Raw genomic sequence first — 72,089 nt, forward strand, 5'->3', positions numbered from 1 at the left:
GCCTGAGCCCTTTAGTGCAGTAAGCAGTAGGTAGACCTAGAATTTACACCTGGCCTGATCCAGACACCTATTATTGCCTGCCATTCACAGCTGAATGTGCAAAACTATTATTTTCTGCGACTTGATGGGGAATCTTAGGTTCCTAGCTCAAGACCTGGATAACGTGGCAATATCCCAGAATCTCAAAATGAGCTGATACCATTTTCTCTCCCTTTTTCATAATAATCTATGCTTCTTATTGTTGAGTACTTACAGCTTCCGAAACATTTCACAGAAGCACTTCATTTTTCCTATCTTATTTCTAGCGCCATTTACTAATAGTTGTTATTCAATGCCACTAGCCCACCAAATTCACAGTAAATGGTCTGAGGTTTGTGTAGCCTATAGTACAGAATCTAGAGTGGCTAGCCAAACCTATGGTGCCATTTTTAAACCAACAAGGTTGAGAGGTTTAATGATTATTTAAAAAGATTACTGGTTAAAGCTGTCTAAAATATATGTCCTATGTGGCCATAATTGTAGGCAGATGTTTAATGAAAATTCTATGATATTTTAGAATGAAGGGCAGCACTTAGATGCCTTTCATATTGTACATTGGCAATGGAACCTGGCACTGATCCGGCCTTCAGTGCATGGGACACTCAATTAATTAATCAATCAATCAATCCATTAATGTGTCTGCAAGAGAAGTGTGAACTCACAGAGGAAAATGGGTAATATTTTTATATAAAAAAGAGGGGGACACAACACACAAAAATTCCTGATAGATATTTGTGTGTGCTTTTCCCATATTTGCCCATTATATACATTATCCAATTAATTCCCTTTCTCTTCTCCCAAGCAGCTCATCATGCCTTCTATATTGTCTTTGAAACAGCCCTTTGAGGTAGTCCTAGCTGAAGATAGCAATTTACTTACAGCTACCCCAGTGCAATTTGAAACATCTCAGCTCAGATCTATAGGGTTACAGCATTTCAAATGAGAGGCCAGTGAAGAGCAGTGTGGTGGATAAACAGCTGCTTGCCGGCCAGCTTATACTAACCAGGGACAAAGGTTGAGACTCACAAGTATTATTTCTTTATTTTTCTCTATTGCTATGCCAACTCCAGGCTGGCATAGCTGAGGAGCTTAATAGTCAGTCCTACTGACTTTGGCTTTGGATCCAGCAGATTGAAGCTGCCAGCCTTCCACCCCACCCACAAACACCCCACTTTACCGCTTGCTGCTGGTGCTGGGATAAGTACTGACAATAGATTTCTACCCATTAGGAGCCCCACAACCAACAGCAGTACCTCTGTGGCTCCCCTCCTATGGTGCAGACTGGCAGAGAGAAACTTGTCATCTTAACACACAACCTAAGCCATCAACACACAACCTAAGCCATGAGTTCATGCAGAAGATAATGATTGAGAAAGGGCTTAAACAAGGATTTGAACTAGGGTTTCCAGCTTTCAGCCTCAACACTCCAGCTGCCATTTACTCCACTGTGCAGTTGCTCAACCTCTGTTTTTGCTGCCTACCTGAAACTCAAAATGCTGCCTGCATAGGAACAAGGAGAGCCTAAAGTACCTGGTGTCATATGTGGCTATATTTCACTATGCTGGGTGGCTAGTTGAGTAGGTCTGCTTGTTGCAATTTTAATATCTTTAGGCATTTTTATATCTGTATTTAGAATATTCGGAGTACTTCATGTTCACATGTGTTATTCCAATGACACCTATAAGTGAAGTCAATATTATTACAGAACTGGAGATACCTGGCAGATGCTGGGAAACAATGGCTCACAAAAGGCACCTGGAGATGTTATAGTTACAGATTTACACTTCCTGAAACAATATATGCACTGACGCTATTCTTTAGGATTCACACTTCTCGGAATTTTGTGATATGGTTCTCCAAACAATGTGTACTGAAAAGAAGTTCATATATTCAAGTAAAGCATCATAAAAATGTATGTGCTGGTGAAAATAATATATGATAATGCATTATACTAGGAGAAATGACTGCAAAATTGTGCATATTTGGCAAAATGACATACAAAAATTATGTATTCAGAGAAATTCACATTAAAATGTTGGTGAATTTTAATGACTATTTATTTGAAAAACATTTGCACATTAATGCAGAAATGTGCAGAAGGGGACTTAGGATTGGGAAAGTGAGAAGCTGAGAGAAACTGAAATAATCAGATTTGTCTAGCCGTATTAGAGCTGAGGTAAAATTTGAAAAGGCGACTTCAGTGCTTATACTCTTTGCCACTATCTGATTTTTCTTTCCAAAAAGAATAGTTGATAACTGATCAGGATATTATTTTCACACATTTCACAAGAAAAGAAAAAGAGATTAATGTTAATGGCTAACAATAAACTCATATTTGCTGTTCCTGTACAGATCTCATTCCTCACCCCCTTAACTAAGCTTAAATAAGAAACTGGTCCTCACAGAGTTACAGTTACCAGAGTAATGGGGAAATCAATCCCTCTTCCCAATAAAGACTGGGAATTGTACCTCCTATTGTTGCTTAAGGGTCCTTATGTTAAGGTCTCCTAATAAGTCTAAGCACCCTTAAACAAACATATAGTCCAGATGGGGCCACTATTTGCCCTGTTCCAGAGTACAAGTACAAAAGCAGACTCTCTCATGAGTATTCCTAGGATTCTTAGTTCAACCCAATGGCCTGATCAAGTTCTATAACACAGTCAAATAACCCGTAATAGTGCCAATCAGCAGTTCAGCGGGAAGAACAGAAAACTTGGTATAGATTTCCCTTCTACTCCCAAATCATTAGTATTGCTGATTTTTCTAACTGAAGCTATACAGACACAGACTTGACTGTTCATAAGCATATGGATCAGAGTTACAGTGTGACAAAAATAAAAACAGCATAAAATATGAAGAGCCAAACATTTACATTTTTTCCATATCAGAAGTACAGTGTCATTTGTTCATTCTAATGTAATGTGTCATGCTCTTGGACAGATAATTGGACAGCCATGACGCATGGAATACTTGTGTCAAACATTGTGTCCAAATGCTGTCCACAAAGATGATCCCACAAAACAGCTCTAACAGGAAACAAAAAGGCAAGCTAAGAAACCGGAGCCAAATCTGGAATGTATCATATTCCATCAGGGGGCAAAGCCATTTACAAGGTGTCTCCTCTTAGCAATGGGTCTGCTTTACATCAAATTAATAGAACAGCTCATTTTTTAAAAGTGGTGACCATCTGCTTTTCAACTTCATAGGAATAGCTACATTCAGTTCTGTCATCTTGAAGTTTCTTGCCTGACAATTATTCACATGGCACTGCCATAGCATCTTTTAAAGAATTTTCCTTTTCCTTGTTAGTAGCTTTATGATTCGTTTGCTCTTACTTTTTTGGCTCTATATATGCAATATACTTTCTATTCCAAGTACGCATTGTTTCACTAAAGTCCTGGCACCTACTAGATTGAACATTATTTTTATACATGGCTGTTACAATTCCATTAGCCTTGAGCTTTTAGGTCATACTGCACTCAGGAGGTCTCATTAGGATCTGAAAATCATCAATCAGATTGAGAATGGCTGCTTGTAGCAGCACCCCAAGTGTGTATTTGGACCAAAAGCAGAAACTAAGCTGTCTGCTTGGAAAATTGCATAATCCAAGCAAATCTGTTGTCTTTTAAGTGTCCTACAGAGCATAAAAGCTAACCTTTATGTAATGCAGTTTTACAAAGGTTAGTGACTATAATAACGGCTGCCAGAAAAAAAATACCGAATATCCCAACATATGCTTTTGGTTACTCAAGTTTTAAATGGTGGGCTAATGCAGAAATAAGTTATAAGCAGAGTCAGAAAATGGCAATCACAACATTTAAACACTGAGGTGGTTTGCAGCCCAGAATTTTTGCTGTCCACTATACTGCCAAACTGAATAATGTTCTCTGCGGGAAATTGAAATATAGTCAAAGGAAGCTTAAAGTGTAAGTGTGATAGGTCAAATCAATTATCTGAATACCTTACGCCAATATGAAAAGGTACACACACTGCTCTACAAAAGTCTCTGCATTTTGCAGCCAATCAGAAAGAATTCCTGTGAATAAATTCATACTTTTTGGCCTCCCTGTCTTCCACCCAACCAGTCTGAAAGGGCACCAACTGCCACTAGTCTCTAAGTGTAGTGGAAATGTATAATAAGACAGACTATAAGCAGGGAGACAATATACAGCCTTGTCGGAAAGGAGTACAACAAGGCTGTATATTGTTTCCCTACTTATTTAACTTATATGCAGAATTACCATATTTTTCGTTCCATAAGATGCACCAGACCATAAGACGCCCCTAGTTTTTGGAGGAGGAAAACAAGAAAAAAAATGCAGAATCTCAGAAACCAGAACAACAAGAGGGATCGCTGCACAGTGAAAGCAGCAATCCCTCTTGCTGTTCTGGCTTCTGGGATAGCTGCGCAGCCTGCATTTGCTCCATAAGACGCACACACATTTCCCCTTACTTTTTAGGAGGGAAAAAGTGAGTCTTATAGAGCACAAAATACGGTAATCACGCGAAAGGCTGGGCTGGATTAATCCCAAACCAGAATTAAGATTGCCGGAAGAAATATCAACAACCTCAGATATGCAGATGACACAACCTTGATGGCAGAAAGTGAGGAGGAATTAAAGAACCTTTTAATGAGGGTGAAAGAAGAGAGAGCAAAATGTGGTTTGAAGCGCAACATCAAAAAAAACAAAGATCATGGCCACTGGTCCCATCACCTCCTGGCAAATAGAAGGGGAAGAAATGAAGGCAGTGAGAGATTTTACTTTCTTGGGCTCCATGATCACTGCAGATGGTGCAGATGGTGACAGCAGCCACGAAATTAAAAGACACCTGCTTCTTGGGAGAAAAGCAATAAGAAACCTAGACAACATCTTTAAAAGCAGAGACATCACCTTGCCAACAAAGGTCCGTATAGTTAAAGCCATGGTTTTACCAGTAGTGATGTATGGAAGTGAGAGCTGGACCATAAAGAAGGCTGATCGCCGAAGAATTGATGCTTTTGAATTATGGTGCTGGAGGAGACTCTTGAGAGTCTCATGGACTGCAAGAAGATCAAACCTCTCCATTCTTAAGGAAATCAGCCCTGAGTGCTCACTGGAAGGACAGATCCTGAAGCTGAGTCTCCAATACTTTCTCTTCATGAGAAGAGAAGACTCACTCACTGGAAAAGACCCTGATGTTGGGAAAGATGAAGGGCACAAGGAGAAGGGGACGAAAGAGGACGAGATGGTTGGATAGTGTTCTCGAAGCTACCAGCATGAGTTTGACCAAACTGCGGGAGGCAGTGGAAGACAGGAATGCCTGGCGTGCTCTGGTCCATGGGGTCACAAAGAGTCAGACACAACTAAATGACTAAACAACAACATCTCCTTTATGTGTCTTACTTTAAAGCCTAAATGTTGAAATCTTTTAAAAACTGAAAAAAGAACCACCACCATCATGTCAAGGCTTTGGCTTCCATTATTTTTTTGAGGTCAGAACCAATGTCAACTTGTCAAGACTTCCTCTTCCATCTTTTTTTCTCAGAACCAGATTATTTATGGGATGAGGGAGGAAATCCTTTCTATCTATAAATTGCTCAATTTGGAAGGAATGAGTGTTTGTCTTGGTTAGTTGTGAAACAGAAGACTTGGCAAACTAAATGGAAAACTGGAAGATCCTGAAATATGGCTTACATTTCAAGTTGCTTTAAGATGTGTTTCCTGACTCTTCAAAACGTGTATTCTTGGGTGAGAATGCACTGGATAAATTGGAAGTTCCAAGTTACATTGGCCATCAGTTATCAGCTTCAATAAAAACAATAGGATGTCTGTTATAGTGGACTTACCTCTGAAGTCAAATAGGATTGTGAGATGAATCACCGTCTGTAAATGCAAAGATCTCCATATCTCATTTGGGGAGGGTTCCCTTATGAAGTCATAAGAATGATTCAGTTGTTCAGATGCAAAGATATTTCAGATTTATTAATGCACAAGCCAAAGACCATTAGCCGTAACTTCAGATTAGGTTCTTCATCTTAAATCAATTTCTGCTAAAAGAGCACTAGAGAACCTTTTTCTAAAATGGACAATTGAGTGTGGGTGTTATCCTTTGTACAGTGTGTGTACAAAGAAAATCAGTAGAATACACAGCAGTGCTTTTAAGGACTTATCTCAAAGTCAGGACCAAGCCATAGGTAAATGTTAGAGATGAACTTGTGTTCCGTTAGAGCAGGCATAGCCAAACTTGGCCCTCCAGCTGTTTTGGGACTACAATTCCTATCATTCCTGCCCACTGGTCCTGTTAGCTAGGGATGATGGGAGTTGTAGTCCCCAAACAGCTGGAGGGCCAAGTCTGGCCATGCCTGAGGGTCAAAGTTAAAGGAGTTGCAGAAGCAATGTTGTCCAGGAAAGGCGCAAACCCAAACATGAAGCCCCAAACCACTTGAGTGGTTTGATAGCTCTGTCTGTAGAGCAAGGGACTCTTAATCTCAGGGTTGTGGGGTTGGGCAAAAAAAAGTATCCTGCATTGCAGGGAGTTGGGCTAGAAGACCCAAGGCTGCAGGGAGTCTGGTGTGGTGCAGGTGGACTGCAGGAGTGTCAGATTGGCTCTGCTGATGCACCAGCACTTCATGAAGTTCCTTGCTGCCTTCCCTTCTGCCTGTGTGTCACCAGCAATGCTGCATGGTGTTGGGTAGCCAGATGAGCAGTGCCACCCCACAGGCCATTACTGCAGGACCATAGACTGAAAGGCAGATTTGGACCATATCCACAAAAATTGAATCTACAGGCCTCTGGAATGGGAAAGTGAATAAACCCAGCTAAGCTCCTAAATTAATGGAGAACGCCTCTGAAAAGAAGGCATCTGCCAATACTTGTCATAAGAGATATCAATACATTGGGGATACAATTTCCACCTTATTCCTGATGAGGTTGATTCACTGATCTCTACCGCTCCATTCCAGCTCACTGGAGTCACCCCAGAAAAAACCAAATCAGATAAGACATCTGAGCAACAGTCACTCCTTGAACGTGGTCCAGGAAAATCCAGGAAAGGCACTTCCACAGTCCCTATGACCCATAACATAGAGCACCCCCCCTTCCCGCAGCTGTGGATTGTGAGTCCTCTACTGCTTTAATTTACATCTGGGAGAGTAATTTGTGTTTTGGGAGGCCCCTTAGAATCTTGGTGCTGCCATGTGCATGAATATGGTCTACACTCCTTAGCACATGGTAAAAATGTGCATCCACCCAACATTCAAATGTTAATGTTTCTAGCTTAACGGCCATCTGTATAGGCTGGACTGAGTTCAAAAGAGGTCTTCTCCTCCAAACCTTCCTGGAAAATCCCAATGCAAGAAAGGGTTTCAATAAACTTCAGAATGAGTTCTATTATTATTTTCTCATTGCATCATCTGTCTTGCAGCCAAAGCCAAAGAGAGACCGCTGCTAGCAAAGCTGGGATTAATTTATTGTGCTTTTTATCATATAGGCCAATGCAAGATGACTGAAGGCAGTTGGCTGTGGAAATGACCTTTCCAACATCCCCCCCCCCCGAGGTTGGCTTGTGCGGTGCTCAGAGCATAGCTATATGGCAGTTGCCTCTTTAAAAAGTCCAATGAAGACACGAAATATTTCAGCACACTGAAATATAACAGCAAAGCAAGAGAGACGGCGACCATTCAGGCTATTTGTCTGCATCTCATTGATGGTGAATAGGACTGGCAGGGGATGCTATCATAAAAGCAGCTCCCCAAAATCTTAACCCAGAAGCTTTTCTCCATGTAGAAGAAATGTATTTGCATCCATACTATATGGAGCTTTTTTATGTACATTTTCTAATTATAGGCAGATGGGAAAACAAAGACTAAAACTGTAAATGATTTATTACACCTGAGAGAAGTAACCTACATCAGCCACTGCTCATAAGATTGTGAGATCGCCCACTATACAATGAAACAATTATTTGACTGTGCTCTATAGAAAATAATCATTTGCATGGATGTGTTTAATTACCTGACTGCAAACATAAATATTGAAAAGAAACCTTCAATGTAGTAAAACGTTGGCGCTGGTAATGATGATCTCCATCCCAAATTATGCTGCATCTTCTACATGTACTCTTGAAGATTGTGTATAATACATTTAACATGCGTAGTGTACTTGAGCAAGAAGCTTACATATTGATTTTGAGGGTTTGCAGCAGCATTTAGGTAAATGCTGCAGAAAGATACTATTAAGTTTTGAGTTTGCTGAATGCCTTTTATATCAAACCTTTTTGTGTGGTATCTATTTTTTTTTGCACTGTTTTATATAGATTTTTGCAATTCTTTGTTGTACATTAAAATGAGTTTATTTAAAATCTTTTTTATTATTATTAAAATAGAACTTTATTGAACACTCAACATCAACCAACACATCAATGCACAATAATATAATATATACAACCTACATACACATATCTTACAAAGAAAAGAAAAGAAAAGAAAAGAAAAATAGCAAAAGATAAACGATAGAATAAGTAAAATATACTTTCGGTTATTCTCATTCTACTGTTTCTTGTTTTGTTGTTTTGCCCACAGTGCCTTGTTATTATTTTGTTTTTCCAATTCTTTACAAAAAATTCTATTGTCACCAATATATTTAAATTTTATTTAAAATCAAGTACGCCAAACTACATCCATCAATATTCCAAAGAACTATTCAGGTACTCTAAGAAAAAGCATAAAAACGGAAGCCCCTTCTGCAAAGAAAGATGTTTTATTCTGTTTTTTTAAGAATCTGAAAGACAGGTTTTTGACAGCACTAGTTTGCATGCAGGTTCAGTCCCCAAATATCCAGGCGGAACTGGGAATGTCCTTTCTCTGAAACCCTGGTGAACTGTTGCTCATCAGTGTAAACAATATTGAGCCAAATGGATAAACCAGGCTTCATATAAGGCAGCTTCCAAAAGCAGCTAATCAAAGATACTTTAGAGAGAGGTGGGAGGAAATATTTCACAAATACATAGAGTTTAGAGCAGTTAATTCTAACACAAGCCCAATGGCACTGGGGATCAAAGGCAGGAAATTAAAAAACACACTAAGGTCAAGAGTCTTCTTTTGGAACTAAAATGCTGACAAAAGAAACACAGTAAATATTATTTTTAGGCTATAGCTTGAAACGTAAAACAATCAATTGCTGAAAAGTGCTGTTCAAAGATTTCAGTCAAAATCATTGAATCTAGGGATTTCAGAGTATCAATTTGAGGCTCATTGTCCATCGAGTTAGGAGGCTGACACCTGCTCCTTCTATTTGACTTTTCAAAAAGAGAGAAAGGAATCGAGGAATTTGATTTCTGTGAATTCCGTCGTGGACTGACCTGGCGTCCACATCCCAGGCTAATGTGTCGATCGCAGTATCATTATCCGTCAGATGTTGCACTTTTCTCCAAATTTTGCAGCTCTCAGCGAAATGCACAAACACAAGAAAGAAGATTCCACCTAAACATTAGGAAGAACTTCCTGACAGTAAGAGCTGTTCGACAGTGGAATTTGCTGCCAAGGAGTGTGGTGGAGTCTCCTTCCTTGGAGGTCTTTAAGCAGAGGCTTGACAACCATATGTCAGGAGTGCTCTGATGGTGTTTCCTGCTTGGCAGGGGGTTGGACTCGATGGCCCTTGTGGTCTCTTCCAACTCTATGATTCTATGACAAATCCCACTGTGTTAACATACATATTTTAAGATATCCTGAGACTTACGGGTATAAGGCGACATAGAAACTCAAAGAAAAAGGAGAAGGAGAAGGAGGAGAAGGAGAAGGAGAAGGAGAAGGAGAAGGAGAAGGAGACTGATATAAAATAGATTTGTGTTTTGTGATAAAATTGTAATGTAGATTTTTTAAAGGAAATATTAATATGGAGGCAGGCTTATTAATAAACATGTAAAACAGATGTGGACAGGAATTGACGTATCCCTCTATCCCCTATGCTTCTCCTTGAGACAGCTTGAGAAATCTGCTGGCTGAAGGTTTCGACTGAAAGACAGGCTAGAATTATTACATTCTTTAAAGGACCTTTTGTCTTTACTGAACATTTTAGAACTCGTGTGCTGAGGGAAACTCCTCCCACTCTGAATTCTCAGCCTCATCCCCTGAAAACAAAGAGCCTTGTCAGGGTCACATGACACAATTCATGTTTCTCAGGAGCTCCTGCCATAGAAACATGTTCCTCCTCCAGCCTCATGATGTTGCCATTCCACAATGGGATGCAGCAAAGGCAAACACCACATGTGGCAAGGTCATTTGAAACATTTACCAAACTATGGATCAGTAAGTATTGACGCAGAAAATTTAGCCCTAGGCCTTATTTAGAGATGTGTAACCCTTGGAGAATGGCCTTAAAAGATACATTCAGAATTATTTAAAAGTATTATAAAATGTCACAGTATTTTGTACATATAATACAAGAAATATATCCTCTCTGACTAATACTGATCCATATTTTGGTAAATGTATCAAATAGCCTAATGGCTTTCCTATAGCTTTTTTTGTAAGATATAAAATGTCTTCATAAATGTAAGTAGAAAATGCAGTCATATATAATAAATTAGACTAATTGATTTTAAAATTAACTTGAAGCCTGTGCAAAATAAGGTGACACATCACATACTTTCCACTGAAGGAATCCTGGCATCGCTACACCAGGTATGCCAGGGATCACCGATTACCGATCTACAAAGACTCATCTAGTTTGGCCCTGTATTTCCTGATGTAAAAGCAAAAGGTTGTAGCTGGGGGGGGGGACCCATTGTATTTGCAAGGCCATAAAAAGGTATTTATATTCATCTCTTTTACAAAGAAAATGTCTGTGTAATTTGAAGTCAACTATAATAGAAAACAATTTAAACACTTGCACTGTTTTCCTAGAAATGAAAAACAACAACAGCATTAAATTCTAATTAAACTGCCGTTATAAATCATGTTGCAGAAACAACAAAGGGCGAGGAATTTTATAATAACCTATATAACAATTTGGGTTTAGCCAATGTGCTTTAGGGCATCATTCTGCCAGAGCACTTAACATTTCTAATGCCTGTACAGCCATTTAATTATCAAAGGAATAATATGATCCTCTTCCTTCTCAAAACAGTTTTTCTGGGATCCACTGGGAATGTATGCATTAGCAGTTAGATTCCCCCTGGAAGAGAAAGGAGCCTGCATCAAAGAAAGATTACTCCCAAACTGGTAGGACTTCACCTCCTCACCTTGCTCTGCACATGGAAGGCAGTTTGTTTGAATTTAGTTAGGTATGAATTTGTCTTTCCTTTCTGTCACTTCACAGGATAAAATGGCTAGGAAAGAGAGCCTGGAGACTGTAAATAAGTGTTAATTAGAAGTTAAAGATGTTAAACTGTTAAAGAGGTGTTAAAGTGCAAGTAATTAGCTCCAATTAGATGTGGGAAGCATTAGAACATGGGTGCTTGGTAATCTGTCAGACATACACGGAAGGTTATACAATCCAACATTTATAGTTCTGAATATCTGGTATTTCTTATTATCCACAAACTTTCATTAGAGCAGGCTCACTATTCAGCAAAAGTTATACAAATTTCATGCACATGTTGGATAATATCTAACCTTAGTCACACCCTGAGTAGATTGACTGAAATCAATGGACTTAAATCTAATCTGCATCCATTCTGGCATGTCTGGCATTGGATATTACCTGTAACTTTTGTTTCACGCTATTTTATTTTATAATTGGAGGGAGAGACGTCATAGAGAAAATACAAATGTGGGATTTTGCAAGAAAACTCTCGAAAATTTGACAAATTTGTTTCAGATCCTGTTTTTCTTCAAAAATATCATATCATTACAATGAGTAGACTGCAATTCTTTAATAGGTATAATATAAAAAGAAAAGGGGAGGGAGGAAAAATAGCATTGTCAGATTTCATTACTTGAGACCAAGTCATAGTTTAAAATGGATAGAGGTCATTTTCAATATTTTCAATTCTCCCATACTTATGATAGCCATGGCAACTGAAGGCAATAGTGATTCCATCTCTCAGCATTTTGTTTTAGACCATTTTCCTGCTAAATTAAATAATATACCATCTCTGTTTGTGAATGATTACAAACATTAGATAACCTAGCAAAATTATTATCTGTTCCCATTGTACTATAATGCCTGTTATTTCCTTGGTAACTTGTTGAAAAATATCTTTCCAGATTTTTCAGCCTTAAACTTTCTTCTATGGAAGATAATGTCCCCCTTTTCAATGTTTTTAGAGTTGCTTAGTTTCTACGGCTTTTCTTTACAAATTAACTCTTGCTGTCTGCTTGTTCTCAAAAGCTGTCCAACACATCTGTCAACAAGCTGGAAAACCTGCAGCTCACATATCTGATCACATTTCATAAAGAAGACAGACCATTTGACTCTCAGGTGACTGCTGGTAGCTTTGATCAAGACTTCTGTGCCATCAAACTCTCTTTTCATATTTAGTTGAACACAGCTGAGCAGTCATAATGACTTCTGCATTGGATCTAGGGTTTTCCCTGCAAATGCATACAAATGAAATCAGTGTTAGATTAACCTTCATGCTAAACATGCTATGAAGCCAATTAAGGGACCTTATTCTAACATACACATGCAACAGATGGGGAAATTGTGGCTTGAATTCAGTGTCTTCCTCCACTGATGGAAGGCCTTTTGATCCAGCAGAGGCTTCCACCAGCTGAATGGGGAGGCAGGGTATTTTTTTCTAACACCCCCTGAAGCCCCTACATGCACACAAAATCTGCTCCAGTGTAGTAGACAAATGAGTGTGAGAAGTAGTATAGGGATCTGCAAGGAGAGAGTGTACTGGATAAAACCCTGCTCTGGAGGTAAAGGTAAAAGGTTAAGGTTAAGTCCAGTCAGAAGGTTAAGGTTAAGTCCAGTCAAACTAGACTATGGGGTTCCTCTTGCTTTCAGGCCGAGGAAGCTGGCATTTGTCCACAGACAGCTTTACAGGTCATGTGGCCAGCAGAACTAAAGCGCTTCTGATGCAACGAAACACTGTGACAGAAACAAGAGCAAACGGAAATGCTGTTTAACTTACCGCCGCAGCAGTACCTATTTATCTACTTGCACTGGCGTGCTTTTGAACTGCTAGGTTGGCAGGAGCTAGAGCAGAACAATGGGAGCTCCCTCCGTTGCAGAGATTCAAACTGCTGACCTTCTGATTGGCAAGCCCAAGAGGCTCAGTGGTTTAGACCACAGTGCCACCTGTGCCCCCTGCTCTGGAGGATAGGACTCTAATCAAGGTATTCATGTTACAAGAATGGTGATTCTGATCATGAAGAAGATTCTGACAGTAAGAGCTGTTTGACAGTGGTACTGACTCCCTTGGGAGATAGTGGACTCTCCTTTCTTGGAGGTTTCTAAGCAGAGATTGGATGGCCACCTTTCATGGATGCTTTAGCTGAGATTCCTCCATTTCAGGGGGTTGGACTAGATGATCCTCTTGATCCCTTCCAACTCTACAATTATATGATTCTATGATGAATAACAACTAACAGCAGAGGAGACATCACTGGTTACCACCAAGGAGTAAAACATGAACTAGGAAAACAGTGACTAAAGGAACTGAACATCTGAGCATGTATAACTGAGTGTTGGATTATGCATTCAGAAAGTTATTCTGCTAATGTATTTCTCTGTGGATTTCTTCCTTTCTGACTCCTACTGAGCCTGCATCTGTTATTTTCAGCAAGTAGAGATAAGAATATGGGACGGATGTAAATATGATGCAGTTTGTTGATTAAATACTTGGCCTGCGTTTATCTGTTGGAACCCTCAATATCAGGCAGACACTTTAATCAAGCAATAATCCTGAAACAATGGTGGTCTTTAGAAAAGGGAGAGAGATCAGGCCTGCCGTGTCCAGAATTTATTGCAAATACATCCATGTTAGACTTTGCCTAATAGCTTAAATATGATAATCAAGGAAAATATTTGTCATAACATACAAAACCACATCTTAAGAGTCTCTGGCTCTGTCCAGTGATTATGTGGATCCCCTCTGGAATCAATTGGTTTCCCTTTGATAGTAACTGGTAATGTGCCTCATTGCACAGTTATGACATTCCCTGCAAGCAAATACATCAGCAGTGACCACAAACGTGCATGAAAGAAGCAGACACATTGCCAGTTCGGTGTCTTATTTGGACAATTGGATTGTAGTTTAGCCAGTTTGAATGCCTCCACCCTTATTCCCATGATTAATTGGTTGCACCACCTAAGTCTGGGCAGTGAGATATTTGAGTGTTCTCCTTCACAGTGCCTCTTTGTCTTCAAAAAATAGAATTGGTATACTCAACTTACATTTACCTCAGACAATGTATGAAACAAATCTATTTGTGCTCCTCATTATAAGACCTTTAGGATGGCCTCCATTTAATGTATGACCCTGAAACTAGTACCCCAAATTACAAGGCAATTTTTAAATATGTACAGCGACAGCAACAAGGTGAATCCAGTGTTGATAAATATGCCAAAGTATTGAGGCACTTCTTGAAAATCTCATATAATAACTGCCCTTTGGTGTTCAAAAGGTTTATCTGTTTGTTCTTTAAAAATGTTCCAACACATAGCAAGAGGAATTTACTTATTTATTGCATTTATATCCCTCCTTTTCCAGCCATGGATGACATCTAGCTATGAAGAACATAATGAACTATATGGCATTAACTGTATCGGAAGACTGTGCCAACAAGCCAGCAAGCACACACCACTGAAATCTGGAAGGAAAGAGGTGTAATCTCTTCCCAGGGCAGAACTAGGCTTCATTTCACCCGGGTCAAAGACCCAGTTTGGCACACAAAACCCATGCACATTTGCATACACACACACACACACACTGGTTGGGGGCCTCAATGGCACCCCTCTGTAGGCTTCACCCGGGGGGGGGGACCCCTAGCTAACACACACACCCATAGCTACAGCACTGCTCCTATATAGCCAATAACTGAAAGAAAGCACCTTAGTGCAAATGGAGCAGTGGTGCTGAATAACAGCAAGTATTCAGAACTGCAATTGTAGGACATGTTCATTCTTAAGAAATTTCTGGTTCAAGAGTAGAGAAAACAGGAGGCGTTGTGTTCAGATTTCCGGGAATACAGTGGTACCTCTGGTTGCAGACATGATCCTTTCCAGGGTGCCGTTCACACCCCAAAAAGTCCATAACCAGAGTGGCGCTTCTGTGCATGTGTGAAGCGCGATGGAGCGCTTCTGCGCATGCGCGAACCATGCAGAACGCCTCTGCGCATGTGTGAACCACGCAGAATGCTTCTGCGTGTGCACATGGGGCAAAACCCGAAAGCAAACACTTCCGGGTTTGCCGCATTCTTAACTCGAAAAAATGCAACATGAAACGTTCGCAAGAGGAGGTATGACTGTACTCCTTTGTGTGGCTGTGCCACCTGCACTGATACTATGATTCCCCTAATCCGCATACACTGGTGGGGAGGATTTGGTTGATCAGAGATCAGCTCAATTGCTGTGTGACTTGCAGAAAACAGATTCAAAACCACCGAAAATGCCCTGGAGATATCAAAGGACTAAGCACTGTGGAATTAAGTGATTTACTGCAACTATTACAGATTGGGAAAGAATCCTTGATTTTCTACTTTTGAGAGAATAGATGCTAAAAATGTTCTATTCCAGATAACTTTGTTTTCTCCTAGACCTGCTGCTAGCTGGAAGAAAATCTGTTCTCTGAACTCAAGAAAAGACTCAAGAAAACCGATTGCTTGAAGCAAACTAGTCTTAATCAAGAACCCACTACTCAGCAGTTATGTTTAACTAGAAGTTCAACAGTTAAGTTTCATTCATGGGAAATGCTTTCTCTCTCTTAGGTACACAGGTGACTTGCACCTATATAAACGAAAAAGGAGGTTGTAAATCAAAATCATTTATTATTTATTTATTTATTTATTTATTTATTTATTTATTTGCTGATTGAGCTGACTGCTTTTGAGCTAAATGCCATATTCTTAAGGTGATCAGCGTGGGTGGTCTTGGCATGCTTTTTCTGTTTAATTAAAGGAATTGTTGTCAAGAATAACTTGAATGCATTTCTCAATAGATGTATGAAAAGTCATTTTGGGGGAGGGGTTACTGGAACTTCACTGATGTTTATAATTATGATATTTTCAAGGATGAACTACAGAGCACCATATGGTTCGTCATACCACAGCACACTGATATCAGACAAAAACATCATAACACATTCTCCCTCAACTGTTAGACATAGTCAGTTCTCAGTTAACAACATTCAAAGTGTTCCTTTTCTGGCGGGCTCTCCAGTCTGCTCAAGGAATAACTGAAACAGAGCCATAACCAGACTTTTCTGGACCCAGTGCAGAGAGATTTCTTTTTTTAAAGGAAAGTGTTTTTCACATTGACAGACAGGAAGGGGAGCTGAGCTTTTATTATTAGGAGCTTCCAAAAGATTGAACCTCATGGCCTTCCCCCTCTTTTGTGAGCCTGAGTGGAGAGGGAGAAGGATGTAGATTGAGGTACTCCTGCTTCCCTATATGTTGCTGCAGACTGTTACAATTATACAGTGCTATTTTTCTAGAAAAAGAGGTGCCAGAACTCACCATGAACTCACCTCGTTCTCTTAGAATGGCAATGGTGCCCACCTTAGAGGTGCTGGAACTGAGTTCCGGTGAGTTCTGGCTGGAAAGAAGGCCTGGAATTTTACATTGCAATAATCAAAGATGATGGTGCTCAATTAAATTTTACTCAGAGTAGAAATTCATGGGCCTATCTTAGTCATGTTCATTAATTCCAATGGGTCTACTGAGTCAAAGTTGGTGACCACCCAGGGCTGCTACCAAAATTATAGATTAAGATCACTAGACCCTATAAAGTGTTGTTGTTTAGTCGTTTAGTCATGTCCGACTCTTCATGACCCCATGGACCAGAGCACGCCTGTCTTCCACTGCCTCCCACACTATCCAACCATCTCGTCCTCTGTCGTCCCCTTCTCCTTGTGCCCTCCATCTTTCCCAACATCAGGATCTTTTCCAGGGAGTCTTCTCTTCTCATGAGGTGACCAAAGTATTGGAGCCTCAGCTTCAGGATCTGTCCTTCCAGTCAGGACTCAAGGCTGATTTCCTTCAGAATGGATAGGTTACGCTATACAGTAATGTACTATAATTCTCAGCATCCATCAGTAGCCACTTTGAACCAAGCCCAAAATTTTCATTATTATTATTAATGGGAAAAGCAAGCTGTATTTTAAAATCAGCATTCCTTAAACATGTGGAGTTAACACAAATAGAAGATTATCAGATTGTACATCTTTCAAGACGGAACTCAGCAACTAGAGGTTTGGAACTTGGTCATAAGTAAACCTATGAAGTACCACCAAGTTCTAACAGTGCCCATTGGTTTCTAAGTATGAATTAATATAAAATAAATATTGACAATTCTCGTGGTTCTGTTTATAATATTCTGGCTGTAGACCAGCACAGGCCTCCTATAGATTCTAATCTTTAATGCAGCCACATAGCAATAAAAGAGTTATCATTTTTCATAGCGTTCAGTCATAGAAGGATGAGGGGGAGACTATCTGATTATTGCAATAGAAGACTTTGCCTCTGGCAATACTGCCTATATAAAGATTGCATTTTCAGTCAAATGACAGACAGTATCCATAACACAGACTATTTACCTGTTTGTGTGAAACCACGTAAGCCTTCATACAAATTATGGTTGACACTGTGGCCAAGAGTCCATTATTTTGTCTGTTGTAGTCAAACAGCATGGAGCCTCTGGGGTTTGGCTCTTTCTTCTGGGCGGATGTGCAATGCTGTCAATTCTTTTCAAAACAAGAGTAAGATTAAACAGCAGAAAATGACTAAAACTCAAATAAGAGGCCATAAACTTCACAACCGGAGATTTATTACAGCAGCATTGTACTGAACATTGTTTCAAACTGTATGAGCTCAAAAAAAGGAAAATTGTTCGAGCCAGTTTTCAGACAGCTCCCTTGCCTTGGCACCCTGACATCTGTGTTTAATAGAGCCACAGTTTCCAGTTGTTTTCGGAGAAAATACTGGAAAAAAGACAGAAGATGTTCTGTCTCGCATCTCTGAGCATGTAAGACTGGGGAAGAAGAGGGTGACTTCATGGTGGTCAATAGTGACAAAATCATGGCTGTCATCAGTGCTTTTTTCTTTAAAAAAATATGTTTAAGGGTCCTCTCATTTTCCTACTCATATTGAAATACTGCCCCTCATTGAGACCAAACTTAGATTCACAAAATGTTTAACGGTATGCGTACCCCTGTGTCCTCCCAGGAAAAAAAAAGCACTGGCTGTTATCATTCCAGAAAGTTACTCTGCTTCCCAATGAATTTTCGAGTCCACAGGGTTCTTGTGAACAATGAGCACATTTGCATGCAATTAGAAGAGCTAGCATCTGAAAGGACATTGGAGAAAAGAAGATGCTGTTTCTCGCAGATTATGTCTCTCTAACCCCAGGCTGCTTGACAAAGGAGCCAAAAACATTGACCTCTTGGCTTACAACATGATTGTAGCTAACAGAGGCTAGCTGGGGTCACAGTCCTGGATGAAGTCTCCCGGGGGCGCCACTGAGGATCCCAGCTTGTGGGAGGCTTCCTCCGCCCATGGCCCCTCCTTGCAGCTCTGGAGTCTAGAAGCATCCTTTGTGTCTTTTGTAGCATGGATCTCAAGCTGCTGAGCACTAGAAGGAAGTTAATTTAGGGTTACCAGACGTCCCCGTTTCCCGGGAACAGTCCCCGGATTTGTGAATACATCCCCGGACAAATCCCATCCCCGGAATGTGGCCAGATTTCATCTAATGTTCCCGGGAAACGCAGCAGCGGCAGTCTCAGCAGCCCAGAGCAGTTGGCTCTGGCTGGCTTCAGGAGCTGCTCGCACGTTCCCATATGATGGTCGTGCAGGGTCTCTAAGATGCATCTTCTGGGCTGCCTCCACCTTCCCTGACTCCAGCAACTAAGCTGTGAAGGGAGGCTTCATGCTGCCTATTGGAGGGGGTACGGATTTCTCAGTTAGGCAAAGGGAAGCCTCCCTTCCCAACTGAGGGATCCTTGCCCTCTTCTGCTTGCACGCAAGTAGGAATGGGATTGGGGCTGCTCCAATGGGAAGGGAGGCATCACGCTGCCTGAGAGATCCCTGTCCCCTCCTGCTTGCACACAAGTAGGAGTTGGGATGGGGATGCTCCAAAAGACATTGTGAAGCCTTGCTTCCCAGCTGAGGGATCCCCGCCCCCATCCTGCTTGCACACAAGTAGGAATGGGATTGGGGCTGCTCCAATGGGAAGGGAGGCATTGTGCTGCCCGAGCCTCACCACTGCCACTCTCGGCCCTCCTTCTCCACCTTTCATGCCTGACTCACCACTCACCACTTCCCCACCACCACCACTGAAGAACCAACAACTCAGGGGCTGCCCAGGCTCAGGAAGAAAGGAGATAGAAGCCTCAGAGGAAGGGGAAACGTGGCGGTTAAGGTCAAGACAGCGGCCGCCCCTCTGCCACCGCAATCGCTGCAGCATCAACGTCCCGAACGTGTATGTATGTATGTATGTATGTATTTAAAGTGTCCCCGGATTCATTGAAAAAAATCTGGTAACCCTAATAATTTGCAAGGGGAAGCAGGAAAACAATGCATACACTGAAAACCATGCATACAGCCTCATCTGCACAAGACATCTACAGCAGATTCAAACATGGCTTCTCCCAAAGAATCCCAGGAACAGTTAAGAGTGCTGAAAGTTGTGAGGAGACTGCTATTCCCCTCACAGAGCTACAATTCCCAGATTGGTTTAATCGATCCTTCTTTCTTGGAAGTCTCTCCAGATGTGCGCTTTAAAAGACAATGCCACTCTGAAACACTTCTTCTTAATTCCCTGCAACATCGCAGCCTCCCAGCATTAGGGCACTGTGGACGCTGACAATCTCTTTCTGGGACTTGGATGGTCCTTGGTGCAGCCTTTTTCACCTCTTAATTTTGATTGACTTACCGTGGGTCTGGGTTTTCAATTTGACTGTTTGGAGTTAATTGGCATTTAGGGAGGACAGGTAAATGGCTTGGAGCACTCAGGGTAAGCATCCTGAGGCATGGGGGGAGCATTTCTCTAACTGCCTCCTATTGCTGACAGGCTGAGGGTGGGCTGCTTGGTGTGGTGCTCTGGCAGCTCAGCAGGTACCACCTGCTGAACAGTGGAGGTGGCTGGCACTAGTCAAGTCAAGCATCTCCTGTGCTTCTCTTTAAGAACAGATGGAAACATGGTCGCCCATCATGCCAGCTTGTGTGATAGAGCTATCCTGGGGTGGTTCGGCCCTTTGCAGAGGACAGGAGGACTTCCCTCTCTGCCTGCACTGGCTACACCTGCCTGCAGATGTTGGTTGAGAGATTGGTGCAAGTCCTCAAGTTATATTTTTAATAGATACAATCTTTCTACCAAGTTTGGTCTCTTAAATCGACTGCTCTTCGAAAGAAAGAAAGAAAGAAAGAAAGAAAGAAAGAAAGAAAGAAAGAAAGAAAGAAAGAAAGAAAGAAAGAAAGAAAGAATTCTTTGTTTCTCTTTTTTGCTTGGGTGTCTTTGCTTCCGATCTGATTTTCCATCCTTTTGAATTTGACGCTTATGCGCCTTTCTTATCCAGGCATGTCAAAAGACAGCTGGTTTCCATTCCATACACAAGTCAATTTTCATCACATGAAACCAGACCATGACAAGGCCCTTACGTTTGTAGACAGATCCAGTATTCGGAGAACAATCTCCTCAAGTCTGTAAAAGTGTGCAGTAGAATACCTATCAATAAAACAGGCCTGCTTTTTTAAACAGAGACATGTGTTACACTATCTGAAATGATAAATGCCCTTTTCTTCTGGAAGGTGTATTGCTGTTGCCTTTTAATTTTGCATTACCCATTTTGGATGACTTCCTCGCCAGCATAGTTTATGTCTGAGGTCACACAGTAGCCAAGCACAAGTGTTCCTTCTAATTAACTAGAACTAGTCACTTAATAATTATTTGTATGAATAAATGCTCATAGTATCAGGAGCCCCATAAAGCTGCAATTTTAAAGTCCATGGCTATGGTACAGCCATAGAAAAGAAGGCTTAATTCATCAGAAGTTGCTGAAGGATGTTGCTAATGGGCCCCTAAGCCAGCCTTCCACAACCTGCTGTTCTCCAGTTCTTCTGAACTACAACTCCCATTAGGTAAAAAAAGGTAAAGGACCCCTGGACGGTTAAGTCCAGCCAAAGGTGACTATGGGGTTTCGGCACTCATCTTGCTTTCAGGCCAAGGGAGCCAGCGTTTATCCACAGACAGCTTTCTGGATCATGTGGCCAGCAGGACTAAACCGCCTCTGGTGCAACGGAACACCGTGATGGAAACCAGAGCGCACGGAAAAGCCGTTTACCTTCCCGCCACAGCGGTAACTATTTATCTACTTGCACTGGCGTGCTTTCGAAGTGCTAGGTTGGCAGGAGCTGAGACAGAGCAACGGGAGCTCACCCCGTCATGGGGATTCGAACCACCAACCTTCTGATCGGCAAACCCAGGAGGTTCAGTGGTTTAGACCACAGCACCACTCCCATTAACTCCAGCCAGCACTAGCAGGGGATGATGGGTGTTAAAGGTCCAAATCATCGTGACAACATTAGTTTGGGGAATGCTGCCCTGAACACTCATTTTGTGGATCGCCCTGAGGGAGTTTAGCTTCTATTGTACATCTGGTGGCTAAACCAATAGCAGTCAAAGAAGCCATAAGACCACCCTTTTTAGTGCACACACACTGTACCTTAAAAGCCCATTCCAAGCACAATCGTCATCCCCACCCCCAAGAATTCTGGGCACTGTAGTTTACGCCTCACAGTTACAATTCCCAGCAACCTTGTGTTTTGAATGTGTGAAGTTATAGTGCGTACACAACCAATATCTGACACCAGAGCATATCAGGCAGTGATATTACTAAAAGGGTGGACAGATGACACTGAAGAGAAGGGGAAGGGAAGAAAGATTGTTAGGAGGAACACTTGACACTTACAGCCTTTTATTGCCAAGTTCCATAGATATGGGATCAGTGGTATGGTTAAGAAAAGAGAGCCACTTCCTATTCCAATTCTCTCCAGCCAGAGCTCAGCCAGCACAGATGGAAGAAGGATTTTTGCTCTTGAAGGGTTAGTTTGTGTCCTAGATTCCATCCTCCTTCATCTGAGTGCAAGGGTCCTCCTTGTCTGCTCTATTTTAGCTTACCCTTGTCTGACTGTCACATTTTGTTTATTTGGTCATCGCAAAAATTGCATTACAGTACGAGCTCAACTTTTCAACTCACAAAGGGTGTGACACATGGTGCCAGTTTTGCTGTATACATTTGTTCCATATATTAAATCCAGCATTCCTAGATTGTTTAATAGATTCATCTCTCCCATATATATTTTTTATATTTCAGTTTCAGTGGTTTGCTATTCCTGAGGGACTGAACAACGAAGCCAGATGAGGCCGGATCAGAAATAAAACAAGACCATTTCCAGAGTGAGAATATTTTTATTTTGAGGATTTGTTATTTTATTAGATACAAATTCTGTCAGAGGGAATAATGCCCTTTCCACATCTCTAAAGCAATTCCTTTCACCCATTTGCCAACTCCAGTGTGTGTGGAGAATGCAGTGCATGGCTTTAAAATATTAACGGAGTTATTTACAGATTACCTTCAGCTAGAAATTAAAACAGAGAGAGACATATCTTTCCTTCAGGACCAGCCCTATCATTGGGCAGAGTGAAACAACTCCCTCAGGTGACAGATTCTTGGGGACTAACATTCCCCTAAACTAGCCTGCTGTCTTCAGATGGAGTGGAGGATTCTGTCTCATTTCCAATGTTGATGTAACTGCAAGTCTAGTTAGCTTGTGCATGTGGAAGGAGAGGGCACCTTCAGGTAGCAAAATGCCTTGCACCAGCCCTGCTTTGCTTTGTTTGTTTTTGTTTGTTCCAAACGAGTTCATTCATAGATCTTTGGTTGGCTCAGTGGAAATGGGTTTTTCAATGAGATGGTAGTCCTGTGTCTAGGCCATATCACTTCACATGGAAGGCAAACATGATTGAACACTACTTGCATTCAGAATAAAAAAAACAGGTCTCATACAGTATCAGAGTTGGAAGGGGCACCAAAGATCTTCTGATTCAAACCTCTACCATGCCAGAATCACAGCACCTCAGGGAGAAGAGTGGGGCAGCAAAGGATGACAGCTTGGAGATTTCAAGGCAGACTTCAGGGAAAAGAGGCAAACTGGATATAGTAAAAGGACATTGCAGGAAGCTGGGGAATAAAACAGGCGACACAACCAAGAGCAACAGTGGCCAAGATGAAGTACAGACTTGTATTGACAACTTGATGTATGGTTGTCATACATATAGCATGCAATTGTAATTCCAGAAACATTCATATAGGACAGATAGGATGCCTTCTTTGACAACGCAACCCTCACTAAGCATTCACTGTGGTATGAAGTGGAAAAGAGGAGCCCCAAAAGACACCAGGCAACTGGTAAGCAGTGCCGGAAGGTCCTTCATGAAGTGAATCACACATCCTTCAGCTGAGGAGGGGACTATTTTAACTAATTTTTATTTGCATTTTATCTTGCAGACTTCTACATGATTTTATCTTGATAGCATAATAAATCTTGACATCCAGGACACATCAAACCATGTTTTTAAAATTCTCATTCTCATTGTTTCTTTTTTAAAATCTCTTGTTACCCTTTTAATTTTTTAACAATTCCTTTGAGACTTACAAAGGTCTCCAAAGCATTATGTTTTCTTGGCAGGGAATTTTGCCCTAACTCCCCCAGCTCCAGTTTTAAAATAACACTGATACTTTTCCTGCTGTTAAAATGTTCCTCTTAGGTTTCTGCTATTTTCCAGTCATGAGTGACACTAAATGGGGTCTGCTTATAAAAACCATTATTTTACTAATATTCAGCCAGTCATTCATGAAACTTTGGCTAAAGCTGTTTCAAGATCCCAAGGCCTTTTGCTGATGGTTGGTTCCAATTTAGTCGCTGGTTTATTTTCTTTGTTAAGAAAATACCATTATGATTCTTAATGCTAACTTCCATGTGTCTAAAGGGAATTTATCTAGAATTTTCTTCTGTATGATGATGACCTCTGACAGATTTACAGAAGAAGTATTTCTGTTCCAACAGGTGCTGTTGCTGTTTTTTTGTGGACAGAAATCAGCTGCCTTTAAACATGTCTCTCTGTCTGATCCAGTTACATGCAAATGTTCAGTGTCAAAAACCAAACTGACCAGCTAGGACTTAGTCAACTCTTCTGCTCTTTGATTAAATGTTTTCAGGAGAAAGCAAGTATACAGCACTCAAAACTTGCAAGTGAATTTCCTGTTATACAATAAAAGCTTTCATGAGTGTATTTCATTACAAGCCTGACATTTCAACTAGGCTTTGCCAAATAGAGAGAGTAAACTTTACTCAGTCAAGACAGAATGTAGTTTCTTCCTCAGTGACAGGGTGATGTTGCTGTTTTGCTAAAATAGTCTGCAACATGATATTGGTGCATTAGCCGATAGATTAAAAACAACAACAACAACAACAACAAAGTGGTTCTGCCAACCTAGCAGATCGAAAGCATACCAGTGCAAGTAGACAAATAGGTACCTCTGCAGCAGGAAGGTAAACGGCGTTTCTGTGTGCTCTGGCTTCCGTCACAGAAGGCCCTGCACTTGTCTTTGCTTTGGGATTTCCATTGTATGCAACAGTGACATTAAGCAGCAGTAGTTGGTGGCACAAACTGCTTTGTGATGATATATACAAAATCTGAAAAAGGGAGCAAGGAAATGCTTTTCCACAGCAGGCAGAATATGATATTTATTTTCAATATTTATAGACCACTTTTCACCATAGATGGCCACAAAGTGGTTTACCTAGAAATCAAGGAAATATCCCATTAATCAAAATAATGCCGTATTTAAAACAAACACAAACAAAAGCCACATATAAAACCACCGTCAGGGGAGTCAGTAGTTCTTGCTCGACTAACAAACATCTCAAGAAGCATACAAAAATCTACAATGGTTATCTATCTATCATCTATCTATCTATCTACTCAGCAATGGCCCTTCCCTGCTGTGCACATGCTCAGTACAGCTGAACTGGAATATAGGAGCTGGGTTTTCTTTTGCAAGGTTTTCGAATGTCCTTCCACTTCATGACAATAATATAAGAAAATGTTGTGACTCATAAATAATGATCAGGTTACATACTGGTGCACAATGCAAGAAAACATTACTGGCTTAGCACTGGCTTCAATCCTGTTTCGCAACCCTACCTCTGTGGAAAATGCTTCCACATGTCTATGGAGGAGGGGGGAATACTTGATTCTTGCAAGAGATATTTACTGTACATAGGGTGCTACTTTGGAGTTGGCACAGGAGGGAAAACTGGAACACACCCATGCATGAACAGAATGCTGCCTATATCACTTTAGATCCAGCTTACTCGCATCATTGGTAAGCAAGAATGCTAACTGCTTGCAGCTCTATACAGAGATAGTACGTGATTGAGGTTGACTTGGAATATTCTGCAGTCCATATTTCATTTGTATATATGTGTGTGTGTGTGTCGCCTTACAGAGTAAAATATGATGGCATTACTCAAAAGGCCAGACTGTCCTGGGGCCTCTAACTTAATCTGCAGTGGCCTTAACCTGCAGTGAAACCTAGATAAATCTGTTCAATATTAAATATTAGCCAAAGGGCAAGAATAAAATCACATTTGGATTTATAGGAGCCATCGTCCAGAAGTTTTTTTGTGTTTTCTATTTTTTCTTAAAAGTTGAATTAAGGAGAGTTGATTTATGTCTTGCAAAAATATTCTCTTCCCAAATGATTCCCTGAAGCAGCAGTCCTTCAAACAGAAGTGCAACCTGAATTGACCTCGAGCTGTAATAATCTTTATTTAGAAGGCAAAGAAGAATTTCATCAAAGGAGTCACATTCACTATGAAAACCTGAGCCATAGATCAAACCAAGAAAGGTCCAAGGTACTTAATAATCCTGGAATAAAAATGAAAACAGAAGTGTTCCCTAAAGGAATTGAAGCTAGTGAAATTTCCATTCTGGACATAGAGAGCTCTTCAAATCTCTTCCATGTTCCAGTTCTGTCTTGTATACTTATTGCCGAATGCCACCCCAATCGCTGGGTGGTGCTTGATTCCAGAAGTCCAAGGCACTTACTCAGGGTTCGTGTTTCCATTTGAAATAAGTCGCACAGAGACTGTGGTGTCATTGTGATATATGATTTATTTACACATATATACAACCTGAGCCTACAATGGAGGGGTTCACAGCATTAACACCCCCAAAAGGTCTTGTTTCTCCCATAGCCCACAGCCTTGGATTAGAACAGAAATCAAACATTACTCTCAAATGTTGCTCTGATTCTCTCTCCAGCTCACTGCTTTACTTCTTGGTCACATCATTGCAATTCAATGCTAAACTCTGGCTTTGTCCCAGGTTTGGATGAAACTATGGCTTTGCTCAGTGGTGGAGCAGGAGGGATAAAGGAAGAGAAAGTGGTTTCAGTCGCCTCACCAGAAGCCCACCTTGAGCCCTCACCCACCATACCAAATTAGCGTAATTTATTTTGCTGTCTACATTAATGTTTAGGATTTACCGTAATACTTTAAAATAATAACCTCGTTCCTGTCATAATCTAATGGTCTGGTGCCATCACTATCTGTTTCTTAGTTACCAGCCAAAGTTCTTCTTCTTCATCCAGGCCTATGGACCTTAATCTCCTGCTTTTCTTTCAATGAGATGGGGTGGAGTTGGATCTCCTGTTACTGAAGATGTCTGATCTGGCCACAGTTGCTCATGCCTTACTTACATGCCATTAAGATTACTGCAACATGCTGCCTTTGAAAAGTGCTCGGAAACTTCAGCTACTAAACCACTATGAAATCTTTATTATCCTGTCTAGCCAATTAGTTATCATTCTGTACTAGACAACTTGACCTTACTATGGGTAAAAACACTGAGTGTCATTTCACTGTTTCTTACTCAGACTTGTTCTGTTGCATCACAATAGTCCACGATTATTGTGTATTCTGGTCATGCCCTTTAGTGTTTGAAGCCCATCCTTGGTTTTTGTTCAACTTATAAATTTAATAAGTATTCCTTTCTGTTCATCCCACCTATGAAAGAAAATACTAATCAATGCCAGATTCTGTCCATTCTTTGTTCACTTTCTCTTTCCCATCTGTTCTCACCTGCCCAAGAATGACTTCTACTCAATTGCATGCCCACTAGGATTCCCAAACTCTTGTAAAAAAATGAAATACGGACATGCCCCTAACCCTTATGCGACTCAAGGAACTGCCTGATTCACTATAGTGCTTTCATTTGTTTGGGGCATTCAAATATTGAATAAAACAAAATCCACTTTCATCAATGAATTATTTCGAACTGAGGGTAACCTTCCTCAGCTCAAGGCCCACACTGCCTCATGGGGAAACTTCCAAGGGGTGAGTGGAGCTGCAGGCAAGATTAGGTAGAGCAATAGGCGTACGTGTGCAGTAGGCTACCTTCCAGCTATACAAAAGTTGTTAATAATAATAATAATAATAATAATAATAATAATAATAATAATTTGTACTGCACCCGTCTTACTGGGTTACCCCAGCCACTCTGGGTGGGTTCCAGCATACATAAAAACATAGTAAAACATTTAACCTTAAAAAGCCTCCCTGTACAGGGCTACCTTCAGATGTCTCCTGAATGTAATATACTTGACAGGAGATGGGAGGGTATTCCACAGGGTTAGTGTCACTACTGAGAAGGCCCTCTGCCTGGTTAAACATTTCTATGCCCACTCACACTTCTCCATCCAACAAACAGGAAGAATGTTCACAAGGACACAATCCAGCCAGGCAAAAGCACCTGAGAAGGCCACAGAGCAGGGCTAGTGATGGGTGTGGCCAGGGGGAAATCCTGAGGGCTGGATAGAGGTGTAATGAAGATGGACAAAGAAAGGGAAGGGGATCAAGCAGGGTCATCCTCAGGTCCACATTCACACTTGTCTCGGAGCCCTTTGTAAGTGCTGCGCTTTTATGATCTGCATCTAAGGATGAGTTTTATATGACCATTTTAAACAGAAAAATCACGAGACCAAAGCACCCCCAATTCTTCCATGATTGCTTGCCTCTCTCACAAGGAACCCATGCAGCAAAACAGATACACAGAAGAGGCACTGGCATTCTTCAACTCAGGAATTCACTTTTGTTGTATAGTGTTATCAACAAAGGAAAAAGTAGCCACAGAAGAATTATATGGATTTTCCACATTTTGGCTACCTATAAAATTCAAAGATGTAAATTCTTCATAAACTGCCAAATTGGAAAGAGCAATCCAGTTTTCAATGTACTTCCATGCCACAGTTTTGTAATGTGGTGAGAAAAATAATGGGAGTAATACTGCCATGCTCTAGATTTTATTTCAGCTTACCCTATGAGGCAACCTTCATGGTACACTTGGTAAGCTTCGGATTAAGCTAAAGCTATGTTGAGGAAAGCAATTAGTGGATTGACTTTAGAAGGCGTTCTCTTTTGTAGAGGACAAGGCATTTTCCTTGTGGTTTTTATGCATAGTGGGACAGAGCAACCTTCTGAACTTGAACAACTAATAGGTTCTGTTGAGGGGGATCCATTCTTCCCTGATAGCAGAATAATGAGTGAATGAATATTTGCTCTGTTTGTAAAACTATTGTAAAAGAAAGCTGCATAAAAGCAAAACTCACAGGATCAAAATGTTCCTGATGTTACAATTTACAGAGACAATGGCGAGCAAATGATACACTGCATGCAGTATAGGTATGGCTGCCAAAGAAAACTAATGGCCTTAGAGAAGGGGTGTTATCTGATGTCTATGTGGAAGAAAGTCCCTCATGTAACAAATGATTAATTCAGGAAACATCTGCTGCAAAAGCAACTTGAAAGCAAAGAAGATTGCAGCAGAAAGCCAACATGCAGACAAAAACCTCTCCCAGTTTATGGCATCTGAGGAGTGAAAAGAGAACTCCTGAGTTTGTGTGTTTGTATTTGTATAAATCCATGCTGAAATCCAAGGTTGGTAATTAAACTAACAGGGCCAGCCCTACCATTAGGCAGAGGTGCCTCAGGCAGCAGTTGCTGAAGGCAGGGGTGGCAGCCTCTGGCTATTACCCTCTGTGGAGAACAGAACTGTGTGTGCACAACCTATCCTTAACCCATGGCCTAAACTAACTAGCTGCTTTCGGTGCAGGGGAGGATACTGTCCCATCACAACTGCTATGTTAAAATCAATAATTAGAGAATTTGCTACATCTCCTCAGCTGCCCAATACATGCTATTTTTGTTATAGGCCATATGTAAAAGCGATTTCCTACATTGGGGATTTGTTTTACCTCTTGTATTTAATACACTGTTTCATTTTATGGTGTGTGTGTGAGTTTTAAGCAAACAGAAAAACATGCTGGCTGTTAACACATGAAAGGTATGGGCCCTACAGCAAGTCTTTCACAGGCCATAACACTTTATAAGAACCACAGGTGAACGACAGCCAGACCTTCCATACTCCCAGCAGTATATGATGATCTCCACATGAACAAATATATAAGCACCACTATTGCTTTGTTAAAGGTCCTGCAGTCTTTCAAAAAGCAAATAAGGGTTTGGGTGAGAAGGATCTAAATTAGTGTCTTACAGAAAGAAGAGACTGAGATCCCTGACACCTTCAAGGCTTACTATTTCATTATACATGTAGACATATATTTTCAAAAAAGCAGCCATCTTGTTCTTCCTTAAAAACCAATAAACTTATGATGGCCAAAGCTTTCTTGAAAACAGATGGGAACCTTTCTTCACATCAAGACTCTTTTTCAGATGCATTCCCATCCGGACAACTTTCTAGAGGCCAGAGTTGAAGGACACATTCCAGCCAGGCAAAAAACCCCTGGGGGTTTCAAATAGAGTCAGTGAACAGTGCGTCTCAGGAAGGGCCATCACCTGAGGAGATTCCTGGGCCAGACAGACAGACCTGGAGTGCTGCCTTTGGCGCTTGGAATTGAGAGTTATTACTGTACTCCTGATAGGTGTGAGTATCTGAGAGAGTTGATGAGATGGTGGGAGGGTTTTATGGGACCATAAAGATAACAGAAATAAGAAGAATACTCTCAGAGAATGAGTAAGTTTAAATTTTTTATTATCTGTGTTTTACACAAAAAACGCATAAAATCTTTTTCCTAGAACCTGATCTTGGTTTTAGATCCTGGATTGTTTAAAGTGTTTAAAGCATGTCTCCTGGGTTGGGTGTCATGGTGAACTGGTTTAAGCAAGCACGAGAGAAGCTCTGAAGCTGGATATGTGATCTCAGAAGAGATTAAAAGAGACCCTGTGGGTACAAGGTTCATTCACATGTTGATAAACCATGTATTTTTCAGATGAGCTGTGGAAGCTCATCTTCTTTGTCCAGTCCACAAATGAACCAACCTAATGTGAGCTTCCCAGGCTAACACATGGGCGGAATGTGGTGGTCCTTCAGTTTTCTGGCAATACATTTCGGGACTCAAAACCTGTACAAAAAATGTGCATTAAAAATGTACTTTAGGCTAAAAAAAATGCAACAACAACAAAAGAACATACTTGACTGAGACATATGTTCAAAAGCAATGCAAAATTGTTTGTGTGTTTTAAATTGCAGAGTAATGGGGAAGCAGACCCTACAGCTTCCTCCACTATGTTCTACTCAGTATACAAAATATTTCCACCTGTGCATTACAGCCACCTGCCAAGTCCTCCCAGCCCACATATCTGACACCATCTCCTGTTAGAGTTCCAAACCACTAGCAGACACAGAGTTTTACAAAAATATGGATAAAAATGTAAACTAAGCAATGTCTCCATTTTCAATGAGCAAAGTTGGTGAAGTTAGCTTTGCAGATTACAGGCACACACACACACCCCAACTTACATGCGATCGACTCATGCATGTTACCAGGAAATGAAGAATTCAATTCAAACCCAGAAATGGTGGAAGAGAGCTGGGGAATTCTTGTGACTCATGAGAAGGCCCTCCCAAGAGCCCAAAGAGGAAGTCAGTGAGGGGCAGAGGAAGCGACAAAGAGACCAGAAGTTCAACAGGGCTTTGTTTACACTGCTCAATCTCCCTGCCTAACAGCTGGCATCTGGGGTAGCACAGCCCATGCTTTCCTGCACATCCTCCGTGCTCCTCCAGCCCCCCATGAGCTTCAATTCTAGTTGTGGATATTTTTGGATATAGTATTTTTTGTATGGATTGAATAGAGTGTGGCAGAGAGGGCATTTAAAGGGTGATTAGAGGGAGCTCCCCACTTTACGTGATTTCTTTATGCGGAACGTAACTCCCATGTAAGGTAGGAGGTGCCTGTTTTTGACTTTCCTCTTAAACACAGGGAAACAAAAGACAACTTTTGTTATATATTTTGGTATATATTGTGTCAGGGAAGAAAACTGAACAGCTTATTTTGCTAGAGTCACAAGTGTGTCTTTGTGTGTGAGTATGAATTCAATAGGATCTTTTATATCACAGCAAGAGTACATTAAAAAGACATAGTACAAGATGACAGGTACTTTTAATGCATGAATGAGTATGCCCTTTTCTTGTTATAAAAAGGCCCAGTATAATTTCCTTGTGACTCTGTTGGTATCCAGGCTTGGCTCACCTGAGGAACCATGCTTTTAAGGCATCCTTTAAAACTGAATGCCCAGCACTAATAGAATTCGTCAGGAAGTCGGGAAAGAGATGCATATGAGCACAAAATAAGAACATTGTCTTTGATGCTGGAGTTCCTAAATGCAACCTAGATCTGTCTCTTTCATGCATTGCATAGACGACATGTCCCCACCCCCAGCCCAGCCGGCTGCATATAAAAGTATGGAACTGTGCTTAACTTTTCCAAAAGGTTCAAAAGAAACATTCCCATACTCACAAGTAACTATTTTCCAGAACAGGACAATGTCACCTACGTTAAGCAACATTGCTTAGCACAGGAAATTCTCAAGGACTGAGGATAGATACTTATTGCGTGTTGAGACCCCGAAGCAACCCCCTCTTTGATGAATAAGACACAAGGACACGGATATTAGGTTAATGGTTATTTGGCAAATTTAGGCCACAACTTTATTGGTTACCGAATGTAAGTGGTATTGGCTTAGGCACTGGAATCTGACTCCTGCCCATCTTGCTGGGAGTCCTGCAAGGGTTAACCACCAGTAGGGGAAGCCCCATTGATGCAAACCAACTCAAGCTCCCCCTGGGTGGCTGACGGGGTTGTGGCATGGCCCTAGCCCAGCCCTGAACTTTGGACAAGATCCACAACCCCGGATTTCTTTAACAGAATACCCTGAAGCTTGGCCACACCTCACCTCCTCCATCATAAGATCAACCAATGCCTAACCGCTAAACTTAACAAAGTTGTGACGATTGCTACAAGGTAGATGAAAACCAAATGGCCCATGCCAATATGCCAAGGGGAGAAATTCCTACCAGGCCCCTCAACGGCAACCAACCAAAGTCCATAGCAAAACCAAAACCTGAAAATAGGGGGGGCCAGGCAGGAGATTGAGGAGGAAGCTCTCTGGCTAACACCTCAGTTTAAATGGGGTCTGGCCACGACCTTCCAGCCAGCGGACTAGCTGGCTGGACAATGACGTGGCTGGGAACCTCCGAGTGATGCGGGACTTCGTCTCCAGCCCCTGGAGGGGAGTGGGTGGCCATGCGGTCCACCACAACTCCTCCCCACTGGGAAATGGAGTCGATTTACGTTATTTTGTGGTACCAAAAAACCGCCAAGAGTTTTTGACCATAGCAATTTCTAAGGAAAGATAATATTGATATTTCCATCAGTGATGGGGCAGACACTTTTTGCCCTGACTGCAGCCTATCTGCAAAGGAAAAAACCAACCTGGTCTTTTATAGAGAATTTCGCCATTCCCCTGCTTCTCTAGATTTTTAAATGAGGATGCACAATATGACTAGATGCTACCAATTATCAGCTTCCCTTCTGGCTATATGGGCACCGAAGTACTTTAGCACCTGATAATTGGTTGAGTTATTTCACCCATAATGTCATGCAGATGGTGTAAGGAGAATTTGTTGACCCTCCAGGAGTGAGAAGTGGTTTCACCCCCACACTCATGTTAATACGTACAGAAAATTCTGCCAGACAAGGATCAGATTTCCAAAACGTGACTTGCTGAGACATAAGCAACCTACAAGGAGATCATCTTTAAAGTTATGCTTTTATAGCCTCAGACAAAATTCTATTGATACTTCCAGCTTGGCTGATAGAGTCTGGTCTGCATATCTTCTGCACACATTCTTCACTTCATAACATTCTGTGACCTTCTATGCATAGAGCAATTGCAATAGTTTAGAGGGATGGGTGAAGAAGTAAGGTATGAAAGGAAGGGATGTTATGTGCACAGTGGGAATGGCACCAAAACAGGAACACTATACCAAGTTCCTTCCCATTACACAGCATTTCGAAATCCCTAACACAAGCTCAAACACCACCACTTAGGAAGCTTTTGCACCCTCATTCCATGTCATTGTGTACCAGTCTTGGGTGGGAAAATTTACACTGCAATGCTGAATCATGTAGTGAGCTTTCCTAAATGTTACGGGGCAGGATAGAGCTTGCCAGTGTGATGTCATTCTTGCCATTGTGCACACAACAGGCATAATGTCTGGTCTCTGCTCTCGGGGTGAGGGGGTGCAAGGGATGAATCTATGTAAGATTTCTCTCTGAACAAAGGGCACTTGAAAAGCATGCAGAGAAGAAGCGCCATAATTGGAGAAGTCCTTCTCTAGTGTAATAAATGAGAAAATCGACTCTAACTTCACAACTCAGAGTTTCAACGTAATGCCAGAAGGGTTACTTGGTCCCAAATGGACCTACCCACCCAAACCTTATGAGATTCTTATTTGGGTGCCCTTGTGGGTGAGGTATGATTGATGGCTACTAGGAAAAGGACCTTCCCAATGGTGGGACTCTGGCTCTGTTCATTTGGCACCAGGAAATTTCTTCTTCTTTTTACTTTCCCAGGCTTTTAAATCTGATTCAGGTATTGTCTGCTTTAGCTTTGTCGCCTTCTTTTATGCTACTTCTACATTTTTAATGATTGGCTTGCTTTGTTGCATGCATTTTAATTTTGCTTTTATTTGCCTTGCCGATATATAAACACCTAAGACATATAGATAAAATACAGAATAGCATAGAGGTGGGTGGGGTTTTTTAAATTCAGTATCCCTGACTTTGAGGCCCACTGCCAGCAGTAATGCCTTCTGTGGACAGCCACACAAAGGTTTGGGCACCTTGCCCTGTCATTGTGGACAAAAGTAGATTAATCTGGATAATAATTACTTCTGCAAGAGCATTTAATATATGCACCTTCCTTACAAGTTTGATATATTTAGCAGGGAAAGAGTTATGTGAATTTTAAACTAGTCAGATTGTTCTAGCACATCCCAGTGACATGCTGAGAACAGATAAAGTTGGGGGTGCATAATTCTTCAGCTAAGGCAGATGTACAGAATATATCACTTTGTTACCTAGCAATAATAGGCATAATTTAGTCTCAGCTTTGATGTTAAAATGTGTCAGTAGCTTAGCTGTTCCGACAGCTGATAGCTTAATGCTTTTGGTTCATTATCATTAATTTTCAGTAATAGTCTTTTTCTCTGGCAGCATAATGAGATTTTTTTTCCCCACATCATTTAAAATAACCCCAAACCTCCCACTCCTAATCTAAAACTTCAAGCAGCTTCAGATTAAAGGCGGGAGAAAGCAGAATATCATAGTGTGAAAAGAGCAACGGTCCACATTTTGCAAACATTTCCAAACAGCAAGCAGGAAGCAAGCATCCGCATTCTAAGAAGGATACTGTTTTAAAACGCCATGCCTTCACACCGCATTGTCGTAAATAATGTGTTTTTCACACAGTTGGACAAACTGCAGTCATAAAGCCAAAGTGGAACCAATGTGATGCCAGATAATTTCCAAAATCGCTGGAGAGATAATAAATAGTTCCACATGCCGAACCTTATAGACACACAGGGAAAGCACTTGTGTGCTTGTATTAGTAATTATATTCACTGGCTCATGGGCCAGTTCTGATCCCAGAATTGCTATTCCATAAAATATGACTTCAGTCATGATCGTAAGCACACTTAATTGCAAGCATTCATATAGAATTTGCTTCCAAGTAAAGTTGTTAAGGGTGGGGCACTGCAATGTGATTTTAATATAAGCAGAGCAACACACCGATATTTGGAGATAAGTGCTTGGCTCAGAAATTTATGACCAGAGTGTGTGTTTTCCTGTTTCCCGCCTTTGCCAGTTGAAAGTGGAGACACACAGTGACTTACAGGCAGCAGGAGGTGATGATGACCAGAGCCAGAACCACTGTGGAAGAGAGAGGAGATTTAACAAGGATGGCAACAAATAAGAGACAAAGCCAGCTGGAAACAAAGTATCAACAACTCCCCAGTAAAGAACTGGTGCCAGAAACCTCCAGAACAGGAGTGGCCCTCCAGATGGGTGCTACAGTTCAACAACATCTGGAGGGCCAAAGATTCCCCACACCTGCTTCCGAGCATCACTGAAGCAGACAGGCTTTGACAGCTAGTGATGCGAAAGCTCCCTTGGCTTGGTTAGTTATCATCAGCTTGGTATTCGCAAGCTTCTTTTCAAAGGTCTCAGAGAAAATGTTCTTCCCGCCCTCAGAATCCCTTTCTCTGTAATGTTGGCACATGCAAGTTGATGGTGCCACGCATGTGCACAGTATCATGTATTTCTACCACCATCTGCCCTGTGGAAAGGATCCTGAGCACAGGAAGCAGGTGGAAACACCTCAGAATCTGCTTCAGTTGGACTTTCCTTCCCCACTCCCGTGGCCTTTCACAAAGTCATCTTTCACCAATTGTCTGAAGAGGATTCTGGGAAAGAGATTGGTGAAGGAGAAGACCACTTGCCAGCTTCAGTTGGACTTCCCCCTTCTGGCTTCCAGAAGGCCATTCAGCATTAATTGTCCTGTGGGATGGATCCTGATTACTTGTTATGTATCAACTGACCTGTGGGAAGGGCTCTGGGCGAGTGAGAAAAGCAGGCAAATATCACCTGAAGGCTTGATCTAGCTAGGCTTCCCCCTCCTTCCATCCACAGCGCTATCTACCACCAGTCGTCCTGGTTGGTTATTGGTTGGTTGGTTATTCCATTGATATCCTGCTCTTCCTCCCAAAGGAGCCTATGACAGGAAGCATTTCAAGAGCCCCTCTAGGCAGTTTACAGTCTAAAGCAATGGTGGCCAAACTTGGCCCTCCAGCTGTTTTGGGACTACAATTCCCATCATCCCTGACCACTGGTCCTGTTAGCTAGGCATGATGGGAGTTGTAGTCCCAAAACAGCTGGAGGGCCAAGTTTGGCCACCATTGGTCTAAAGCATTCCTTTAAAATACCACCAAAAGCAAACACTAAAAACAAATTAATAGTCTTTTAAAATCAAAAAAAGAAATAGAATCACCAATCTGAAAATCATTCTACATAGTAAAATAGCATGCTAAAAAATTGTGCACTTTAAATCATTAAGATTGTGTGCCTAGTTAGACTTGCCTAAAGCAAAACTTTTCAGCAAGCACCAAAAGTTCATCCGAGGTGCCTGTATAATACCAATGGGCAGGGAGTTCCAGACGTGCTGCCACAATGAAGTATTGCAAGGGCAAACTGAACACGGCACTGATAAAAGTGCCAGTTCCACAGATCAAAGCAGATAAGTGGGCATGACAATCCTTCAAATTTAAGTTGCATTTTTTTCCAGTTGGTCTACTCAAAGCATGATTACATCTGGATACAACTCTATAAAGTCCTATTAAGATTGTGGGTCTAGGTTTTCAACCACACAATATGCTCTTAAAATCAAGGAACTGTTGATTTGAGAATTTTGAATTGTGATAACCTTTATCTGGTGGTCCCCAATACCTTGCATCTGAGGGTCGCCCCTTGTCCTTCCTAACCTTGTGTCAAGCACTTTGGCTATGTAGCTCAAGAAAAAGGACCAGGAGAAAACACCCTGTTTCTGAGCTCAGGCAGAGCCGGCTAGTAAAATTTTAGAGTGTATCTGTTTTCATTCACTCTTCAGCACCTTTGTACCTTCAGGCAAATCACAGATCCCATATATATTTTGAGAAGTGGTCGCCACAGTGATGATGGATGCAACACACCCTCTATATATAGTACGACAACAACTGGGTGAGAAGTGACACAATTCTTTTACCACACATTGGACGCTATAAACTTTAACTTCAAGCAAATGCAAGCCGTAAAACACTAGTGATGGCTATACCAGATGGTGCCGGCTGTAAGATTTTAATAGATATCTTTATTCTTTTAGGACATTTTCTTTATACACTTTCTCATAAATCTAAAACAAAAATACCTGCCTAGTGACCAGCAGGTCGTAGATGATCGATGATTTTACTATACCTTAGATGTAATAAACCATACATGGAGATCAGTGATATGTACAGTATTCAGTCAAAGGCAGAATAGCAGGATTCTGGGTCTAGACTTTCATAAATTAAGTGAAGTAGAAACTTCTAAGAACATGGGTCAGTAGATTAATGTACTCTGGGTTTGCATAGCATGACTGGGCATGTGTTAACAGTGTGGCCATCACTCTTCTTGAAGGTTGCCAAGTAATATCACAAGGCTCACAATAAAAAGGAAAGCATATGAGAAAATATATCTGCTGGGGTTTTATCATTATTTTGGCTAATTATCTGTGTTTTATTAGTAAGGGTTAATGCCATTTTAGAAATCCCAGTTGAGACCTCTCTCTCTCCATTGTGAAGTTTATCTCATGCCCTAAACTTGGAAAAGCTTTTCAACATAATCTGACTTTTCTTTATTTATGCACTGGGGGAACTGAAGCCACTAACCTCATTGCCGACATGCTTAGATAAGGCGATTAAATTCTTATATCATGTCTGAAGAAACCAAAAAATGTATAGAATTTACATGCTGAGAGTAATGTGTTATGCCCGAAAGCACAACTGGATGGAATAAAGATGGAATCACTTTTCTAATTAGTTAACAAACAGACATAAGATAGCATCTCTGTTACGGAAAGCATTTTAAATAGATGCTTAAATCCTAAGATTTCTGTGGTGGCCCCTCTACTTTGGAATGCCCTCCCCAAAGAGATATGATTGGCTTCAATATTAATTACAATATTTTCAGAGACCTTCCTATTCGCCCCAGCATTTTAGATAACGTTTTAGTCAGGGTTGCCTTCTCAGTTCCTCTGAGAACATTTCATGTTTTCACTCTGCTTTTTAATCTTGTGGCTTATTGGTTTATATACTTTATTCTTAAATTGTGTGATTACTTTTCTTCACAGGGTTGTATCCCATCCTGGAATCTTCTGATGAAGGTTGAGTAAGAAATAAGGTATATATATATATATATATATGACACAAATAATGGGATACGTAGTAAATTTCTGAAACCACACCATTCAAAGGTTGGAAAGTTTGATGGCATTGCATAGCCTGTGGTGGCATTTGCAGTGTTGCCATGTAGAATTCTACGCACAACTTTTATAGAGCAGCACATGTTCCACATTCAAACCAAAAGTGTCAATGGTACGATGTTGACCCAAGCTGTTCTCGTGGTCTGGTTTCTCATGCATCATCTTGTGGTGGAGGCCCATTAACTAGCAGGGAGTCGGAATGCATCTGCGGAGCTGCAGAAGCCACCAGTTGTTTATCTATCTAACAGAGAATTCTTTTGACAAGCCCATCACTACTACTGGAAAGGAATGCTATATTTGTTTGGAATGGATATCGAGGTCAGACCTATTGGGAGGGCTTCATTTTCACCCCAGAGAGGGCTTTTGATGTTAGTGATACCCTTCAAACATAGTTGCCCTTGCTATGCAGAGGACAATCTTATTTCCTGAATGTGGTATCTTCACTCACTTGTACTTTTCCTGCAGAAAAAAAGCTTAAGTAATATATCCCCTAGGTGACTTTTATTAGCATGCAGTTAACCCTGCCATTAAGGATTTGATTCCTTTGTAACCCTCATCTAAAGTGCATGGAATTTACATTTAGGTATGGAAGTTGCTATACAGCTCTCAAACAAATGTGCTGTTGTTTCTCTTTATAGACAGTTATCATGGTAATCAACAAATAGGTATCCGTCCCCCATTTACTCTCATTCCTAGATGCAGCAGTGAAGCAATGCATTTGGGACAAAAGTAATACCAATATAATTTAATAATTATACACAGTACAAAAGTCAGAAAGGAAGATCCTCATAAGACGCTTCGGATGCTTTGTGTTCTGCTCAGAAACCAATCATCCTAAAGCTCCATAGAATCAATGGCGATTTCTTTCACCCAATTTCCTGCATTCCAGATCAATGTGCTGAAAACAGGAGGATGCAGGAATGAGACAGTCTCTTAGACCAGATGCACATTGTACATTTAAAGCAAATTCCCCACACATTGAAAGCGCATGACTTCCCCCCAAAAGATTCTGTGCATTGTAGGTTCCCCTTACCCAGAACAACACATCCCAATCTGCTTAACATGCTACAGGATGTCCGGGGGGGTGCAGATGGGGGGTGTTGCATGCTTCGAATGTATGGTGTAGATCTGCCCTTCGACTTTGCTTGGATAGGCATTTCTGAGCCTAGATGAAGGGACAACTTCAACAACATTCAGCACGTGGTTAGAGCTGTTGAGTTTTCGTTTTGCTCATTTTGAGCCATTCAATGAATACAGATGAAGACAGACAAAATAAAGCACTTCACACAACATACAGCTGTGGAATGAGGTTACCAATGACTATCTAACTTGATATTACCAACTGACTGGCACAAGCTCCCAGTAGATGGTATCCAAGTAAGTTTTACTCAGAATAGACCCATAGAAATTGACATTAATAAACATGAATAGGTTAGGTCCACTGAATTAAATGGAACTACTCTGAGTAGAAGTTATAACTAGAGATGCCAGAGATTAAATCTGGATTTTCCTGCATCTAAAGCCCATGCTCTTCCATTGAACCACAATCCTCTTTTATGCTTGAGACCAGTAACCTTTATTTCCCCTTCCAATGATCCTTGAATGTGGCAACTGGGGAAATGGAATTAAGAAATAATGTGGGGAGAAACCAGAACAACTTTGGAGGCATGCCCAGAATAAGAAATTAATATAGGACTCTGCAACATGGTCCACCAGTCTTTGCAACTCACAGGAAACTTCAGGAGTCAAATATCTGTGGAAAGTGATGGTAGCAAATTTGGAAGTCACTGTCCTAACACATCCTGCTATGATATCTAATCTTTTGACTTTCCTATTTAACTTCCAGCTGGGTGTGTAGACAGTTAAAAATGAAGCGTGCTACTGATGCTTGCCTATATTGTCTTTGGGTCTCATTACAGCACAGCAATGCTCCACATAAAGCCGAACCCTTTTTCTCACTGGCAGCTACTTAACTATAACAAGACTCCATTGTCTGCCCTAGAAACATAAAACAAAAATTAAAAAGAAAGCCACCTGTAATCTGCCGGCACTCAAAGGAAATATAAGCTAAGGTACAGGGGGAGCAGAGATGCAATTCGCCTAACAGTCCAACAGGCATTCCATTTGCATTCCTTTTAAATGGTGGGACTTATATGAATACACCTCAAAGCATTCTGGTGGTCTGAAGAGACCAGGGATTTGCAGACTTTGCATCTGCTTTTGTTAAAAGAAAAAAGAAAAAGGTCTGTTTTGCTGCTATGGTGACAAACATGTCCAGGAAAACCTGAGGACAAACGCCACTACTTTACGTTACTTCAGTTGCAGAGTGACAAGTGTCAAGGAGAAGGTAAAATGATTAAGTCTCCACTTTTTTATTTTGTGAACTGCTTTCTGTTTTGGGGAAATATCAAATTGCAACAATCTGGTGAGGGAAAATATTAGAGGGGGAACAGCGACTTGCTTCTTGGGTTTATTTTTCTGTTAATCTAAGAATGTGTTCATTTCACTGGGTGGAATAGGAGAACATAACTACTTGCCAACGTCATTGTATATTTAGATTTAAAAAAGCAAATCAGATGGAAGTCATTAATATAATTTGGAAACAATAGCGATAGGTGTTTCATTTCTAGATTAACAGGGATGGGTAGCAGTTTTCATGTCCAATATTATCTTGGCAGCTGGAGACAAAATTAAAGTGAGTACTAAGGACTATTAGGGAACTTTTTTTGAAAAAGAAGAAGTGGGTATGTACTTTTGTTTTCAAATACTGGCATTTGCATTTAAGTTTAATTTCATGCTTTTCTTTGGCTCTCACTTCTTTCACATCTGTTCACAATACACAAACACAATGTGCTGTTCTGGAACCATTTTAAGTTCTGGTAAGCTAAAATACATCGTTTTTTGCTGTCCATCTTTAAATTCCTTGGAATCAATGTTTTAAAATAATGCATCGTCATGGACTGGTTGGACGCAGAGGAATGGTGGGAGGAACCAGCTGGGAAACCCCCAAGCAGTGGCGTAGCTAGCCGCTCAGGTGTTGGCTGCGGCCCATGCGTCCTGCAGCCATGGGCAGGGCAAGCTGTCCATGGGAGCAGGGGGTGCTGAATGGAGACTCTCCACCACCTCCCCCTCAACTGTAGGGTGACTGAGGGAGAGGCGGAGGGCAGATGTAAGTCCCACGCTGCCATTTCAGGCAGCGCGGAACCTGCAGGCGCCCAAGCCACCATGTCACTCCCAGGAGAGACACATGGCTCAGGCACGCTGCAGGCCCTGCGGTGTGGCGCCCAGTGCCAGCCATGTTTCATTACGTTTGTTGACTGAACTAAAAAGTTTAATGAGCCCATTTTTAAATTAAAAAAACGACAACTCTTTTTTGTCATTTTGTAACCCCCCTCAGTGATGACACCCAGGTCAGACCGCACCCCTCGCACCCCCCTTCCTCCACTACTGCCCCCAAGGGAAGAAAATTCAAAGCCCGGGGAGTGGTGGTGGGCAAACTTGTCACCTATATAGAGTATAACTGTATGCAGGATTGCAGCTGGCAATTGGCACACTTTATGCTACAGTTAGAAATGAGGGGAGGGGAATCAGTGGGTGAAGGGCAGCCGGGCAGGAAGTAACTGTACCACAAACTGGCTTCTCATAAACTACATCACTTTGAGAGGAGCAAGGTGGTGAGGAATTTGGCGCAATGCAGGTGCAGTGTTGGGAGCCCCTGATTGGCTCTTCTGTTGTGCCATCCTCACTACTGCCTCTTCCCTTCTGGAGAAGCACATTGATGCCGATAACAGGAGACCAGGTGTGCAGCAGCCTCCCTGCCCACCAACTGCTCCTCAAGTGGGTAGGAACCAAACCAAAGTAGCCGCGCTTATGTCCCATTCTGATTAATGGGAGCTCAGCGAGTAATGACTAACTTTTCACATTGATTTCAATAAGACCTACATGTGGCTTACTTGGTCCAGATCCAGTCCAAGAGAAATGAATCTGTCGACCATCTGCCTATTTTATTCCGCAAATGATCAGATGTGTGATTTGGTTAAAAATGGGGTACTCACATTAGCTATTTTCTTTGGCCACATATACTTGAAATCCAGTCTAGAAAATGAAGACTATAATCTAGCTAACTTAAGTTCTTTTCCATTGTGGGAGACATTTAAGCATGTGTTTCAACTCTCTCGCTGAACTCAATGAGAATCAAAATATTGGCTGGACTATGCCCAATATATGCTTGTCCATGGATAGTTTAGCATAGCTATTTCTGTTTCCATTGAACCATCACATGTCAGCTTTGTCTGCAATTGAGAATTTCTAAATCATTTTTTTAAAAAATACTTTGTTGTTGTTTCTATAAACCTCAAAACACATTGTTTGGTTTCAGTTTCAGTTACTGGCAAATGTTTAAGAGTGGTTTGAATTCAGTCTGATCAAATTTCTGGTACTCATTGCTTGCATGAGCGTTTTCAAAATTACTGATGGAATTGTTGGTATTGATTGCCTGTTGAACAATAGCGTGTGTTCCGCTTTTATCCAGTTAGAGCACATATTCTTCACATGTTCTGAAAGCACAATGGATTTGTGCATGTGATAAAAATAATTGTTCTGTCATTCTATATGAACCATTTGTACAATACTTAAATCATTTGAAAAAGCAACAGCCTTTGGAAATAATTTACAGTGCATGTGAATCAGATCAAAATGTACCACACTCTTTCAGTTTGATGCTGCAAATTTAAGCAAATAAGGAATGTGATTTGGTAAAATATATTTTTTGTTAACTGATACAGATTTTGTGATATTAAGGAGTTAATGTTCATAAATATTAATAAAACTATATCGGTTCTCATGGCACAAGATTAGACCATAATGTTCTCTCAGATCAGCTGATTATATAAACAAAGCACTTGCTCTTTCTGGTGCCTTCTTTTGTTTCATGCGTTGTCATTCTTAATTTTTTTATTATGGCTATTGGAAGACAAGTTTTTTGATAAAGAGAGGGGGATGGTGGGAGCTCAAAAAATAGTGTTTGTAATCTGGCTACAGGGTAAGTGAATGACTGGCAGGGAGGCATTTGGAGTGGGTCAGATCCTTTCAAAATTTCATGGGGGATGGAAACCCATTCATTTCTGAAGAATTGTCTAGAAAAGTTTGGAAAGAACAAAGCCATGCCAAATTGAGATTGGGAGAAATCTCTCATCACCATTCACAACATGAAATTGAAAGATGGCCCATTCTCATCTTATCACATTCCTCAACAGTTAGTCCTCACAGAAGCCAAGTATTATTCAGTTCTTTTCCTGCCCCATCTATATTTAGTTTCAATTTTCAGAAAATGCCAATGTAGTTAAGAGAACGAGCAAGATGCTTGAAGTCCCCTCTTCAAATCAAAACATAGCCACAAAATCACTGGGTGGCCTTAGATAAGTTTCTGCTCCTCATATATGGATAAAATATCTTGGCCTATCACACAAGATTGTTGTGAAAATTACTGAGATACTTACATGGAACATTCTGAGTACGTATGAAAAAGGCACTAAGTGTATTATTGTTGACCTCGCAAATTGAAGTATCTACTATATTCAGAATACATACAAAGAGAAATAACAAGCAAGCACATTTCTTGGTGAAGTACATTTCTGGGCTGGGGGGGTCCTATACAGTGAGAAGAATAACAATTTAGCTAAGTAAACTGGAATTGTTTTTAAATATTATTGACAGACTGATAAAGCCAGCAGGCATGGAACTTGGTCGAAAGAACAATAAAATCCCTCGCCTCCCAATTGTTTTTCCTTGCTCTACAAGGTCCAGAGCCAACAGGTTGGTATGTTCATAAGGATTCAATCTAGTTCTGAGCACAGTGGGGAGTTTACTTGATGGCTCTTTGAACTGAGATTAATAGCTTAGCTAACCCTTTTTGATCCTGCCATTTTGAAATGCTTTTAGGAATAGCCGATTGAACCCTTTCCCCCGCATAGGCCTCACTTACCTTTTACTTCATCATGGCTTTCACTTGCTTCATTTTTATGATTAAAAAAGCATGGCTCTAGCAAGGTTTGGAAATGACAGCATATGATTTCTGTCTTCTGTTTGTGCCGTACTGCCGCCTTAAATACTTTAGTGGCCAATCATGTGCAAAGTTGTTATTTCTAAACTATAACACCATGAATCCCCCTCTAAACAGAAATGGTCAGACCAGAGGTTACCCTTGAGCAATTTGATTTGGCTCCCTTAACGTTTTGAAACAAGCATGGAAACTAATCAAAAGTTTTCTCAATAGACTGGTGTTCATGGCTTTCAGTCACAGACTGGGACTAGGAGCTGATGGTGCTGTTACCATATCCTGGTTTTAAAAATGCACATGGAAAGCAACAAATATACAAAAGATATTAATGACAGAACTCAAACAAGAATACTTCATAGGGAAATCACAGTGCTGACCCATCTGTTTCCATTGATCAGCCTCAGATCCATCATTCTGAAATTATGAAGACAGGCATGAATGAGAAGAACAAGGAATGATGGCAAGATAATTCTACATTTGATCTTAGCTGTAAAGCTGTGAAGGAATTAATGACATCAGGTAAGGACAGAGCTGAGCAATAGCCTCCCAGCAGCAGTGTTGCTGCCACTCACCAGGAGAAAGAGAAGTGGTTAGGTCAGGGCTGTACAGGTCCATCGATAGGACCACCAGATTGGCTCTGCTGATGTGCTTGTTCATCCTGAACTCACTGCCTCCCCCATCATGACAAGCAGTAGAGAAGAATGGTTCACTCTGACTCCAAGAATGAATCATTTGACATTAAAGTCCATTGAAAACTGAAATTGACTTCAAAGGGCATATAGTCAAACTGGTGTCCCTTATAAGGAACAAGCTCCTGGCAAAGTTTCTGAGCATTCTCCATCAATAAAAAAAATCATAAAATGAGAGGGAGATGGTAGGAGAGAGATCAACCTAAAAGTGGGATAAGATAGCTATTGAAGTTTCAGATTTCTCTCGCACCAAATATCTGCATTTTCCCATCTACTCTTTTGAAAACACTGCATAGCATGGGCATACATGATCTGATCTGTAGGTGAATCCGAAGCACTTCTCTTTCCAGCCAGATAATGGGATGTTGATTCTTAAAATGGCTTTCTGATCTCTGTTTCTTCAGGGTTTCCATGTTTGCTTAGAGAGTTATCTTGCAATAAAAGCCAGGAAAAAAAGCTTCAATTATGTGTACTTGCAATCAGGTTTGGGAAGAGTTAAAAGCCTCTTCTCAGATAATGAGATGATGGTCATTGTTGATTTAAAACACTCTTAGCAGGTGTGCAGAAGACTTTAGAGTTTTGATGTTTGAAAAGGCTTTTCAAAATGAAGGTGATGATCAACTAGGCATGAATTGGTATCTGCTGTTTTTCATTAACCTTTTTGCCAAGGTCAAGAATTCACACAGACTTGAACAATTATTTACAATTTTGATAAAACTCAAACCATTCAGAAAGTGGTGCCTGCACTCTAATTTCCATCCCTTAACAGTACCGGCAGGTTGCCAAATCTGGTTAGGAATGTACTACTATAATCTCTCTCGATTATAGATCATTCATGTAAGTAATGAATAAAAAAAAATACCTTCACTCTAAGTTGACTTTGCTTGCCCTCGATGACAAAGCTGACTGGCTTGTAGCACCATGGCGTCACCATTTTCACTGCATAGTCTCTGATCAGCTGTGACCACTCTGTGAGTAATGGAGGTAGGAGAAAGAAGAAAGAAGTCCTAACCAATAGTATTGTTGTTGTGTTAAAATTTGTATACTGTACTGCCCTTCATCTGAAGATCCCAGAGCAGTTCACAACAGAAAAAATACAGAAGTGGCAAACAGAAACAAGAGCTAAAATGAACCATGGCACTCAACGGGATTGCAAAACATGAAAATATTTGGTGTAGCCTGTTATCGCAACAATGTAATGTACCAAACTTTCTCATAAATAGGAATTAATATATGCTTTCCCATAGACGCTGGCTATGAATTTAGAGAGGATCATACACTAAACATTGCACACTCCTAACTAGGTAATTTACTTTGTTAGGAAGAGCCACAATCATCAAACCAGCAACTCAATTCATAAACTTTATTTGATGATTTGAAATGAGGGAATTGATAAAGGTAGTAGCAAGTGGTGGAGCAGAAACAACAACCCAGGGATGATAAATGAACTTGGAAATCACAGCATAAGACAAAGACAGAGACTGTCAAATTGTGTCTTTAGCTGCTATTATTCACATGTTTCCAGATATATCATACTTCAATACAGCCGTGATAGAGGAAGCAGGGCGGTTGCAAAAATTGTGTAGATGACTGCTCTGCCGTCTTTCCTTTCCCTCTTCCAAGAACAGGAACATTGTATGCTACATGATCTAGCTGGCCAAAATCAGGAGGAAGCCCTTCAGAAAACAGCCATCAAGAGGGAGGAGAGGGAATTTAGAGGTTATGAGATGGTTGGAGTGGGGAGCCTTCTGGCAACAGGCTCTAGACTGTGGGTTGACTATATAGTGCTCAGCTTCAGATTAGCATGCCAGCAAATCTAGCTGTCCGGCAAGGCTTAGCAATAAATAGATACCTCTACCTTGGTGTTGTTTTTTTACATGATCAGACCCTATCTGTCCTTTCTGTTGCTCAGTGTAGATAGCATATTTCAAACTGGTGTTGCTCACTATAAAAATATGCAGTCAGGATACTTGATAGTAGATTAAAAGCAAATGAAATTAAAACTATAAAAACCCACATCTCCGATATCTTTGAATCTTAATACACTCCCTGTGTTACATCCCCTCCGCAAATATTTCTATACAAGACACATTTTTCATCATGAGTAAGTGCTTTCAGATTTGTTGCTAATTTTTATATTTCTCTATCCCCCCAAGTGCAACATGATCCACACCACATAGCACCGAAGCCCCTGATGCTAAGGCAAACCTCAGCTTAGGCGAGTAGTTGGGGTCCAAAAATGCTAAACTAAAAAAAAAAAGGAGTAATGTTTAAAGGAGACAGCCAGACACATGCGGTGAGCAATGCAATTAAAGTGGAAAGAAACTCTGTGCACCATCACAGAATAATTGCTCAAGGGGTTTTGTGCTTGCCTCACCCTTTCCCAGATGCAGATGCATTACCATAATACAACTTTTTAAAAAATAGTTTGCGGGCGCATGAATAGCAGCAATAACATGATCAACACATCCTAAGGAGAGATTGGGTGGGGAAGGAGAAAAAAACCAGGAAAGAATTGTTGCAGCTAAGTACCAAAGAAAACAAGGGCTGAGATACATTTCACTGAAATTTGGGGATCCATCTATCAAGGCAACTCACCCTGTTTTCTTTTTCAGGAATGTCATGCGACTGTAGAGGCACTCAGTTCACATAAGGTTCAGTGACTGAGAAACTGGTCCAGGATCAGCAAAACACAGAAGCATCTAGAAGAACCAGTTTGATGATTTGCAAATTCAGTACGTCGCAGTTGTGATCTGGACAAACGGTGAAGCATTTGTCTGGTTAAAGCATTCCAAAAGCTACTGAAAAAGCCAATTGCTATCAGGTTTAACACGTCAAAAAGAGTAGCATGAATTGACTAGGTTTCCTGTGGATGGTTTCATTAGCCAGCAGCCTCCCTTTCCATACTTATTCTTTTTTATATAGATTTTTACATTCATGTTGGTTTTGTGACACTATTACCGCACAACTATGGATGCAAGTTTCAAGCATACTCCCATCAAAGAAAAATCCTGCCCCAATCCCAAATATCCCTTCATGAAGAAAAAGAAAAAGAGATAGGGAGCTTCCAAATGACCTGTTTATTGAACATTAATCCTAATTTGTTTTGGGAGATGCAAGACTACATGGGCCATTTGATAAGCATTCATTACGATTTGTTTGCAAGGATGTTCAGTAACCCTGCATCAGAACAGGCTTTTCAGTGAATTTCCCCACCAACTATAGCAAAAATCTGATCTCATGAGAAAGCAGGTTAGGGCAACCTGAATTCGCAGGAATGTGATTTAATTCTGCCCCCAAATAGCAACAGTTTGGAGGTGCCCATAGAGAAGAAAATAAAATAGATAAAATAAAATAGATAGCATAATGGCAGGGGAGATGTCTTACCTTTCAGGGGTGCTATACAGTGGATGAGGGAAGGAGAGGATGAAACGACACAAAGGAATCAGATGAGGGAGAAGACCTAACTGCCTTTGATGGAAGACTTAGAGGGTTTGGCACAAAATTTGTGATGTAAGATGGCCATCCTAGCTGATAGCACGATGGAGGAAATACATGTAACATGAGAAACTGGATAAAATAAATTCTGGAAAATATGTAACAAGTTTCTTTAAAAACCTCGGTTGCCAAAAATCCATTTAGCACATCTCATTGACCCATTTACAACATTAAGTTCCTATCCAGGAGCAACAACAAGGAAGCTTTGAAGTCCAACAAGGATGTGAGGAACCCATATCTTAATTCTTTCCCAGAAAAAAATAAATAATTTATAAACTGGAAGGATATTGCTGCAGCAGCAGTGGAAATGGAGTAGTGAGAAGTGGAATGGCAATATGCAGACAAACAGGGGAAAGTACCTTGATTCAGACAATTGGTCTGTGTACCCCAATATTAGCAACAATGATTGGCGACAGCAGCTTTCTAGGATTTCCCAGACCTACAAGGAGATGCCAGGGACTAAAAAAGGACCTTTTTGCATGTAACACATGTGGTGTACCACTGAGCTATGTTCCCTCTACAGACCCATCCTCTGTTACAGTTGTCCATATGGAGACAGGGTAATGCTGTCCAGATTGTGACCTGGCAACCCTTAAAGGTTAGGAAAAAGCACCATCTTGGTGTGTGGCCCTGGCAACAAGATCAACTGCTTTACAGACTCCCCAATCCATCCCTTGACTAGAGGATAAGTCTTTATTCTTTGGACCCCATTGGAGCTCAGTGGATATGCTCCACACTACTGTACTTTTGTCTGTTATTGATTTCTCCCCCATCTCCATTAACAATGGAGGCCAGGCGTGCCAACTTGAATAAGATATTGTGGGGTCTCACCCCACATAATCGATCACATGACGCAGTGCGCACACACCATTTGAATGGGAATGCCCGTCAACTTTGTGGGGGCTTGGCCTCCTCAAATATTTCATTGTGGGAGCTGAAGCCCCCACAGCCCCTAAGTTGGCTCTTATGATGGAGGCAGAACCACAGGAGACATTAGCAGATCCAGTACTAGCATCTGTTTCTGAAGTTTTAAACAATTATCTCCAACAACCAGCAGAAATATTAGGCACCGTGTTGTATGAAGTGGGTTTGGAATGTGTTCAACCCACCAGATTGGTTTGGAAATAATACAACCATTCAGTTTGAAACTGATTAACTTAAATCTCATTTTAAATCCATATTCTCTCCCCCCCTCCCCAAGTTGGAAACACTTGAGTCAAAAGCACCTGGGGGAAACTCTGATACTTCAGAAGGATCGTTGGATCCAATCTGTTGTTGCTCATTCCTGTACGTAGCATTCATTCACCTGGCATGATCAAATTCCAAATAGCCTTGGAAATGAAACGGAAAACAAAGTGAAACTTGTTTCTGTTGACCTTAGGTGATTTTGATAGATACTGATGGTGTTTTCCTCAAAGGCCCATAATGTAATACTAAAAACCAATATACATCATGTTAAGTACTGCAGCTGTAAAGATCTTTCATGGGTAATCCTGTTGAACTCAGTGACATGGCTCAGAAGTAAATTTATTTTGTGGCTGTGTAGTCTCTGCTTCTTGGGCTACTTGAGCCCAGACTGAACCCAGGTACCCATTTCATAAAGAGCTTTTAATAAAGAAGAAAGTTGCAATAAACATATTAAGTGTGCTTTACTCACATTGCCGAGCTACAACATCTGGGCTGCATCACCCACATCTGTGATGCAGTAACTTCCGGACAGGCTAGGAGCTCCATCATCTGTTTCTTTAAAGCAGGGGAAGGAAATCCTCAGTTTGTAAACAGAGTTTTTCCCAAATAGCTGAAGGTCCTCCAAGCTGGAATTAGACAAATCAAATAGCTGATTACTTATCTATTATCAGTGTTAGGGGATGGGGAACCTGAGACCCTCCAGATGTTGTGGGACTACAACATCTCACTGTCATCCCTGACCATTTGCCATACTGGTTAGGGGTCATGGGAACTGGAATCCAACAACATCTGGAGGGCTACAAGTTTCCCTTCCCCGGTTCAAGGCATACAGATATCCTTGAGGTTGCGTAATTGGCTAGTGTTGGATGGTTCATACACATATTGGAAAAGGGCCTCCCCGCCATATACATGGCAGAAAAGTGTAGACATTTGCAGGCACCCATCACATTTGGAATGTAGCATGTGGTGCAGTTCATTCTTCATATATGCATGATCCTTGCTTGTAAATATTTGCATTCACCACCACAAATGGAGGGGATATTCTGATAAGTGTGAGCTGGTCTGATATTACTACCATTGTTGCTGTTATTTGTCTGGTGCTTAATAGTACAGTGGGCTGTACAATGAATAAAATAGAGCAAGTCCCTTCTGGAGCAGGTATCCAAATTAGTCTACAAAACCATATTTTCTTCCTAACAGCTCAGAATCAGTCATTAATTACAGGTCTCCAAAAACAGTTTTAAATTTTAATATCTTTTTTTATGGGCTTCTTGAGCCTGCTGAGATAAAATAATACACACTTATATCGATGTAGAGTAAAATGCGTCTGGTGAGTTGATTTTTTTTTTTTAATGGCATATACTTTAAATTCAAAGAATTCCATTTCTCTGCGGTCAGAATTACAGTTCATAGTCTATTTTATATGTGGATAATGTCGCCTCATTAATTTTTCAAACTAAATATGACCTGAGAATCATTTTAAATTATTTGATTCATGGGGATCTTTATGAAATAAGATTTTTTAAAATTATTATTAAGACTGAACCTGTATTTTTTGAGTGCAAGTTTCAAAACTTACTCATGAAAAAATGATTTGATATAATTAGTATTAATTCTGAACTGTTACATGCATTTTTATTAGTCTCAACAGATTTGTTCAGTAGAAAAACACTGAATTAAACCAGAAACATACTGAACTGGGGCTGTAATAGAAAATAAGAAAGCTTCCTTAAGATTCCGATCACTGTCACTCAATAATTGAGTTAGCTATTGTGGTGGTTCATGCATCCAGACATTCCATATATATCATACTGAGAAAATACATGATAATGCAATGTAGAAAAAATATGGGGCTCTGCAGTACAATAGGGTCTATTAAGCATACTCATAAGATGGCATTTAGCTCTAGGACACAAACAAGGGTTATAATGCTTACATAAGACCACTGTGCTGGTCCCGGGGGTCAGGTACCGTGGGTGTAAGCAGAGTCCACACGAAGAGGGGCGAGGTCCGAGGCGGAGAGCCGGGCAGGGAACAGGAGGCTGAGCAGGGAACAGGAACACCGGATGAACAGGAACAGCAGGCCGAGCAGGGAACTGGAGCATCGGATGGTCAGGAACAGGAAGCCGAGCAGGGATCAGGAACACAGGAAGGTCCGAAGCCAACAACGACGTTGCTCCCGCAACCTGGGGCCGGGCTGACTGGGCTTTTATCCTCTTCTAAGGCCGGGGGCGGTCCCGGCCCCCAGGAGCCCCGCCTCCTCTGGCCTTAAGGCGAGCACTCCTCCTGGGGGCAACCAGTTCCCTTCGCCTCTCTGCCCTAAGCCTCTGCAGATCAGGAGAGGCCGAAGGGTTACTGGGCCCTGGAGGAGGCTCACCTGTGGCCACTGAGTCGTCAAGCCCCTCTGGGGCCAGAAGGGCTTCACCTGGGGCCAGCTCCTGATGCTCTGTCACAGGTGCAGGCTCTTCAGCATCTAGGCCTTGCCCCAGTTCAGCCGGCCCTGGAGGCGGGGACTCCTGTGCAGGCTGGGATTCCTCTGGTTCATCCTCTGAATCGGAATCCCAGGCCATCACAACCACACAAGCACATCCTACCTCTGGTTTACCAATGTCAGGAAAACCACAGCACACACAGTAGGGATCCATCCGTTCTAGGGGTATACTCCAAATTACAAAGAGAATCAGAATGATTTGGGTAGGTTCTTATGTTTCCAAGTTGGGTGGTACCATGAACGAAGTGGATCAAGGTAGTTCAGGGACTCCCTGAGCTTCTGTGGCCTTAGCTGTCCAAAACATACACAGCCATTTCACCCAGCCAATCCAAGAAATGAGACCAAGTAGAATAGAGAAGCAAACAAAGTTTAAGATGGGAGGGAGGAGAGGGGGGATTTTTCATTTTGATGGACAGGTTTGTATCACACTGAATTATTTCCCTATGGTACTCCAATAGAGTGATTTGAATAAAGGATTTAAAACTGTCCCCTCGCCCTCATGTAAAGCAATTCCTGTCAGTGACCGTGCTGACGAGGGCTGCACTTAGGAGGAATGGTGGGAGCCTCCCTCTCCCCTTGCTCCTGAGGAGGATCCTGAATCTTCCCAGGAGCAGGAGGACAGTATAGATTTGGAACAGTGGTTTGCAGAGGGACATAGTTCAGAAGACAGAAGCTGGGAAATACCGGACAGGGAACAGCTAGGAGAAGATGCACTAGGAGAGAGAGGGTTAACAGATTCAGTGTCTTTGGAAAGCATCCATCTGCTCAGTCCAAGGTCAAGAAGAACCGATGAGTTGACAGCACAGTGGTTATGAGATCAGGTTACATGATGCGGTAGTGACATGGGTGACTAGGGAGGAAGTGAGTGGAACCCTTAATTGGGAGCACCGCCATTCCTAGGAAGGTATTCTTTGTTCTCTTGCTGTGATCATTAAAGTGCCTGGTAAGAAGACTCCTTTTCCTTTGTTCTGCTTAACTACAGTGGTACCTCGCAAGACAAAATGAATTCATTCTGCGAGTTTTTTCGTCTTGTGAATTTTTCGTCTTGTGAATTTTTCATCTTGCGAAGCACGGATTCAATAAGCTCAAAAAAGTCTTCAAAAACCTCCAAAAAGGCTACCACACCGCGTGCTATGAGTTGCTCCTCGAAGTCAAGTCGCAACTGCACCTCTTCAAGCAATACACCCTGGGTATTAACGGTTTTAAGAAAAAGGAAACAAATTTGCAAGACGTCTTGCGAAGCAAGCCCATAGGGAAATTTGTCTTGCGAAGCAACTCAAAAAACGAAAAACTCTTTCGTCTTGCGAGTTTTTCGTCTTACGAGGCATTCGTCTTGTGAGGTACTACTGTATTGCCAAAGGGGGAGAAAGCCAATTCCCTGAAGCCTGGCAATTCCTTCCCTTGTGCAAGTCACTGGAGTGATCTTCGTTGTATTCCAAAAATCTGTGAAAGGCAGAAGCCACCTGCACCAATGACCCTTGGAGTAACAGGGCCCTTTCTGAGAGGATGGCATTTTTTCCCAATCTCAGTCTTTCCTGGAGATCCACGGTATTTTGTCCACCAGACTCTTCTCCCATGCAAGTCAACAGAGTTCTCTCTCTTTCACAGAGACAAGGGATGGTATCCCCTCCCAATATCAGTAGGGAGCAGAATCCATCAACGGCCCTCAGAATGACATTTCACCCACCCCATTTTTTCTGGGGATCCATGCCCGTTTTTCTACCCCCTGCCCCTACGTTTCCTATAGTAGCTACCCCAAAACTGTCCATTTTGAAATGTGTCTGCTTGATCAACTCTGCAGGGATGTTTATGACTGCAAATTGTATCCAATTCTGTTAGAAGGGGGTGTGTTATAGCTGTTTTTAGATTTCCTGTTATAGTAAATGGAGATAGGTATTAGAAATTCAGTTTTAACAGATCTAATTCAGTTTTGAATATTGAGTCAAACTGGGAAGACCCGGGAACAGCTCTGAACACATATACAAGTCATTTCTTTTGGCTGGTGCCCAGCCCTGGGATATAGTACATTCTCCTATGATGGACAAAAAGGAACATCCCACCCAGATCCAGTTTATGTGCCTGTGTCAGAATACTGCTTATTTAAATACAACCCACTGATTCAAATACTGTTTAACTTTGAATCAGTGGGTTGTATTTAAATAAGTTATTGCACAAGCGGAAGTCACTTCAAGGATTCCCACTAGTGCAATTGGACTACCCATGTGAATTGAACTGGAGTGGAAATAGTTCTTTTTTGGAGGGACTGAACTGGATCTAATTCCTTTTTAAAATGAACTTTCCAAGCTCTGGATTATGCACGCAAGAAACATAATTAGAAAATGTCTCTCTCCTAATTCTTCTTAGTAGCACTTCACAAACACTCCCAAGAGAGAATAATCTTTCCATCACATTTTATAATAAGAGAGAACAGTGTTTCCAGGAAGTATTTCCCTTGAGTCCCATTTTTAGAAATACTTTGAGCTCTTTAAAGAGTGCTATAGAAGCAAAAGTAGAAGGGAGGGGGTGTCCAACTCTGCAAGTATTCCACAAGTTAGAAAAAGCAATGATAAAACTGTTACACATACAGAATTGTGCATATTAAAGATCAGATGGCAAATAACTGAAACAACAGATCAAAAAACCATGTCAGATTGGCAATTAACATACATGTAGGAGTTCTACAAAATGTCTTAAACTTGTATTTAACACAGCTTTTTCTAATTAATCTAGACTTTTCAAAAATAAGTAGAAATTGAGTATATAACAGTAGGGTTGTGGTTTTTTTAATAAAGCGTTTCTCAGACTCAGTGTTTGCCTGTTTTCACCATAGACTAATGAATATAATTTGACAGTCTTTCCATATTCTGAGTATGTCCACATTTTTTTTAGTCCACTGAAAGATGTTAGAAATATATGGGAACAAATACCTGGCATGCTGGCACTGTGAAAGGAAAGGCGGTTTTGAGAAGGATCAGAGCACACTTCCACAACAAAGTGCAAGTCTTTGGCATTATGACAGCTGGAAAGAGCATGAAGATCACTTTGGAATGCTGAAGTGTGTAGCTGAGCCACAGTTTTGCTTGACAGTCTCTTCCGTCTACATTGGAATCCTGCTTTCTGCCAGTTGAGTTAAATGATACCCACTGGTGTCTCTTTCCTAGAACCTCTTCCTCTGCCATGGCACACCCTGCAGTGGCCTCTCATGTTGTGCATCCAAACCAAGTATTGCGTCTGGTATTCAAGTAATGCAAAGTATTTCATTAGGAAACAAACAAGACTGTTGGTTTTCATGGCTAAATAGCTCTTCAAATTAGAATGCATTTATTTGTCTTTTTTAATTTTTAACAGTTTTCATTCCTCTTTCCTCTAAGATGGGAAGCACAGAGCTGTCCACACTAGATCTAGGATATCATGGCAGAATCATAAGTGAAGAGCCACAGTTCATTGGTGGAACATATTATTTGATGTGGAGCATCCCAGGTGGCATCTCCAGGAATGACTGGGGAAGACTTTACTGTCTGAGACCTTGAAAAGCCACTGCCAGATAATGTCACCAATTGTAAGCTAGGTGGACCAATTGTCTGACTTGGTAAGAACGTAAGAGCCTACTAGATGAAGCCAATGGCCCATCAAATCCAGCATTCTGCTCTCACAGTGGCCAACCAGATGCCAGTGAAGGCAGCTTCCTATTTGCATGAGCCCCCAGAAAATATACTAAGGTTAAGGGCCTCTGAAGGTTCAGGTTTCAGCAGATATCTGAAACATTTTTATAACTATTGCCCTGCAATGAATAAGCTTTGCAAATGTAGAAGGCAGCTTGCACAAACGGCCTTGGCCCAGTATACCTGAAGGAGCGTCTCCACCCCCATCGTTCTGCCCGGACGCTGAGGTCCAGCACCGAGGGCCTTCTGGTGGCTCTCTCATTGCGAGAAGCAAAGTTACAGGGAACCAGGCAAAGGGCCTTCTCGGTAGTGGCGCCCGCCCTGTGGAACACCCTCCCATCAGATGTCAGAGAGATAAACAACCACCTGACATTCAGAAGACACCTGAAGGCAGTCCTGTTCAGGGAAGTTTTTAATGTGTGACATTTTAGTGTATTTTTGGTCTTTGTTGGAAGCCGCCCAGAGTGGCTGGGGAAACCTAGCCAGATGGGCGGGGTACAAATAATAAATTATTATTATATAATTATATCTTTCTTTTACCTCCTTCCTTTTTGCAACCTTGCCCCCAGAAAGCCTCTATGGGGGGAAAATGGGGGGGGGTCTTTTGAGCAGTGTGAGCTGTGTTGTACAGGACTCCAAAGGGAAAGAGGAATTATCTAAAACTGGATGGTTCTACCCTCCCTCAGAGTGCACTTGAATCATGTTCCTCTGTCCAATTTCTGATAATTCTGCCTCTCACTCATAAGGTTCAAGAGGGGACCCCAAAATCACCCAGAGATGATTTTAGGGGTTGTAAGGGCTGCAGAGAGGAAGGGGATATAGAGATAGGTTGTGCAAGCACCTTCGGTTCTCACAGCTATTGAATACAACCCTCTACCTAAGAGTAGATTGAAATGTGCTGTTTCTAATAGGGTGGTGTCCTCACATAGGCCAGGAACACTTCCATATTCACATTTTCACATAGGAAATCCACGTATTTCATGGCATCTCCATCTCAAAATACACGTGGTGGGTTGTTTCATAGCAAAGTTCTCCTGTCCAAATGCTTATATATCAGGAAGAAAATAAGGCCTGAAAGTATTTTTCCTGAGGCATTCCACATGTAGTGGAATTTTCTCGTTCAAATAAGTAAATTCATGGGTTCCAGGGTGATGTAGGGCTATACCATATATGCCTTGCCTGATGACATGAGGACCGCACCATGTGCACTGCCCAAACATTTGAATCATACCTTTGTGGTGTGCCTTTTCAAAATAGCTTTCAAAATGGACAAATGTGCTTGAGTTCTGAAATCAGAATTAAACTACTTCATATGGTTGAAATCCCAAAGTCGTATGTGAATATTTGCCTTTGGTTGGGTGCTTTTGTGCTAAATACAAGTTTCAGAGCTTTGAAACTTCACTAGTATCTGATTCCCATCCCCAAACACTGTAACTCTGTTTTTCTTTCAGATCGTTCTTGTTTACTTTTGTTAGCTGAAAAATTAGTGGCTTATTAAGCAATCAAGGCTGAACCATATAAAGATTCTTCCAAAATAGTAACTAGAAACCCCACATATAATCTGTGGTCTCATATAAAATCAACTGATTGCAATTTTATTAATGATTCCTTCATAGTTACACATGGAACTAATAAGGACATTGGTTACATTTCTTGGGTGGTTTCTTAAAGTGTTTTCTAAAATTCTAACAGCCCTTTTCATGCAAGAGCAATCTGAAAATGATAATGTGACTAACCATTTGCACTCTTTCCTCTTCAATAAGTTATAACAAGAATTAGATTTTTTGCAGAGTATTGTTCCCATACAATATTTTTATTGGACTTGTACAGCATTATTATGACATTTGCTTTCAAGGCATAAATGTAAATTCATTTTATTTTAATTTAAATTCAACTTCTACGTGAGAATATACTTTCCCGAGATTAAGTTTTACAAGATGTCCATGCAATTTCTGCAGAACCTGACTTACAATTCACCTTGGCTTATGGAAGCAGCATTTGGGGGAAACCTGCTAAAATTGTGTCAGGTTTAGGTTGTCTTAAAAAGGAAACACATATTTGCAGACAAATCTTTCCTTACAAATAAGTATTTTCTTGCTTTAGATGTAACTATATTTGGTTGCAGTTGGTGATAGTTGTATAAGTGTAATGCAAATCAATTTATCAAATAGTCTGAAATTTGGAGAAAGCCCAAATGAAACTTCTTTTTTTCACATAGCATGCCTGTATGCTATGTGAAAGGCAGAATATGGCTGTTGCATGTCGAGGTCCCCAGGGCTACCCCAATAACTCACACATCACACAGAATTTTTGTTTAAGGTTTTTGGCATAATTTTGGCCACAACTTTATTAAAATACAAACTTGTGAGTGGTTGCTTAGGCATTGGTTGCAACTATCTGCCCCCCCCCCATGGGGGACAGACTGACATTCCGCACGATGCGAAAGTCAGAAAAGGAGAATACACTTGGGGGTAGTGACAGAGCAGGGAACCTGCCCTCAGCCCTCCCCAAATGCAACCAGGAGCTCTTGCATGGCCCGATCCCCTTGACAGGGTGGACAAAAGCAATAGTGAGACCCTGTATTCCTTTAATGGAATCCCTTGCAGCAACATTAGAGTTGTGACAATTTGCGCAGTAGGCAAAAACCAAATGGCCCCAGCCAATCAGCCAGATGGACAAAATCCCTACTGGGCCCCTGCCCCAAGAGCAGACGACCTCATGACAGGCATAGCAAGGTCAAAGTGAACAACCCAAATTCGGGGGGGGGGGATGGGATGGGCAAATCGTCACAACTTGTAAGGTTTCAGTTAGGCATTGGTTTATGGTTTGGTTGGTTGAGGGGCATGGATTGGCTGTGCCTGCCCCTCTAATGCTGCTGCTGCAAGGGATTCCGTTAAAGGAATCGAGGGCTAACTATTGCTTGTCCACTCTGTCAAGGGGGCTCGGGCCACTGCAAGAGCTCCTGGCTGCATTTGGGGAGGGCTGAGGGCAGGTTCCCTGCTCCATTGCTACCCCCAAGTGTATTCCACTTTTCTGACTTCCGCAGGCGAGCGGAATGTCAGTCTGTCCCCCATGGTGGGGGCAGATAGTCGCAACCAATGGCTAAGCAACCACTCACATGTTTGTATTTTAATAAAGTTGTGGCCAAAATTATGCCAAAAACCTTAAACAAAAATTCTGTGTGATGTGTGAGTTATTGGAGTGGCCCTGGGGACCTCAACACGCAAATATAAAAACTGTGAAACACCAGACGTTAAAATAAATTCCTATACAGATCTGCCTTCAGGTGTCTTCTAAAAGTCAGTTGTTTATTTCCTTGACATCTGATGGGAGGGTGTTCCACAGGGCCAGAGCAACACCCTTAATTCAGCCCCCCAAATGTTATTGTGTAGCCTCCCCACAACTCAAATGTCAGGTCAGAGGGACCCCTGAACAAGGGTTTGAGGAGCTATTTGAGCCTGTTTGCCCCAAAACATACTAACTGATGTACACAACAGTTTCATTTCTCTGATTTTGGTAAAGATCCATTTAATCTGGCTTAAGGTGATATTCCTCGGGAGGCCTTAGCCGAGAACTCAAGTCTTTTTGTGAGGTGTGTGCACTTAGCTCGTGAGCCAGGAGTTCATTATATATCAGATGCAATATTTCTGTAACGCTTCATGGCATCTATTGCCTCACATATAGCCAAAATACTAAACCTAACACCAGTTTAAAGGCAGCCTCTACAGGCACAGCTTCATCCCATACAAGTCCAAGGCTGATTCATGCCCATTTTGAAAAGCAAGATGGGGCTTGGGAGCATTAAAATTATTATTGGAAAGGGCAATGGTATAGTGTAGGGTAATAAAAAGCAAGAGACTAATGACTCAGCTGCTAAGGAGGAGGCATCATTAAAGAAAATTTAAATGCCTTTTTGGCTTCAATTGGTGCATAAGCCTGTGGCATGTGGGAGGGCTAATTTTGGAAGGTTTGAGCCCTTTTGGTGGGCTGGAAGGAAAACTAATTGGGTTTTGGCACAGGATGTTAATCTCACACTGACACCAAAGTGGCCATTTGGGAAATATATTCTTTGTCTACCCGTGGCTTGGAAGTTGTGATTTTTCTCCGCATTTTCTGCCTCTCTTTCCACCTCCTCTGCATCATTTGGCGATTGTGTCCAAACTCCCACCACTCCCACCCTTAAACCTGGTCTGATGAGCTTTGGCTGCTTACAGTAATTTTGCTTCACAGCTGGGTACAAATTATTCCGGGATGACATAACTGGTTTATGTACATAAAATCATGTGGGTTTTGCCTTCTTCAACTTGTCTTCGCTGACCTTTTCAATTTTATCAACTATGATGGCTGCTCTGGTACTGCCTTTTCCAACCTGGTGGCCTCCAGAAGATGTTGGACTCCAAATCCCATCATTCCTGACCATTGGCCATGCTGTTCTTGTAGATGGAGTCCAACAGCAGCTAGGTGGGGAAACCTATTGCATATCTACTAACTGCTATTCATGATGGTGCTTTGCTTGTCAGAGAATCTGGGCACAGCGATGGAGATCAGAGAGAAGACTGGTTTCAGAAATAAGGCAGACACAAAATTTCTTTAATTGGGTTTCAGGACCCAAATGGGCAAATATGTTCTCCTATTTAACAATTCAATTCTTTTAATGACTGACTACTCACATCTACTCAAAAGCAGACCCCATTTAATTCAATGGAACTTTCTCTCAGGTAAGTGTGGATAGAATTGTACAGTGTTTATGGCACATTACATGATCCAGACTAGGGTGTCAGAATGCCCTGGACTAAGCATAAACTAGTCCACCTCAGGACCAACAGTAGCCAAGTTTTTCTTTTCCTTAGAGAGTTCCTCTATTTATCTTGTTGCCCACACACTTTTGATCTTCTGTGCAGGTGTATATGCAGGTGCCAGCCTTGTGTGAAATGAAGAGTATCAGGCCTTTACATCATTTGTTCCTAGGCTATTTAATAAACTTTCCCCGGCTCTGAATTCTGCAGCTCTCCTTTTTACAAAGGAGATTCAAAATCCATCCCTTCCGAGTGGCTGTTAATTCAGCTACCTAGTTTTGTTTGCTCTTATTAATGCTTTTCTGTTTTCTTTTGTTGATGGGATTGTTTTATTTTTCCAATTTTAGCACAGCACACAGCCTTAAAATCTTATTTTAATTAAGTTTTTTTAAAAGACTGTTGACTTGGGGTGCCTTCAGACTGTCAGTACTTTGCAGGAAGGACCCGAACGCATATAGGGAAATTTAGGATTGCATCATTAAAGTCGGTTAGAGTCCTCTGTTGTGTTAACACACACAAAAATTGAGTTTTTGTGATTAGGAAGGCAATTGGAAAATGCTTTGAAATGTGTGAAAAGGATGCATAAATACACTGAAAGTAAACCAGCACTATAATAACCAGAAACTACCTAAGCTCCATGTAAGCCTTGTGAAAGCAAATGAGGATGAATGTTCAATAAATAGACCATTGTGAAGAGCCCTTAGAGATTCCATACCTTGAAAGTGCCCCAGTTTAAGCAGAACATTTTGGAATGCAAAAGCCAATCACATCTTCTGTTTAGATCATGGAATGTCCTGGTTTTTGGTCCGGTGCTCTGGCGATATTCATTAACAAAGCGCTGGATTAGAAAGCACTTTGAAGCAACCATCCTGACATTCACCCGAGCACCAGATTAGAAAGCATGCCTGTGCTGATGTCCAATTTTGGGGATGAAGCTGTTGGAGGGTTTGGAGATGCCATATTTTGGAGCAGACACTATCACTTCCATATTACTAAGAAAATGCTATGCTGGCCTTAGGAAGCAATACTATGCTCCCAGGAAGGACTGAGGGACAACTGGATCTTGCGTACCTCCCTCTTCGTGAACAGATGGTGAGGTCCACAGTCAGGAAAGGAAAACTCCAATGGAGATCTCCAAGTAGTTTTGTTACTATCACTCTGCCATTGTGTGACCGCAGTTGAAGCTGAAATGGGACCTGCCATGGGCATGTGAAGGGATTGGATCCAAGGCCCTCCTGTTTCACTAACATCCACAACAAGAAAGACAAATAGCTTTGGTGATGGCATACTTTCCCCCCTCCCATTCAAACCAATAGAAGGAGGGAAAAGTTTAAAAGGTTGTTGGATAGGAAGGGGGGCCGGAATGCCATACAGAATACATCCTGTGCTGCCTGGCAGCAGCTCAGCAGGATTTAGGATGCTTGTTGCTATTCCACTGATGTTTCTTGACATCCTTAGAATTGCTCTGGTAGAAAGCTTCTTGCCTGATTTATAGTAGCAAGTAAATAGAAGCACTTTTCAGTTCTTGTAGCCATAGGCAAACAAACACAAAATCTATAAAGCTTCTGTTATTTACAGAAAGTCCATGACTGAGTATAACAATAAAAACAAATGAATAAGCCTTTATGGAAAATTAGCTTGGAAATAACCATACTCTCAGTCTTAAACATCTTCATGATATTTAACAGATGTACCATCTTATGATGACTTTGAAACCAAAGAAGAATGGTTTTATCATGCACTGAGGCTATTTTTTTTGCAAAATTTCTTCTCGTTTTCAGATCTGAAGACAGTTTCTTGGAAAATCCCACTAGTAGGAACAAAATTGACTTGTGACTCCTTGAGCAAATTTTCCCAGCCCAGAATATATAAAGGACTAATATGTCGAACACCACCAACACTCCCAAAAAGAAAAAGAAAAGCTGGATGATGAATCAAACCAATGGAATCAACATCTAGGGTTTGATGAGTAGAACACCCACATTGTGTTGGTGCAGGGGAGCAGTAGACACAGCGCTGGCTAACAAGCACAGCTGCCTGGATGACTTTCCTGCCATGAATACCAGAGGTTCCTCTCTGGTGATTTCTGGCATGTTTAAAAGAAGCGTAATAGTCCGTATGGTATATTTCACAAAAATCTGATATGTCAGGCTGAAGAGGGGAGGGGTGGGATAAGGAAACTCTGCTGTTTTCACCCAATATTTAAAAACAATCTAGAGCAGTTGTTCCCAAAGTGAGCAGTACCTCCTGGGGGGCATTGGGCTTACCTTGGGCAGGGGTGGTGCTAAGAGGCAAGGGGGTGGCAGGGGGGGACACTGGAGGTGTGTGTGTGTGTGTGTGTGTGTGTGTGGTAAAGGATCCCTGACAGTTAAGTCCCGTCACAAACGACTCTGGGGTTGTGGCACTCATCTCACTTTACTGGCTGAGGGAGCCGATGTTTGTCTGCAGTTTTCCTGGGCCATGTGGCCAGTATGACTAAGCCACTTTTGGCGAAACCAGAGCAGTGCACAGAAATGCCATTTACCTTCCTGCTGCAGCGGTACCTTTTTATCTACTTGCACTTTGACGTGCTTTAGAACTGCTAGGTTGGCAGGAGCAGGGACCGAACAACGGGAGCTCACCCCGTCACGGGGATTCGAACCGCCAACCTTCTGATCGGCAAGCCCTAGGCTCTGTGGTTTAGACCGCAACACCACTCACACCCCCAACACACACACACACAAAAACAATGTTTAAAGAGTATTACACAATATATTACATATTAGTCATTATTCCTTTGAAACATACTGTATTTGAGCAGCTCGAGAAGTTCACCTCCATTTTGGAGATAAATTAATATTTGCTAAGAGAAGACAGCTAACTCAATAGTACTTAAATCTACCCAGGAGGTGCTGAGGCTCCACTTTTGTAAGAAGCCAAGATGAGTCAAGATGCTGAACCCAGCAAAAGTCAAGACAAAGGTAATTGTGAAGTATAATCTGTGAAAGCAGGAATTCCTCTGTTTTTAAAAAGATGGTACTTGATGCCTAGTAAGCTAGCTAAAATGTACAAGTCTGAATCCAATATTTGGTGGAAATGTAAAGAGAAAGAAGGTACCTTTTTTCATATGTGGTAGTCCTGTAAGATTGCAAAAGCCATCTGGGAAATGATCCACAATGAATCGGGGGGAAATGTTTGAAAAAACCCAGAAGCTTTTCCTCTAGGTATACTCAGAGAAAAGGTGTTGAAAGAACAGAAAAAATATTTATGTATGCAACCACATCTGCCCAAATGATATATGCCCAAAACTGGAAAGAGGAATTGGCCCCCAAAAGAGATGACTGGCAATTAAAACTAATGGAATACACAAAGATGGCGAAACTTACCGGAAAATCAAGACATTAAGACCATAGACTTTTTGTAACAGAATGGGGAAAATTTATTGAATATATTAAAACAAATTGTAAGCAATTGTAAGCAGGATTGATATAAACACAAGCAATAAAAAAGTTAAAGGAATTATAAAGGATAAATTTGTAAAAAGCATAAATTTGGATATGCAGTAAGAAAATGACAGACAAATAAGAAACCACAGAAGGGGAGGGAGGGAAGTCACAGAAAACATTATTTGATTTGTGTAGATTTATATTCATTGTTGAATGTTGTAAAATGGAAAATAAATATTAAAAACAAAAACAAAAGCAGTAATCCCAAAAGTGAACAGCCATTGACATGAACACTGTTCAAAGTGTACGACCAGGGATCATTCAGTTTGTAACTTAAGTGTTAATTCTGTTAAATGTTGAAGTCATTCCCTTCCCAAGTTATGCACTGTTTTTGTGCAGTTTGTTCAGTAAAATGTTTTCGGGACTTTTCTCTCTGGACTCTCTGTTATTCAAATGACTTTGCTAACAAAAGCTAAGATAACTCCTCACATAAGCAGATGGAAAGTGGATGTAGCTATGGCCAAGAAACTACCTGGTGCCTTTTGTTAACATGAATTATTTCCACAAAACTCCAAGCTCCAGCAATGTCCAAAATATTTAAATCGGAGGACTGTTTCCTAGATTATACCTTGGCCAAAAATGAATGTGCATAGTGGGGGAAAGCACAGGCAAAAACTCACGTACATCAGCCTCCCTAACAGGGCATGTGCCCTACCCACCGGCGAGGAAACCCAGGTTTCAATTATGTCATGCCACGCAGTCTCTGTTGCTGCACATGACTGTGGGAGTGTTGGAGAAGGAGAAAGAGAAAGACAGGCAAAGCTGCTGTTTTTAGCAGCATATCCTAAAATGAGAAGTTCCAACCTGGGATTAACATCATCGCTTCTGTGATATTACGTGTTTTACAAGCTTTGTCACCATTAGAAGAAGGCGGTGGAACAACAGAAACTCCTGAGGAATTCATTAACAGCTCAGTGGTTCTCAAGTATGTACAGGTAGTAAAAAGTCTTGAATCCTAAAGGTGATATCAGTGTAAAACGAATACCTTCCAGGAGCCCTGAGTATTTGTTGCATCCTATTGGAAATTGGTTGCCTGAAGTTGTTTTCCTCACCTGCCTGGAAAGTATCAATTGCATTACAAAGCAACATAAAAGTTTGGGTCAAGTATTTTTAATATATGGGGGAGGGGGGACACAAACACACAGAGAGAGACAATTATTAGGAAAATGAAGAGCGGGGAAACATAACCAGTAAACATCAGGATCCTCACTAGTTATCTCAGAACTGCTCCTATAAGCCCCTGCTGAAGCTTAGCTCCCATGTCTTGGAAAAGCAACCCATCCTTTGAGTTGTAGTCTCATTGGGCTCCTTACTTACCTTTGGCTTATTGCTTGAATGCAAAGGCTACATGAAAGCAGAGTGAGCAGGGATGAATGCACTAAACCAGGCATTGGCAAACTCGGCCCTCCAGATGTTTTGGGACTGCAACTCCCATGATCCCTAGCTAGCAGGACCAGTGGTCAGGGATTGTGGAAATTGTAGTCCCAAAACATCTGGAGGGCTGAGTGTGCCTATGCCTGCACTAAGGTCCTATGCTTCTATGCCCTTTATACTCCATGAGTTGGAGAGCAAACTCTGAAACAGGAAGCCTCTTCTCCTCATGAAGGCACCCTGTATGATTTAGAAACTGGAATTCTGAACTCCACAAGTAGAGGAGGCTCCCTGCAGACTTTCATGCCTGCAACCAGAACTGACCTGCAAAGGACTTTCAAATATCTTTTTCATAAGGATGCAAGCATTTTTAAAGAATATTATTCATTATACCTTTGGGGACTAGATTTGATAGAATTAGTCCAGCCAGCTGTGCCCTCATTTTATTAATGTTTTTGTTTTGCTTCATTAAAAAAAAAAACACCGTGCTGAATGTTCTAAAATCAGGAAGAATGCTGATGTGCTGAAACGAAAGCCAATTCCCTATCGAGGTGACAAACAGAATGAGTTTAGCTGGCTGCTCAAGTTTAGAGAAAGCTATGGCAACAAATGCTGTCTTACTCACACAACATAGTTGTGTCTTCTCCTGTGTAAGCATGCAAACCCTCATCCCACATGAATAATATGCAAATACCTTATAAAAGAATTGACCCAAAAGATGGAAATTAGACATTGATCTCATATAAATTATGTCTCTGTTCTTCCTTACACTCTACAAACCAGAGGTCTGTGAATAGGCTAAAGTGATCGTCTTATACTGGCACGTCATATAGTAGAACTAGGTCCACAGATGAATGGAAAGTCGCTGAAAGGTTCTTATAATCCCACCAATATAATGGCCAGCTCTACTTATCCCTTAACTTCTGCTACCACCATTCATTTCTTAATTGCTTATTTTTCTTATCACTTATTCATCCAGGAGCTGTGTTTATGCCAATGGTGTGAAACCTCTGGACCCATGGGTCACCAGGCTCCTGTATTTGGTCGACAAGGCCATTTTGGCAAAGCCATGCTCACCTGTCAGTCACCTGATGTAATGCTATCTCTGTTATCTCTGATCAAAGTGCCAAGTACTATGATGCATGATAAGGGATCTCTTATTTCCATCTTATCACTAAGCACCAAAGTGCTAAGATCAAAGATAAGCCTCTCTCTGCTTGCTCTTTAAATGACAATGGGCACAGGCTCCTCTCCTATCAGAAATCTGTGATCACAGCACTAACACTGGAGAGAAATCTCTGTTGCTGCCTTTCACAATCAAATAGTAATCAGTGCTAACAACAGAGAGAAGCCTCTACCTGCTGCCTTTTAAAGCACAAAGGCTTATCTCTGATCTTAGCATTCTGAGACTAAAGCAGAATGATCACTGTGCTTGCTCTCAGCCTGAACTTTGAACCACTTGATGCCCAACTTACCTGTGGAAAATGGCCCACTGATGGTAGTTTCTGGATCCGTCCTTCGGGCTGAAAAATGTTCCCTCATTTAGGCTATATGTTGCAGGACTAGGAGAGTTTGGCTGTGCACACACTCCTGTTTACTCTGCATCCAATGTGCTCCCGCCACTGGTTTGGGAAGTAGCGTACACATGATATTTGCCACAATCCATATCTACTGCATGTATCCAATAATTTATTTTGAAATACAGTCAAGTCACGGCTCCTGAATGGCTCCATTTTCGAACGTTTCGGCTCCCAAATGCCAAAAACCTGGAAGTAAATGCTCCTGTCTTCAAACGTTTTTCGGAAGCTGAACATTCGACGCGGCTTGAGTGCAGGAAGCTCTTGCAAGGAATCGGAAGCCGTGCCTCGGTTCTCGAACATTTTGGAAGCCGAACGGGCTTCCGGAACGGATTACATTCGACAACCGAGGTTTGCCTACTATACTTTGGTGCATTTCTCCCCAAACCAGCTTCAATCCAAATTAAGGAAAAGAATGAATTAGCTGCATTTTAAGTCGATAATATGTACACAACCTTCCTCTAAAGACAAAACAAGTATACTATTATTGATGTCAAACTTATTTACATAATAAGATACAATTTAACGGGTTTGGTGTTAAATTTTTGTTTCTTGCTTAAGGTTGTAGTTAACGAAGCTGCTGTTTGTTTAAATTAGTTCATATCTCTAATGAAAACCATTTGTCAGTCTTCTTTTTCCTAATTCCTCTCACAATATAGATATGGAAACCTAAAGTTTCCTAATTGGCTCTCACAATATAGATGTGGAACCTAAAGTTTTATGTCTGGTCAGGAACTCATTGGTAAGGATACAGTTCTAAATAAACTGCTGAATATTCCAATTCCCAGATGTACTTTCTAAGCAAAGCTACCTGAATAGTTTTTGGAAAAGGTTTGGGAACTGTCTTCATAGACACTGCCTTTTCCCCATCTGTTCATACCAAACTATATAACAAATGTCAGGAAATGATCCACTGTAAATGGGGAAGAAAATGTTGTTTTATGAAATGATATGAAAAAGGCTTTTTCTCAAGATCCCCCACCTGATACTTATGAGGAAAATCACTCATAAGGCAAGGACCACAATGAAAATATGTGTCTGAAAGAGGATTACATCACATGAGATTGTGACCTCATTTCCAGTTTCAGAAAAAATAAACCAAGATAAATTCATGTCTACTGTTTACGTAGACAGTGACACATGATGGACCCCTGCTTGTTGTTGTTATTACTGATTTGCTATAAGGAGTTCAGTATTCTTTTCTGGGCCATATGATCTATTCAGTTTCCTTAGCCGCTTTCAAATGTCATAGAAATAGAAGGGCTTAAACTTCAAGGGTGAAAATAAACCAGCTACTGCCAGAACAGCCCAAGGGATGATTTAAGTTCACAGAAAAATAAACTGTGATTTAACAAACTTGTCTGATCTTGTGTGAAAGTGCTCCAGTGCTCAACTGTGTCTCGGAAATATGCCGCCTTATAATTATGTATGAGAACCTTTCATATTTTTGCTTAATCCATGCAGCACTAATGCCTCTTTCAGAATTCTTGGATTCACCATAATGTAAAACATTCATTTCAGGGAATGAAGAAAGATCACTAAAATGCGCTTCTAATGAGAACCAATGTGGCATACCTTGGATACTAGACACAGAGAAGACCGAGTAACATAATTGGAACCATGGTTATCCTTTGGTATGTAAAATGACTGGAATGTGCCTTTGGAATTTTTTATTTGTGACTTGGCAAAATGCAATCAAATTTTCAGCAATTTTTGATCACTGAAAAGCATATTACGTCTACTGAAACTCTGAAGAAACTGCATATAATACAGTAACTCTCCATGGGACATGAGAGATTAAAAACACAACCCAATGTATTCTTTAAAAGTTAAAGTTTGCTTTTCAAATAAAAAACCCCTGCTTTTTGTTAGTACCTTCTAATAAAATAGGTTAGAGATCCAGTTCAAAGAACAAAGATCAAAGTATGTTGCCAAAAAGTATAAACAAACTTTTGGAGCTTGAACTCCCTTATCTGTTAAGGCTGCAATCCTGAACACACGAACCAAGGAGTATTTTTTGTTGAGCTCGATGAGATGGGCAGAACAATCCAACCCTCCAATCCATAGTTCTAGAGGGAGTCTAGAAGAGATGTAGGTGTCTCTCCACACAACTCTTCCCAGATCTAAACATTTTGGGAAGGTGCTGGGTTTAGGAAACCCGACAGCACATGACAACAATGGACCAAACCTGGGTCTTTTTGTGTGCCAGCTAGGGAGGTGCTGCTGTGAACAAGGAGTTTTTTTAGGAGGTCCACCTTCCACCCTGCGAGCAGCAAGGTTGTAGATCCCCTGCTCTATTAAGCCTCTCCATTGCCATGGATTTGGCCAGTACTACATGGTATGGTCCATGGTATGGACACGGGTGGTGCTGTGGGTTAAACCACAGAGCCTAGGACTTGCCAATCAGAACGTCAGTGGAATGAATCCCTGCGACGGGGTGAGCTCCCATTGCTTGGTCCCTGCTCCTGCCAACCTAGCAGTTCGAAAGCACATCAAAGTGCAAGTAGATAAATAGGTACCACTCCTGCGGGAAGCTAAACAGCGTTTCCGTGCACTGCTCTGGTTCACCAGAAGTGGCTTAGTCATGCTGGCCATATGAGAAGAGTCCTGCAACCCCAGAGTCGGTCACGACTGGACCTAATGGTCAGGGGTCCCTTTACCTTTTTACATGGTAAGGTGGGATGTTTACGTGACCTCTAAACACTGAGTCACTGCTGTTTATGAAGAGAGAAAGTGGGAAGGTTGAGGCAACAAGGAGGTTGGCATGGTACAAACACAGCAGCAGAGTGAATCTGGCACTCCTGCTGGTGTTCGCACTGCACTTACCTCCCTGCCACATCTCCTGTCCCCCCTCTCTTTAAGCACCAGTGAGTTGGCTGAGCATCTGCTGTTGCATTTTGATCATCCTCTCTTACTTCTAAAAACAAAGAGGCATAGGATGCTGCTGTTAAGTGTATGGGATACACAGGTATCAGACTTTGCTTCAAATTCTGGCTGATGAAAACTCTCTGATATCCTGAAAGCCACAACAATTTGTTACCAAGAGAAGCTAGACTAATGAAAGCTATTCCTTGGGGCAGGCAGGTTGAAATTTATATACACATTCATCAACAGTCTATATTGGCCCTGCTAATGCATTTACATGAACAAATGGAACATGTGACTCAAGCCAAGCCATAAGGTGGGGTTTCCATCTCTGTCATTGCATAGTTCATAAGTTATTATATTTATCTACTCCAACACAAGTCTAAATAAGGTGGCATTGTTTTCACAGAGGGGGAAATGTACCATGTAAAGCAGCCCCTGCTTATTTACCTTCTCTTTTTTTCATTATCTGAGATAAATATGGCAATAACGTACGGCTAAGGTACATAGAGAAATGGTCCTTGATTAAAAGCTATGGCACAGGCAAGAAACTAAAGGCCACAGATCCCCACAAGCTGGATAGGATGTCATTACTTTGCACAGTAAACATCCCCCTCCCCTAATCTAAGGCACAAATGTATTTTCTATAGACTTGACATTTTTGCCATTCAATAAACTATCCGCATTATTACAACTTGAAGGGAGGGTTTTAGTTTAAATGTCTGACTAAGGATTTATGCAGGCAGAGATTTGCTCAATAAAATAAATCCCTGAGGCCTGGGATATCAACGGCCAAGCCAGCACTAATAAGGTTGAATTTATTGCTGTGCTGCTGAGCGGTGTACTCATTTATATGATCAAGAATGAAAGGGAGAAAGACTATCTGCCTTCACTGTTGAACTAAGATGTTACTGCTAATAGGGAGTGCATCGGCTAAACTGCCATCTTTGAGATACCACTGCATCCTTAAAAAATAAGCAAAGTAAGGTCTCATAGACATGTAAAAGGGCACATGCGCTACAAAAACTTTTACCCCATGGTAACAGCCTCTAAAATATGGGTCAAGTTAGATATGACAGGGCCATACATCCTCATTAGTCCCATGCCTCCTAATTAACATAGAAGCATCACTTGTGTTGTGCATACAACCCATAGCTGCAGCTGTAGTTAGACAAGGTGAGTTCAGTTAGGGGAGAAGAGTTATTGCAGATTATATGTTTCCACCAGCATTAGTTATTTTACTATCAGCTGGAGCACACAATTTTGCAGAATGACATACACGTGTGTAAGGGAGTTTGATGATGCTTATTGAAAGGAAATGAGGTTTAGGTGTCCTGATATTAGAAGGGAGGTGGGGAAGAAAGGAGGGTCTTGTCACTTGTCTTCCTCTAAGTCACTCAGAATCTTATTTTGCTTATTCATTTAACAAATTTATAAACTGCTTCATGACCAGAAGCCATTGAAGTGGTGCTCAGTATAAAAACAGGATAAAACACAAAACCCAATTTCTAAAAGCTTTCTTCTCTATTCATATAACTCATAGCTGCATTGGTCTGTTTCAGCATTACAAATAATCATAATAGCAGACAATTCTTGTGACTTCCCTCCATGCATTTTCAAAACAAAAAATGAGAAAACATAGGCAATAACAACCTAACTGTAAACAAGTCACTGAAACAAGGGCAAGCCAGGTGGCTGTAATATTATGATATTGTCATGCTGGTGCAATTTGCAGCATTAATGGTAT

General features: G+C 41.3%; 2 long non-coding RNA genes across 2 annotated transcripts; one reads left to right on the forward strand and one right to left on the reverse strand.

The window, feature by feature from the left end:
- Positions 1-35,407: 35,407 nt before the first annotated feature.
- Positions 35,408-48,115, reverse strand: LOC309368908. Its single transcript, XR_014167963.1, has 4 exons — positions 48,008-48,115; positions 46,272-46,378; positions 36,207-36,379; positions 35,408-35,538 (listed from the first exon to the last, which is right to left on the reverse strand). It is a non-coding gene; the product is annotated as an uncharacterized lncRNA (long non-coding RNA).
- Positions 40,821-48,124, forward strand: LOC309368909. The gene is made up of 3 exons (XR_014167964.1): positions 40,821-41,009; positions 44,378-44,476; positions 48,025-48,124. It is a non-coding gene; the product is annotated as an uncharacterized lncRNA (long non-coding RNA).
- Positions 48,125-72,089: the final 23,965 nt, after the last annotated feature.

Source organism: Podarcis melisellensis (assembly GCF_964234715.1).
Source record: "Podarcis melisellensis genome assembly, chromosome: 4".
In the NCBI taxonomy this organism is placed as follows: Eukaryota; Metazoa; Chordata; class Lepidosauria; order Squamata; family Lacertidae; genus Podarcis; species Podarcis melisellensis.